General features: G+C 35.6%; 1 protein-coding gene across 1 annotated transcript; it reads left to right on the top strand.

Annotated features, from left to right (window-relative positions):
- The first annotated feature begins 36,148 nt into the window (after positions 1 to 36,148).
- Positions 36,149 to 66,960, top strand: IRF4 (interferon regulatory factor 4). Its single transcript, XM_053713092.1, has 8 exons — positions 36,149 to 36,349; positions 54,650 to 54,836; positions 57,463 to 57,557; positions 62,073 to 62,214; positions 62,951 to 63,058; positions 63,415 to 63,768; positions 65,879 to 65,991; positions 66,800 to 66,960. The coding sequence occupies exons 1-8, from the start codon at positions 36,149 to 36,151 to the stop codon at positions 66,938 to 66,940; spliced, it is 1,341 nt and encodes a 446-aa protein (XP_053569067.1). The 3' UTR covers positions 66,941 to 66,960.
- Positions 66,961 to 72,089: the final 5,129 nt, after the last annotated feature.

Here is a 72,089-nt window from a genome sequence, read left to right as displayed (position 1 = left end):
GCAATTTTAAGCAACTTTCTAATTTACTCCTATTATCATTTTTTCTTCATTCTCTTGCTATCTTTATTTGAAAAAGCAAGAATCTAAGCTAAGGAGCCGGCCTATTTTTGGTTCAGCACCTGGGTTGCGCTTGCTGATTTGTGGTTAAATGTAAATTAGAACGTTGCTTAAAATTGCATGCTCTATCTGAATTATGACAGAAAAAAATGGGTTTAGTATCCCTTTAATTCAACTGTATCTGCAATTCAAAACAACATGCAGTAATTTGACCTGTCTATGGGACATAAAACCAATAGCAATGAAGGGAATATCTAGCCCCACCATAGTTCTTTTATATTTTTCTTACAATAAAAAAATACCATTATATACCCTTATTCTTATCCCCCAACTGCACTTTCTGCATGTTCCCAGTGCCATTCAAGTATGTTATGATGAGTACATATCAATCAACCTGAAAAGGTGCCAATATGGAATTGACATGATAGTATATTATAGCGCTGCAAAACCTGTTGGCGCTCTACAAATACCTGATAATATTAAATTTACGTAACATTTTATACTTAATATATTTATGCACATATATATGCTAAGACCAGTGAGTAAATTAATTAAATAACAATATTTTAATTATGTAGCATTTAGCTGTAGTTTACTACACAATACTTCAATACTTAACTCTTTCTTATTAATTTGTCATCTTTAATTTGACTTTGATTAAGGGCAAAATAGAAAACATTTATGAAAGTTTGTAAGCATTTACTACTATGATATTTAAAAAATTACTAAAAATTTTCATAATTTTAGCATTATAATGAGTTTTTATCTTTTTCATATTTTTCAAGTTATTAATTGAAAAGCAATCAGGAATAAATGTTTGGCATAATATGAATCTAACACCAAGATTACAAGTTTTGTGCTATATATACTGGGTGGGTAAATAACGCAAAAAATTAGTGTTGTCGCACTCTCCATAGCGCTGCCATTACAAGTTCTTGAAAACCCTTATCTTGTTGTGCGGTATTGTGCGTTAAGCTCCATACCGCATAAAAACCAAGGCCTGACTTTACGTACTCGTGCACGCTTTCCCCCATAGACATCAATGGGGAAAAAGCATCAGAAAAAAACTAACACCTGCGATTGCGGAATGGCAATCGCCATAACGCAACCCCATTGATGTCTATGGGGAAAACATAACACCCTAGTCTAGAAACCCCTAATACGCCGCCCCCGATATCGCCAGCACTAATTAAAGTTATTAACACCTAAACCACCGCTCGACATCACCTACACTAATTAAAGTTATTAAGCCCTAAACCACCACCCCACATTGCTACTAATAATGTAAACCTATTAACCCCTAAACCGCCAGCCCCCCACCTCGCTACTAATAAACAAAACCTATTAACCCCTAAACTGCCGGCCCCCCACATCGCAAATCAATAAATTTAACTATTAACCCCTTAATCTAACACCCCCCTAACTTTAAATTAAATTTACAATATAACTATCTTAAAATAAATAAAAACTTACCTGCAAAATAAAAAAAATCTAAGTTTAAACTATAAATAAACCTAACTATTTTAATAAAATAAAATAAAATAAATTACAAATAAAAAAAAAACTAAATTACAAATTTAAAAAACCTAACACTACGAAAAAAATATTAAATCTAACGTTACCAAAAAATAAAAACGCTAAAATTACGGAAAATAAAAAAACACTAAGATTACAAAAAACAATAAACAAAATTATCCAAAATAATAAAAATTGCACCTAATCTAATAGCCCTATAAAAACAAAAAAGCCACCCCAAAATTAAACCCTCTCTAACCTAACAATAAACTACCAATAGCCCTTAAATGGACCTTTTGTAGGGCATTGGCTGTTCAAATCAGCCAATAGGATTTAAGCAGCTCTCATCCTATTGGCTGATTTGAAATTTTCAGCCAATAGGAATGCAAGGTACCCCAATATAAAAGGGGTACCTTGCATTCAAGCTTCAGTGTGCAGCGGTCGATTGCATGAAGAGGACATACCGTGCTGGATGTCGCCGCCGGTCCTAGACAGCTCTGTTTCGTACCGCCACAGCTCCGTGCCACCAGGATGAAGATAGAAGATGCCCCCACGATGAAGGAAGATGTCGCTGCCTAGATGAAGACTTCTTGCCGCCTGGATGAAGATGGATGTCTGGACTTCAGGAACTATGAGTAGATTTCCAGGGGTTAGTGTTAGTTTTTTTTTGTTTTGTTTCTTTTATATAGATTAGGACTTTTTGATTTTAAGTGTCAGTAAAAGAGCTGAATGCCCTTTTAAGGGCAAAGCACAAATGTCCCTTTAGGGGAAATGGGTATTTTAGGATTTTTTAGAGTTAGGTTTTTTTTATTTTAAGGGGTTTGTTGGGTGGTCAGTTTTACTTTTAGGGGGGACTTTTTAAGGTAAAAGAGCTGTTTAACTCAGGGCAATGCCCTATAAAAGGCCCTTTTAAGGGCTATTGGTAGTTTATTGTTAGGTTGGGGGTGGTTTAATTTTGGGGTGGCTTTTTTTTGTTTTTATAGGGCTATTAGATTAGGTGTAATTTTTATTATTTTGGAAAATTTTGTTTATAATTTGTTGTATTTTTTTTTTTTAAATATATCTTTATTATCCAATTCAGCATATCATTCCATTAAACAGAAAAAGATAAGGATTACCAAGAAAAGTACATCAGGGATCCTTATAAATGCATTACAATCAATACAATTGTTAACAGTACCACAATATATTGCGTAGTCATGCATACATTAATTAAAATACTGCATATTGGGCCAAAAAGGAAATTATTTTAATATGTTAACTTCTAAACCTGCATTTATAGGATCAATACATAATATTAGGCCCTTATTACATATTGAATTGGAAATTTTCTAATAAACTAAAAATAAGACAGAGAAAGGGAAAAGGGAAGAGAAAAAAAAAAAAAAGAAAAAAAAAAAAGAGGGCAAGTCTCTCTACTCTCCACTCTCGACCCCTCGCTCCCATCTTACCCTGTCAACGCAGGATAATCTTTATTAGCTATCGCCTGTTCCATATAAATTGTGCCTCGAAACGGGGCAATTATCTGTCTCTGTATGGTTTCTGGTAAACTGACAATTATATTCTCCCATTTATGGAAAAATTTCTTTATTTGAACCTCAGAATTTACTGACGTGTCAATTTGTTCCAGTATTATTTGGTTTTGGATTTTGTATATAAGTTCTTGCAAACTTGGTGCTTTTTTGGATTTCCAATGTTTCAAGATTAGAAGTCTTCCTGTGATAATTATGGCATTCAGTTGGCGAATATTTTTGTAAATTACTTCTTCTTGATTAATGAAGAAGAAAACATTCTTAGCTGATATTTGGAATTTACATTGATTAATTTTGCTAATCCAATTACCTATTTTATACCAGAACTTTTTGATTTTATGACAGTACCAAAAGCAGTGCTCCAAGTCTGCCCCGGTATTCTTACACTTTTGACAAGATACAGTAGATTTATCCCACTTTGACTTTACATGTGGAGTGATATACATTCTATTTATGAATTTAGTATGTGTTAGATTATAACTTTTCTGAATTCTTTCAGGTGATATCTGCCAGCTTTCTGCAATTCTTCGTAAATTAATATATCCGTTGGTGGAGATGATCAATCTATAAAAAGTTGAAATACTATATCTACCTGCCTTAAAGAGGATTATAACGGGTTCTATTTTATCCCAGGAGGCTAGTCCTGAACTATTTTGCAAAATCTCTTGTACATAATGCCTTATCTGTAGGAAGGCATAAAATTCTTTATTTATTATCTGGAAGTCTTGCTTGATTTTAGTAAAAGTCTTACAAGCCCTAAGTTCATTGTCTATAAACTGGTATACAGTATTAATCCCTCTTTGGGCCCAACTTTTGAAAATACTGGATTCCAATGCTGGTACAAAATTCGGGTTTCCCAAAATGGGAAGATAGGTAGAAAGTAGGACATTAATATCTAGTATCTGCAGTATTTTCTGCCAAGCCAAGATTACCATCTGAATAGTGGGCATGGATTTGATTTTCTGAGGACATTTATCTTTAGTTGTATGAAGGAGAGCAGTAAGGGAGTATGGATATGCTAGGACTCTTTCAAAAGGAAGGGCAGCATAATAATCAGCTTCGGTTAACCAATCTAGAGCCACCTTTCCAATACAGACTAGGTTGTATAGCTCTATATCAGGTAATGCTAAACCTCCTTCTGTTTTAAAAAGCGTGAGCTTTTTATACAATATTGCTCTTCTTTTTTCCCCCCATAGAAATTGAATGCATCCTTGCTTAAATCTTTTAATATCTTGTTTTTTAATTATTATTGGGAGGCTTTGCATGAGATACAACAACTTGGGAAATAGTAACATTTTAATTAAATTAATTTTACCTGTCAGAGTAAGTTTGAATTTAGCCCATTTTTCTATATAATATTTAATTTTAAGAAAAATTGGCCGATAATTAAGATCGTACCATTCTTCAAATTTCATTGACAGCCTAATGCCCAGATAAGAAAAATGGCCTTTTGCTTCTTTAAATGGGGGAGATTGTAACGAATCCTTATTTTTGCTTAACCAATAGATTTCAGATTTTAGGGAGTTAACTTTATAGCCAGAGAATAGCCCGAAGTCTTGTAGTATTTGATTTAAAATTGGTATATTTTTTTTTGAGTTGGATAGTAAGACTAATAAGTCGTCAGCATATAGTAACGTTGTTATCTTTCTTTTACCTATTTTAATCCCCTCCAGTTCTTTCCTAAGTTGGATAGCCAGTGGCTCAAGCGCTAAATTAAACAAGTATGGAGACAATGGGCATCCCTGTCTTGAGCCCTTATACAGGGGAAAATAGTCTGTAAGTGTATCATTAATAATGATAGCGGCTGAGGATGTTTGATAAATTGATTTAACAAAATGAGAGAAAGGGCCCTCGACTCCATATTTCACCAGTGCTGTAAATAGATGATCCCATGTTATGGAGTCGAAGGCCTTCTCTGCATCAATTGATACTATTGCCGCATCTGGATCTGAGATGCAACGTTTCCTATCTGCTTGTTTTTGGAATAATTTTAAAACTAGCTGAATTTTGCGTAGATTACGTGAAGAGTTTCTGCCTGACATAAAGCCCACCTGATCTTTGTGAATAAGTGAACCAATAACTTGTTTAAGTCTGTACGCAATTATAGACATCAAGATTTTATAATCACTGTTTAAAAGTGATATTGGCCTGTATGAGCCGATTTCTTCTGAATTTTTATTTTTTTTAAGAATCAGAGTTATCAGTGATGCAGCAAAATATTTTGAGCATGAGTTGTTTTTAATAAAGTATTGATTAAATAGGGAGACTAATAATGGCGCAATATCCTCTGCTAGTATTTTATAAAGCTCAGCAGGGAGTTGGTCTGGACCGGCGGCCTTGTTGGGTGCGAGTTTTTTAATTGCGTTAATTACTTCAAGTGGGGTAATGGGCAGATTTAATTCATCTAGCCTCTGCTTATCTAGTCTTGGGAGCCGAACTTTATCCCAAAAGTCATTTTTGGTTTGCATATCTACCGCCGTTTCAGAGTAGACTTCCTTAAAGTATGTGCAGATATATTTTTGGATACCTATTATATTTGTGATACGGCCTTCTGTAGTCTTAATAGCTCCAATTGACTCCCTCATTTTTTTGGCTTTGGTTAAATTAGCTAGTGCTTTCCCCGCCTTGCCCCCATGTCTAAAGAAGAAGAACCTCTTCCTGAGATCATCTTGTGCTACCCTTTGTGTCAAAAATAGTTCTCTTTCTTTTTTAGCTTTTTGGTATGCTCCCCAAAAACTCTTAGACGGGTCACTAATATAAGAAATAAATGCATTACGCAACTGCGAGGCAAGTTCAATATCTCTGGCCACCTGTTTCCGCTTTTGGGTTACCAGATATGCTTTTGTTTCACCCCTTATCACTGCCTTGAATGTCTCCCATAACGTTTCTGATTTAATTCCATCTGTGTCATTAATCTGCATAAATTCTACCCACTTGGTTTTAAGCCATGCCTTAAATTGCGTGTTTGTGGTAAGATATCTGGGAAAAAAGAACCTGTTAAAATTCACTTCATGCGTCTTACCTAAGTTAATATTTAGTGTAATAATGGCATGATCTGAAATGACTATTTCCTGGATTTCAGGTTTCATCTCTAGACGTAGCATTTTATCACTTATTAGGAAGTAGTCTATTCTAGACAATGTACGATGGGCGTGAGACTCGCATGAGAATTTCCTAACATCTGGATTATAAACCCGCCAGATATCTTTAAGGTGCAGTAGGTTAGAAAAATTCTTAATTATTTTAACTTCTTGTTTGCTGTTCTTATTTAATGATGGTTTTAGTCTGTCCAAAGTGGGATATTTAACCAGATTAAAATCACCTGCAACAATTAAATTTTCTGAAAAATGAGGTAATAATCTACTTTGTAATTTTGCCCAAAATCCCTTATCAACTTTATTGGGCCCATAAATATTACATAGCACAAATTTAGTTCCGGCTATTTCAATGTGTAGAATGAGATCTCTCCTCTGGATCTGCGTCTATATTAATTATTTTAAATTGAATTTTTTTATGGAATAGGAAAGCAACACCTTTTTTCCTGCCTTGACATGGTGTGCCCAGTACCTCTCCCACCCAATCAGTTTTAAGTTTGTTTAATTCAATTGTTTTCAATTGTCAATTTGTTGTAATCATAGTGTTTTTATTATTTCCCGTAATTTTAGTGTTTTTATTTTTTGGTAACGTTAGATTTTATTTTTTTATAGTGTTAGGTTTTTTTAAATTTGTAAAAAAAAATTCGTAGTGTTAGGTTATTTTAATCTTGTAATTTAGTTTTTTTTATTTGTAGTTTATTTTATTTTACTAAAATAGTTATGTTAGGTTTATTTATAGTTTAATCTTAGCTTTTTTTCACAGGTAAGTTTTTTTTTATTTTAAGATAGTTATATTGTAAATTTAATTTAAAGTTAGGACGGTGGTAGGTTTAGGGGTTAATAGTTTAATTTAGTGATTTGCAATGTGGGGGGGCGGTGGTTTAGGAGTTAATAGGTTTAGTTTAGTATTAGCGATGTGGGAGCCGGCGGTTTAGGGGGATAATAGGTTTATTATAGTAGTAGCGATGTGGGTGGCCGGCAGTTTAGGGGTTAATAGCTTTATATAGTGTTGGCTATGTGGGTGGGCGGCGGATTAGGGGTTAATAAGTTTAATTTAGTATTTGCGATGCAGGAGAGTAGCGGTTTAGTGGTAAATAGGTAGTTTATGGGTGTTAGTGTACTTTGTAACATGTAATACAGGCGTAATGTGTAAATCCCACACTAAATCCCACACTAAAAACGCTTGCGTTATAGCTATACCATAGCGACTTGTAATACGGGAGACCTGCCATTCCACGCGCAATGGACAATTTTTCAGCGGTATAGCCGTACTGCACCGTAACGCAACATTTGTGATCTGGGTGCTATATAGTTATGGAATTTGGTTTACGATTACCTTGATGAACTTTAATGTCCTAATTTAATTTACATGTTAAATGTATTTGGCCAGAGTATCTTTAAAGAGATATTAAACACTATTTGTATATGCAATGTTTTAAAAGAATTGCAGAAAAGTATAAAAACTCAAATTCCTATGATCTGTTGGTAATATTCAACCTAGACTGAATAAACTCGTCAGACCACAACAGGTTAGAGAGGATTGGTTTATTGACAGGCACACTGCAGTTTGGAGAGAAACAATACAAGGTTTTTTTCTGAGGGGGTCAGTCCCCACCCAGATATTTATACACAGGAGACAGGGCATTCCTGATCTCCATATATAGGCTAATACATTTTATGTTTAGCTAGGCTAACAAAAGGAACGATTTTTCAAATATAGTTACAACATAAGTAAATACAATTTTTTGTTTCCAAAGTTTAAGTCAGCAAATTCTATTCAGTAGATGTTACTATGACCATGAATCAAAAGGGGTAAGGCCATCACTAGAGAAAAGGATTAACTAATGTATGCTTTTCTTAGACATTCCTATTAATCCAGTGCTATCCTGGTTATAATAACATTTAGTTATACGTAGTGGTATAAATTCATACATTAGTATTCATGCATACATATATTCATTCATGCATATACACTAATACAAATGTATTCATACATATACAGTATATATATATATATATATATATATATACACAGTATAGTAATTTATTTTCCCCCACAGAAATATTTAAATATTTGGCATATCAGGATTCTATTTAGTGACTTAGGATTTTACAGATATTATTATTAATATCAGTTATTTGTAGAGAGCCAACAGATTCTGCAGTGCTATAAACATAGGTGTAGTATACAAGGTAACATAAAGGGGTCAAATGGGTAGAGGGCCCTGTCAAGAGTTGCACTGTTGTAGTCATCTCTTTTGAAGGTGATATGCAAACAGCTGGGCTCATAGGCTTACATGCTAAGGGGGTTCAAGGGGATAACAAAGGAGGAGAAGAACCGGGGTTAGGAAAGATTAGTGTATGTGTATGCATCCATGAACAGTAGAGCTTTTAGAGAGCACTTGAAACTTTCAAACCTAAGGGAGAATCTTGTGGAGTGAGGCAGAGAGTTCCACAAGACAGGAGTCAGTCTGGAGAAGTACTGTAGACGGGAATGTGAAGAGGTAACAAGAAAGGAGGAGAGGAGGAGGTCGTGAGCAGAGCAAAGGGGATGTGTATAGACAGTGATTATTAAACTCTAATTGGAGTCTTAGAATATTTAATCTGTGAGAATATTATGGAACTCTGTTCAGCTCGTAAACAGTATATTCTGATATAATTCTACACTGTATATCTTCTAATTTTTGATCCATCTGTATATGTTCATCCTTCCCTGTCCTCTATTCCCTCCCCCCCTCCCCTTCCACCCCCCCTTTTTTCTTCCCCCCTTCTCCCTCTTTCCTCCCCTCCTTCCCCCCCTCCCCTTCCCTCCCGCCACCCCTCCCCCCCTATCAGCCAATCGGAATCTAAGGGACGCTATCTTGGATGACGTCACTTAAAGGAACCTTCATTAGTCGGGAGTCATCGGAAGAAGAGGATGCTCTGTGCTGGATGTCTTGAAGATGGACCCGCTCCTCACCGGATGGATGAAGATAGAAGATGCCGTCTGGATGAAGACTTCTGCCCGTCTTGAGCACCACTTCTCCCGGCTTGGATGAAGACTTCTCCCAGCTTCGTTGATGATGGATGTCGGGTCTTCAAAACTGTAAGTGGATCTTCGGGGGTTAGGGTTAGGTTTTTTTAAGCATTTATTGGGTGGGTTTTAGTTTTAGATTTGGGTTTGGGCAGCAATAGAGCTAAATGCCCTTTTAAGGAGAATGCCCATCCAAATGCCCTTTTCAGGGCAATGGGGAGCTTAGGTTTTTTTTAGTTAGGGTTTTATTTGGGGGTTGGTTGTGTGGGTGGTGGGTTTTACTGTTGGGGGTTGTCTGAATTTTTTTTACAGGTAAAAGAGCTGATTTCTTTGGGGCAATGCCCGCAAAAGGCCCTTTTAAGGCCTATTGGTAGTTTAGTTTAGGCTAGGGTTTTTTTTATTTTGGGGTGGCTTTTTTTATTTTGATAGGGATATTAGATTATGTGTAATTAGTTTAAATATCTTGTAATTTGTTTTTTATTTTGTGTAATTTAGTGTTTGTTTGTTTTTTGTAATTTAGGTAATTGTATTTAATTTAGGTAATTTATTTAATTGTAGTGTAAGGTTAGGTGTTAGTGTAACTCAGGTTAGGTTTTATTTTACAGGTAAATTTGTATTTATTTTAGCTAGATAGTTAGTAAATAGTTAATAACTATTTAGTAACTATTCTACCTAGTTAAAATAAATACAAACTTGCCTGTAAAATAAAAATAAACCCTAAGCTAGATACAATGTAACTATTAGTTATATTGTAGCTATCTTAGGGTTTATTTTATAGGTAAGTATTTAGTTTTAAATAGGAATTATTTAGTTATTAATAGTAGGTTTTATTTTGATTTATTTGAATTATATTTAAGTTAGGGGGTGTTAGGGTTAGGTTTAGACTTAGGTTTAGAGGTTAATAAATTTAGTATAGTGGCAGCGACATTGGGGGCGGCAGATTAGGGGTTAATAAATTAAGGTAGGTGGCGGTGATGTTAGGGACGGCAGATTAGGGTTTAATAATATGTAACTAGTGTTTGCGATGCGGGAGTGCGGCGGTTTAGGGGTTAATTTGTTTATTATAGTGGCGGCAATGTCCGGAGCGGCAGATTAGGGATTAATAATTTTATTTTAGTGTTTGCGATGCGGGAGGGCCTCGGTTTAGGTGTTAATAGGTAGTTTATGGGTGTTAGTGTACTTTTTAACACTTTAGTTATGAGTTTTATGCTACAGCTTTGTAGTGTAAAACTCATAACTACTGACTTTAGAATGCGTTACGAATCTTGCGGGATAGGATGTAAAAAAAAAAAAAAAGCTTGTAATACCGGCGCTATGGAAGGCCCATTGAAAAAAGACTTTACGAAAATTGCGTAAGTTAATTTGCGGTACAGCCAAAAAAGTGTGCGGGACAGCTGTACCTACAAGACTCGTAATAGCAACGGTAGTGAAAAGCAGCGTTATAAGCCTTAACGCTGCTTTTTTACTCATAACGCAAAACTCGTAATCTAGCCATAAGTGTCTTTGTTTCGGACAAAAAATATGCCTACTCCAGCAGGAGATGAAGTCTAATAAATCCCCTTTGTAGATTTTCATCTATATAATTTTTTAAGTGTTGCAAATCTAGTTGCGGAAAAGCTTGGAAATCTGAATAATAAGATGGTAGCTTTATTTCTTCCACATGAAGAATAGATAATATAGAATAACAGGTTTTAGTACAATAATCAGATTCTAATTTGATTTTTAAAACTCTCCAACAAATGGTAGAATGATGAAGTATAAGCCACTTTAGGCCAAGAACAATAGGAAACATCAAAAGACTTGTGTTCTCTATGACCTGAAATAGTACTGTTAATGGAAAGGTGTGTTGGGTAATAGGTAATGTAGAAATTTGAATAACATCAATTACTCTTATGGAAACAGGGTTTTGCTTTTGAATAAGTAGTAATGAATTCTGCTATGTAATCCTCCACTGGGTGTTTAGCTTGTTTCAATTATCTCATAGCGTACAGTGAAGACATTGGAGCTGATTTATCATGGCCCGAATGGGGCCATATACACCTGTTTCCTCGCGAGCCTTCAGGGTCGCCGGAAACAGGAGTTAAGAAGCAGCTGTCTTAAGAAGCGCTGCTTCTTAACTCGCCCACCTGCTCTGAGGCAGCGAACGGCAATTCGCCCGATCGCATACGATCGGGTTAATTTACACTCCTGCTAGCGGCCGTTTGGCAGCGAATGTGCATGGGGCGGAATTGCACAAGCATTTCTAGTGAAATGCTTGTGCAATGATAAATGCCGACAGCATATGCTATCGGCATTTATCGATGTGTGGCGGACATAATCGCTACAGCGAATCATGTCCGTTCACACTTTCATAAATCGGCCCCATTGCCTTGAAGAAGGATTCTAGAGAGTTCAATATGGGATCATCTGTTTTAAAATAAGTGTTAGCCGAGGCCCTGGGCTCACCCCTCAAATATGATATCACAGTGAGCACTTTATGTTTACGTCATTCTGAAGTGTATGTTCTGGGTTTTAAGGCAAAACGTAGTGTGCAAGAGTTCTTTAACTCCCTATATTGAGATCGGAATTTTTCTGGTTGACTTACTTGAGGTTCTGGAGTTTGTTCTGTAGAAGAGGGTTAGTTAGATAATGTATATTTTATTTAAGAGCAAAGACTCTAATTTAATATTTGTAATTCGCAAAGAACTTTTGACAACATGTCAACCCTTTGTGAAACGGATAACACGTAATTAGCGAGCTCTTCTGAATCCATTTTTTTTTTTTTAGGCTTGGCAATATGTAATGATTGTTTCTAGCTGTTTGTCTTATAGTAGATCACAGCTGCAGAGAATAGAGATATTTTCGTAGATAGTTACTGTTTAGCGAGTATGTTCCTTTTAGAGACTATCAAGTCTGAGTATTCAGCTTGTAGCTACCTAAGGCCTAGATTTAGAGTTTGGCGGTAGCCGTCAAAACCAGCGTTAGAGGCTCCTAACGCTGGTTTTAGGCTCCTGCCGGTATTTGGAGTCAGTCAGGAAAGGGTCTAACGCTCACTTTGCAGCCGCGACTTTTCCATACCGCAGATCCCCTTACGTAATTTGCGTTTCCTATCTTTTCAATGGGATCTTTCTAACTCCGGTATTTAGAGTCGTGGCTGAAGTGAGCGTTAGAAATCTAACGACAAAACTCCAGCCGCAGAAAAAAGTCAGTAGTTAAGAGCTTTCTGGGCTAACGCCGGTTTATAAAGCTCTTAACTACTGTGCTCTAAAGTACACTAACACCCATAAACTACCTATGTACCCCTAAACCGAGGTCCCCCCACGTCGCCGCCACTCGATTACATTTTTTTAACCCCTAATCTGCCGACCGCCACCTACGTTATACTTATGTACCCCTAATCTGCTGCCCCTAACACCGCCGACCCCTTTATTATATTTATTAACCCCTAACCTGCCCCCCACAACGTCGCCGCCAGCTACCTACAATAATTAACCCCTAATCTGCCGACCGCCACCTACGTTATCCTTATGTACCCCTAATCTGCTGCCCCTAACACCGCCGACCCCTATATTATATTTATTAGCCCCTAATCTGCCCCCCTCAACGTCACCTCCACCTGCCTACACTTATTAACCCCTAATCTGCCGAGCGGATCTCACCGCTACTATAATAAAGTTATTAACCCCTAATCCGCCTCACTCCCGCCTCAAAAACCCTATAATAAATAGTATTAACCCCTAATCTGCCCTCCCTAACATCGCCGACACCTAACTTCAAGTATTAACCCCTAATCTGCCGACCGAATCTCGCCGCTACTGTAATAAATGGATTAACCCCTAAAGCTATGTCTAACCCTAACACCCCCCTAAATTAAATATAATTTAAATCTAATGAAATAAATTAACTCTTATTAAATAAATTATTCCTATTTAAAGCTAAATACTTACCTGTAAAATAAACCCTAATATAGCTTTGTATTTATTTTAACCAGGTACAATAGCTATTAAATAGTTAAGAGCTATTTAATAGCTAAAATAGTTAAAATAATTACAAAATTACCTGTAAAATAAATCCTAACCTAAGTTACAATTAAACCTAACACTACACTATCAATAAATAAATTAAATAAAATACCTACAATTACCTACAATTAAACCTAACACTACACTATCAATAAATTAATTAAATACAATATCTACAAATAAATACAATGAAATAAACTAACTAAAGTACAAAAAATAAAAAAGAACTAAGTTACAAAAAATAAAAAAATATTTACAAACATTAGAAAAATATTACAACAATTTTAAACTAATTACACCTACTCTAAGCCCCCTAATAAAATAACAAAGCCGCCCAAAATAAAAAAATGCCCTACCCTATTCTAAATTACAAAAGTTCAAAGCTCTTTTACCTTACCAGCCCTGAACAGGGCCCTTTGCGGGGCATGCCCCAAGAAATTCAGCTCTTTTGTCTGTAAAAAAACACATACAATACCCCCCCCCAACATTACAACCCACCACCCACATACCCCTAATCTAACCCAAACCCCCCTTAAATAAACCCAACACTAAGCCCCTGAAGATCTTCCTACCTTATCTTCACCATACCAGGTTCACCGATCGATCCAGAAGAGCTCCTCCAATGTCTTGATCCAAGCCCAAGCGGGGGGCTGAAGATGTCCATGATCCGGATGAAGTCTTCATCCAAGCAGGAACTGAAGAGGTCCATGATCCGGCTGAAGTCTTCTATCAACGGCATCTTCAATCTTCTTTCTTCCGGATCCATGTTCATCCCGCCGACGCGGAACATCCATCTTCACCGACGACTTCCCGACGAATGACGGATCCTTTAAGGGACGTCATCCAAGATGGCGTCCCTCGAATTCCGATTGGCTGATAGGATTCTATCAGCCAATCGGAATTAAGGTAGGAAAATTCTGATTGGCTGATGGAATCAGCCAATCAGAATCAAGTTCAATGCGATTGGCTGATCCGATCAGCCAATCAGATTGAGCTCTCATTCTATTGGCTGATCGGAACAGCCAATAGAATGCGAGCTCAATCTGATTGGCTGATTGAATCAGCCAATCGGATTGAACTTGATTCTGATTGGCTGATTCCATCAGCCAATCAGAATTTTCCTATCAGCCCATCGGAATTCGAGGGACGCCATCTTGGATGACGTCCCTTAAAGGAACCGTCATTCGTCGGGAAGTCGTCGGTGAAGATGGATGTTCCGCGTCGGTGGGATGAACATGGATCAGGAAGAAAGAAGATTGAAGATGCCGTTGATAGAAGACTTCAGCCGGATCATGGACCTCTTCAGCTCCCGCTTGGATGAAGACTTCAGCCGGATCATGGACATCTTCTGCACCCCGCTTGGGCTTGGATCAAGACATCGGAGGAGCTCTTCTGGATCGATCGGTGAACCTGGTATGGTGAAGATAAGGTAGGAAGATCTTCAGGGGCTTAGTGTTAGGTTTATTTAAGGGGGGTTTGGGTTAGATTAGGGGTATGTGGGTGGTGGGTTGTAATGTTGGGGGGGTATTGTATGTGTTTTTTTACAGGCAAAAGAGCTGAATTTCTTGGGGCATGCCCCGCAAAGGGCTCTGTTCAGGGCTGGTAAGGTAAAAGAGCTTTGAACTTTTGTAATTTAGAATAGGGTAGAGCATTTTTTTATTTTGGGGGTCTTTGTTATTTTATTAGGGGGCTTAGAGTAGGTGTAATTAGTTTAAAATTGTTGTAAGGTCATTAGGTCAGAGCAGGATGAACTCTCTTTGCAAAGGGATTTGCTAAAATTAGAACTATGGGCAAGTGAATGGAAAATGAGATTTAATACGGAAAAATGTAAGGTTCTACATTTTGGAAGTAAAAATAAGCAGGCTATGTATTTTTTAAATGGGACAAGACTTAGCCAAACACAGGAGGAAAGGGATTTGGGAGTAGTAATAGATAACAAGCTAAAGATGAGTGCACAATGCAGGGCAGCGGCTTCAAAGGCTAATAAGATACTAGCATGTATTAAAAGAGGCATTGATTCAAGGGAGGAAAGCATAATTCTGTCATTATATAAAGCCCTGGTAAGACCTCACCTTGAGTTTGGAGTGCAGTTCTGGGGACCGATTGCTAAAAAAGATATTGCAGAACTAGAAAAAGTTCAGAGAAGGGCCACAAAGCTAATAAGGGGATTGGAGAAATTAACCTATGAGGAGAGGCTAGCCAAACTGGGTCTGTTCTCTTTAGAAAAAAGGCGCTTGAGAGGTGACATGATTACTTTATATAAATATATTCAAGGCCCATATACAGAGATGGCAGAAGCTCTTTTTATTCCAAGAAAATTGGTTCTGACAAGAGGTCATAATTTAAGGTTGGAGGAAAGGAGATTTAATCTCCTGCAACGGAAACGTTTTTTCACTGTAAGAGCAATAAAATTGTGGAACTCATTACCAAAGGAGGTAGTGAATGCCAATACCATAGATACATTTAAAAATAGTCTGGATAAATTTCTGTATATAAACAAAATTCATGGATATGATTGCTAGTATTAAATGGGTCACATTTTAATGGGGTTATTTAAGCTTAACTGGAGCTTTTTGTAAGTATTTTAGATTTGTATAGGTTGAACTCGATGGACTTCAGTCTTTTTTCAACCTTATCTACTATGTTACTATGTTACTATGTAATATTTTTCTGTTTGTAAATATGTTTTTATTTTTTGTAACTTAGTTCTTTTTTATTTTTTGTACTTTAGTTAGTTTATTTAATTGTAGTTATTTTTAGGTATTGTATTTAATTCATTCATTGATAGTGTAGTGTTAGGTTTAATTGTAGGTAATTGTAGGTATTTTATTTAATTTATTTATTGATAGTGTAGTGTTAGGTTTAATTGTAACTTAGGTTAGGATTTATTTTACAGGTAAATTTGTAATTATTTTAACTATTTTAGCTATTAAATAGTTCTTAACTATTTAATAGCTATTGTACCTGGTTAAAATAAATACAAAGATACCTGTAAAATAAATATAAATCCTAAAATAGCTATAATATAATTATAATTTATATTGTAGCTATATTAGGATTTATTTTACAGGTAAGTATTTAGCTTTAAATAGGAATAATTTATTTAATAAGAGTTAATTTATTTCGTTAGATTTAAATTATATTTAACTTAGGGGGGGTGTTAGTGTTAGGGTTAGACTTAGCTTTAGGGGTTAATACATTTATTAGAATAGCGGTGAGCTCCAGTCGGCAGATTAGGGGTTAATGTTTGAAGTTAGGTGTCGGCGATGTTAGGGAGGGCAGATTAGGGGTTAATACTATTTATTATGGGGGGGAACTTCCGGGCAGCGGCCATGTTCAGTCGCATAGCTGTGTGCTGCTGCAGCCTTTCTTAGAAAAATATAGAAAGTCCCAGTCTAACTCATTGATCCATTTAATATTTCATAGGAGCTGAATAGTGAATTGGACTCTGCATCTATTGATTACAAGATTGTAAGGATAACTGCTGGCATCAGCGCCCGGAGCCATTTTACAATCTTGGCCTACTCTAAACCCCCAGGCGGGACGCCTCTGGTCCTGTCGTTACGCAGCACTCATTGTGCTTTACAGATATACATTTCTATAACTACAGGCTGATTGTCCTCCGAAACAGACCAAGCTAACATGGAGCCTTCCTGCCTGCTAACAGAAATCAGCCGTCTGCTTGCACACTATCAAGAAGCCTTCTCAGAGGCACTCCGTGCCCTGGATCACACTCCTATAGCAAATTCTACCCCTCTAACTACAATGGAGAGAAACCAGTATGTGGACGGAGTAATGTGTACACTGGGGAAGAGACCGGCTTGTACTCGAGCGGACACACGAGAGGTCCTTACCCTCTTACCAAACGAGGGAGGTACATTAGAGTCATACAACACTGCAGAGCCCCGAGATCCTTCTACAGTGTTCATCCAAAGCCAGGCAGGTGCCGCTGAGCTCTCTGACACTACAGCTGAGGTCCCCATCTTCCCGGCGGTCAGAGCAGAAGCCCAGATGTGCCGAGTTGTTACCCAGAAGGCGATCCTGAGGAAGCTGGGCGCTTCAATGCCTGAGTTAGCCCCAGATCCTTGGGGCCAGAGAGATGCTTCTGCCTCACACCTGTATCCTCAATTACCATTGGCACTGCTCTCTGTCAGCTACCTGATTGAGCTAACTCACCTAAAATTGCAACCCTGCACGATGCCAATTAGCCGAAGATGGTCTGCATACGGACACATACCCAGTTTACCGCCTTTGCTGTCCGCACTGAAATCGCAGCGACGCGCATTGTGGGTGCACAAACGACCAAAGAATCATGAAGTCTGCATAACCTCTGCTTGGCCCACCAGGACAGGAGTGGGTTGATAAGTTTATTGCCACAAATGAATGGCCATACCGGACACGCTGGAGATACACTGAACTAATGGCCATTGAATGTAAGGACTTCCACACCGAGCATGTTACCTTTACTATGGTTGCACATTGCAGACTCTAATCACAGCTTAAAGACGGCTATCGTGCCTGATGAACGGGTGAAGAGTTAACCTTCTGGCTGTGTGCAATGCATGCAGGTAGAACTATTTTGATCGTTGGCTGTTGGAACCTTAGTAATTTCCTAGACTTAAACCCTAGCTTGTGTGTTTCAGGAACAGACTGATAGAGTTAACTTTGTTTTTTTGCCGCACTCCCGCAGTTGTTATGGATTGCAGATTAACTGTATGTACTGCCTAAACACCCTATTATACACCAAGCTTTATCTCAGCAGACCCATTTGTGAACTCACTGATTTGCCCTTTCTATATATGCACTCTATAAGCTCTAATTCTATTACATTACTGGCTACTAAGCCTGCTGCAAGGGGGAAACGCAGGAAACTAAGATGTTTGTGCTGCTTTCAGGACTATACCCAGGATTAGTTTGATAATTTGGTCTTAGTTTTTTAGCAATTGCTTATGTTTTCACTTCAGTCTGTTTTGCATTCACTCTTAAGTCATATTGCTGAGGCTAGCAACAGTTAACTGTTTGAAGAATCTCACTGTTGGTAATGTATTGGGCTGTTAAAAATGTATTAACTATATTTACCGCATTACTGTGACCCTCCCCCTTCACTGATTACTGTTAACACACATTAGAAGCAATACCTGTCAGGGTATTAAGGTTAATAACTACTAACTATTCCATGGATCTATTTAGTTATTGGCACCGCATGCAGCACAGGTATGTTTGGCCTGTCGTCGTCGCCATATTTCTGCCTAGGAACACCTTTTTCTTAGAATGATTGGGTACTTATATTAAAAACCAGCTTCAGTTTACGCATATATATCTCACTTTAGGGACGTATGCCCATTAGAATCATATTTTACCATCTAGATAATTATTGTATAGCCACATTATCAGCATGGGGTGCTACTGGTATCAATCCTTTACACCATAAATATCATAGATAATGATCCTTTGACCTCCCACTTGGTCTTGCGGGGGCACCGCCAGCAGCCAAGGTGGTGTACCCTAACACTTATTATATCCCTAGGATCATCTCTAAAAATAATTGACATAATAGTATACCTTGGTTACTCCCTATGTGGATATCAAATCATTGCGCGTCCCACTTAAAGATTGTACCTGTACTAATTTAGAGCTTCAAGATAATCGCTTTAAGAGAGGTTCATGGTTTATGAGTCTAGTATTTCCCTAGCGCAACTAACCAGCATGATAGTTAGGGTGAATAATACTAAGGAGGTGACTTAATACAGCTCTGTTTAAAAGTGAGTCACATACGGGGATCTGCTACTCTAACCTAATGTTGGTACCTAGATTTACTGCGCTAAATCTGCACATGCATTGTAACTTTTTTATCATACACATATTCCTGGACCCATTTTATGTCCTTTAGTCGATTTCATTCCTGCTTTCATACTAATAAGATGGTTTTAGATGGGCCAAAGCTCTACATGGAAGGCACTCCTACTCCTTTTCCTTTATTATTATTAGTTATGTTCTTACTTACGCCCTCATAGGAGATAATCAGCCAAGATGATAAAATATACCTTGTATATACTATGTTACCCTGTTTACATGATCTAGTCTACACAAAAAACAATCCCAATTTGTTTATTTACCAGCATTCTAGAATCGATTTCACTATATCCACACTGCTGTAAACATAGAAAATTGAGGTTCAGTTGAGATCCAAGAGTGGTCTCCCTAGTTGTTTTTTTTTTTTTTTTTCCCCTCCAATGATTATTTCAGATAAAGTGGAGGTCCAAAAGTGGCCTCATTTTACATTTTGGAGGCTTGCAAATGATTTGGTATACTGCCTGAGTATTGTGTCTATTTTTCTAAGCCTTTTTATGTAATGCAGCTAAACAATCACAATGTTGTATCTTCTGTTGTCTTCATCCCAAACAGTATTCATGGTGGCTTTGTACTGTATGTTTCTTGTATACCTTATGTTAAACCTCAAATAAAAAGTTAAAAAAAAAAAAAAGTTAAAAAAAAATAAAAATAAAAAAAAATAATACTATTTATTATAGGGTTATTGAGGCGGGAGTGAGGCGGATTAGGGGTTAATAACTTTATTATAATAGCGGTGCGGTCCACTCGGCAGATTAGGGGTTAATAAGTGTAGGCAGGTGGAGGTGACGTTGTGGGGGGCAGATTAGGGGTTAATAAATATAATATAGGGGTCGGCGGTGTTAGGGGCAGCAGATTAGGGGTACATAGGGATAATGTAAGTAGCGGCGGTTTACGGAGCGGCAGATTAGGGGTTAATAATAATATGCAGGGGTCAGCGATAGCGGGGGTGGCAGAATAGGGGTTAATAAGTGTAAGGTTAGGGGTGTTTAGACTCGGGGTTCATGTTAGGGTGTTAGGTGCAGACGTAGGAAGTGTTTCCCCATAGCAAACAATGGGGCTGCGTTAGGAGCTGAACGCGGCTTTTTTGCAGGTGTTAGGTTTTTTTTCAGCTCAAACAGCCCCATTGTTTTCTATGGGGGAATCGTGCACGAGCACGTTTTTTAAGCTGGCCGCGTCCATAAGCACCGCTGGTATTGAGAGTTGAAGTTGCGTTAAATATGCTCTACGCTCCTTTTTTGGAGCCTAATGCAGCCCTTCTGTGAACTCTCAATACCAGCGGTATTTAAAAGGTGCGGCCAGAAAAAAGCATGCGTAGCTAACGCACCCCTTTGGCCGCAGAACTCTAAATCTAGGCGATAGCGATTAAATTAGGTTGTAACTATTTAGTGCTTTATAGTTGCAGGTATGATAAAGGATTCCTGTACAGCATAAATGTTACTGACTGTAGTAAGACTTGAATTGAGCAGACAACAGGTATTACTCACTAGAGGTTTACTATTGTTAGAACAAAATGATCAGTCTGAGTGTTTCACTGATGCCGGTCTCTCCGTTCTGTATGAAGTACGTATCTGATGCGGATGTCGCAGTGAGACTTGGCGGAACGATCTGCATATAATGGACGGCTAACTAGGACATCTCTGTGATTCTGTTTTATGCCGGTCTTCCTGATATGTAGGGGGCAAGTAATAAATGCTGTTGTAACTCGAGGCGAAGCTGAATTGGTCTTAGATCAGGAGTTGGTTAACCTGGATGCTTGCAGCCGTAGCCAGGGGCTGGTTCTTTGAATAAGTATAGTCTTGAATGTAGCTTGATTCTGTGAACAGATTCAGAGGTACTGTATGATATCTACAATTTGTTTCCAAAGCCACTAATGGTTAAAGTTCACAATAGTGAGAACTAGCAGGCAGTACGTTAATGACAGCATCGGTTCAAAGGCTGATAGGCAGGATATGAAACTAATCCCCTGCTGAATAAAGTTCAGTAAAGTTGTAGAAGCTAAGCTTTAAATCACAAGTGTGCATATTCCACACAAGTTGATAAATTACCAAGCAGTGAGTGAAATTGGGCCAGACTATTTATAAGAAAGAGGTAGCATAAAAACCTACCCTATTTAAAGGAAAATGAGAATATAGAAATACTGAAAGGATTGCACTGTAATTGCACACAATAAACTTTCAGGGACTCTGTTAAAAAAAACCCTCAAAATTTGTCTTAATTAATCCAAAAATTAAAGGTTAAAAAACACATGAATAAGTCCATGAGACCTGCAGGCTGAATGGTCTAGGGAGCATGCTGGACTTATTGTCTTATTAGTGTTTTAGCAAACTCCTAGAATTTTTATAACATTTTATAACACATATTTCCCAATTCCCTTTCCCATGATTACAGCAATGATAAAAAAAAATACTATTTTATGTCTCTACTAAAAGTGCAGGGATGGGACATCTGTGAGAGTACCCTTGCAGTTTAAAGTACCAACTCTTGAATTTAAAGAGAGAAACACAAACAATCCTGGCTGGCATTTGCATGTTAACAAGCCACAGCCCTAGGCTTTTGGGAGAATGTCATTTGGACAGGTAAAACTAAAGTGAAGCTTTTTGACAAATCTGTTAACAGAAGGAAAAATACTATTTTAGAGAAAAGAACAACATCCCTACTGTGAAACATGGAGGAGGCTCAGTGATATTTTGGGGTTGCTCTGCTGCCTCTGGCACTGGGAACCTAGAAGCTGTTCAGGATGAAATCAGAAGACTGTCAAGGCATTCTGGAGCAAAACATACTATCCAGTGTCTCAGTCACAGGTCATGGGTCCTCCAGCAGAATAAGGATGCAAAACATACCTCGAGAAGCACCCAAGAATAGATGAGAAGAAAACATTGGATCATTCAGAAGTGGCCTTCTGGGAGTCCAGATCTAAATCCCATCGAACATCTGTGGAAAGAGCTGAAACTGGCAGTTTGGAAAAGGCAGTCATCAAACCCGAGAGAACTGGAGCAGTTTGCTCAAGAAGAGTGAGACAAAATCCCAGTTGAAAAGTGTAGAAATCTTATTCAGAGCTACAGTTTTTAATTGCAGTTGTTGTCTCCACAAGCTGTGCTATGAAATATTAGGTTGAGAACCAATATTTTTGTCAGTGCCATCCTCATTTGTTTTACTTTTTAAAGTAATATGTGAAGTCATAAATCAAAAGTGAAGTTTCTGTTCTATTACATTTGAAATAAAGAATGATGGATACCAAATACTTTGTCAATTTTTACTTAGTTTTAGAGAATATTGTGTGTTTTCCTAAATAAGTGGAATGGTAGCTATACTTTTGGCCACATCTGTATATACATAAAATAATAGTATAGTTTGAATCTCCTGGACATATTATTTGAGTGGGTTTCTCTCTAAAAATGACCTACAGTAGAACATAAATGTGAGCAGCACCTAAAACTTCAGAATAGCTCTGCTCAGGGTGGAAAGGTCTTAGCAGTTAATGGGTTAAATTATTGCAGAATTTAAATGTTATGTCCTGAAAATGTTGTTCCTTTAATTCATGTAACTATTTTGCTTGACACTACTGGCAAAGCCAATTTTATTCTGTAGCATTGCATTCTTAACCTACAGCAACACCACATGGTGAAAACTGAGTATTACCTCCAAAACTGGATAGTAATACATGCAGTATGAATGTATCCAACAAGGCAAGTCTAGATTAGGGGTGCCTCCTTTTTAGGGGATAAAAAAAGAAGTTCTCATTAGCACAAATGTACATACATAATCATACAGTATGATATAGGATATATTTAACAAATAATTTGATGCTCAAACTAGATTCTAGCTAACTTTATTTTTATATATCTTCTTATCTAAACTGACCTGATCTTTAATAGGATAACCATTTTTTTTTTCTTTTATGATTCAAATAAAGCATAAAACTTTCCAATTTGCTTCTATTATCAAATGTATTCTCTTGCTATCCTTTGTTGAATAGTTGGCTCAGGAGAACCAATGCAATACTGGAAGGTAGCTGAACAAATCAGGTGAACCAATGACATGTGGGCATATATGTGATCTCACCAATCAGCAGCTAGCTCCCAGTAGTGCATTACTGCTCCTAAACCTACCTAAGTGTGCTTTTCAACAAAGGATACCAGGAGAGCTAAACATGGAAATGTGAGTAGAAATGTTTGCTCTTTTACAAATACTAGCTGGTCAATATTTAACCCTTAGCTTGATATGTAATTTTTATAGCTAAATGTTGCTAAATGCATTATGCTGTTGTTTCAAAATAAAATTGGATGTCACATTGCAGCTATAGCCATAAGGTGGATCAAGGGAAACTAATAGTTCAGTCAGTGGGATTATTGTGCAACATTCATATTTACCTGCATTTAATAATGATAATATGACCTCAAGTTAAAAAGAAATGTGTTTTCCACAACTAATTTACCCTGAAACTATTACAACTTTCAAGAACTAAATATATTTTCCCTCTCACACCTCTAAATATCTATTCATATTAAATACTGCTTTACATATTTATATTACCTTACCCCCCCACCCCACCCCACCCATATAATATAAGTATCGATTTTTAAAAGATTTTAATTTTTACCATAATATAACGTATGCAAATTAAGGTAGTAACCTTGTACAAGTCAGTAGTCAGTCCTACACAGGATATGCTTATAAGGTTGTTAAAATACAATAATGTATAATCCCTTCTACCTATTTTCAAAAGCTGTTCAGTTTTAAAACTGTTCCCTTCCAATGAGAGTAATTTGTAAATCTGTTATTACTGTATTTGCATTGGCACAGCCCAATGAACATTATGTTCTCATTACTAAAAACCCTTATAGTGGCGTCTCCCTACAAGCAAAGATATTTTTATCTGACTAATTTCATGAAGAAGTGCTGTCTATAATCATTATTTTGAATAAAAATGATTTGATTTTCACTGGGAATGCATAAAGTGTGTCGAGTTGCCATGTGGTTGGTTACATACCTTAGGATAGCACCAGAAAAACTTGTCTGGAAGGCGTTTTATTTTATATCATACCCTTTACCACATGATGGATACAGCCCATATGAAAATAATTATTTTATTTTGCATAATTATTCATTTTAACAGAAGTAGAGATTATTGACTGCACATAAACTGTTTATTCGTCTATGTCTAGTGATGTTATTTTTTAACGATATCCTAATTACGAGTTATATTATATATATATATATATATATATATATATATATATATATATATATATATATATATATATATATATATATATATATATATATATATATATATATATATATATATATATATATATATATATATATATATATATATATGTTGTTTTTTGATCATGTGGAAAATTTCCTCCACTTATGTTACAGTAAACCGTAACACCGTTTAGATGCTGTATAGCTTGGGGATTCCCATGCTGTACATCTGCTAAGAAAGATGACAGCTTCTGTACAGTACATGCGGCTCCTGGTTCAATAAACTACATTCAACTGCAGTGCAAATACGCTCCTAACACACCCCTTTCTAACCCCGCCCCTTCTGGTTCCCCCACATAAAGCAAAAGTAAAGTTCCTTTTTTTTCTTTTCACGTTTTTGTTTAATATTTTAGGTTACTACTTAGAGCCCACTCACTCTTCACTCACTCAGAGGAGAGGTAAGAAAGCAGCTCTGCAATGCGTGTGAACCTGTTGCTGCTCTCAGTTTCATCGTTGTCATAGCTGCTCACTTTCTACACTGTCTGCAGCATCTGCATCTTACTATTACAGGGTTTATTAGTGACATTTGTTTTTGTGCTTATTACCATAGCCTGACAAGCTTAATCATTTCCTTACATAATATAAGGGCTTTCTCACTACATTTAGGTGTAAGTTATAATCAGGCATTTAGCAACAATATTGCTCCTTATTTTTCTTATTTAAAACTAAGTTACTAAAATATTAATGTCTGCTGTCATTCTAGTAGTATTATATATACAATTAACTTGCATAAAACAGCCTACTTTTTGAGTATTTGCTGATATTTAATAGTTCACCCTATTATAAGCATTAAGTATGTTTTAAAATATATTTTAGTCTTATTGTTTTCCTTTTTCCCAAAAGAAAAGTAAATTTGTAATTTATGACAATTTTGGAAATTATTTGAATGAAGACTAATTCATTTGAATGCAGATTGAATGTTTTATGACATGGAATTATATAATATTTTATAGTGAGTCATGCTGTGTATTTTGTAAGATTCTGTTTGTTTAGGTAATGTACTGGGTATCAAAGTATGTATACTATACTATATACTATATATCATTTAGTAGATTTGGACCATGTATTTAGTCAAGGTTTATACAGAAAGCTCCAGTTTTACACTAGAGCATATTGCAAACATTATAACTAACTAAACTATACCCAGCAGGGATGGTAATTTTGCCCTTTACGGATATTAACCTGAATTATAGGTTTGTGCTAAAATATGAAGAAGTAAATCTAACATTAACTTCCCTATGCAAAGCAGTAAGAGAAAGCTGGGTCAGATTCTGAACAATAGAAATTTTAGTAGAATATTACACTATTATTATATTTGAAAGATCACTAAGCAGTGCAGAAAAAAGATGTCGTAATTATATTAAGTGATGGCAGCAAAAATGGGCAGCAGTATATTATCATTTTTATAGTGTAGTATGAAGTAGCTTTTTTTCTGCCCATGTGCCAGCCGTTAGTATTATGGGTTTCAAAACATTTTTTAAAAAAAATTATGTTACAGGTCGATTGTATTTAGTATAGCAAAGTATAAGAAGCAAAATGTATTATGGAATATAAAAAAAAAACAAAAAACTGATAATTAATAAAAACAAAAAATCAAAACCTATAGTTTAAAGGGACACTGAACACAATTTTTTTCTTTCGTGATTCAGATAGAACATGCAATTTTAAGCAACTTTCTAATTTACTCCTATTATCAATTTTTCTTTGTTCACTTGCTATCTTTATTTGTAAAAGAAGGCATCTAAGCTTCTTTTTTGGTTCAGAATCTGGACAGCAAATTTTTATTGGTGGATGCATTTATCCACCAATCAGCAAGAACAACCCAGGTTGTTCACTAAAAATGGTCCGGCATCTAAACTTACATTATTGCATTTCAAATAAAGATACCAAGAGAATGAAGAAAATTTGATAATAGGAGTAAATTAGAAAGTTGCTTAAAATGTCAAGCTCTATCTGAATCACACAAGAAAAAATGTGGGTTCAGTGTCCTTTTAAACATTTTAATCATGGTTGGAAAAGTGTCAATGCATTATTATTTTGTGGTACAAACCTTTGTTTTGAAATGACAATATACAGTACATCAGCACATCTGGTTAAAACTATCTATGCATTACTAAAATCAATTTGACCTTACATTGGTGAAAATCTTTTTAAAATGTTGACCATACGCATCATTTGCTGTCATTCTGTTCATAGATACATTTAGACTGTTGATAGCATTCAGTCTGATGAACAGATTTGTTTCCTAGTAATAACATTGCATTTCACTGTTAGATATTTTATCAGGTCAGAAAATTCTATAGCAGTAGGTGCAACAGTTATACAGTATGCCAGCGCATGAACAGTACCTATAAAGTGTGCTTACCATTAAATATGGTTTTGTGTTAAATGTTTATAACAAGCCTACTCAGTAAAGTAAAACATGTTAAAACGAGTATGTAACATCTGTCTCAATGCCAAAGTCTAAATTTTAGAGAAAGGGGACTGTTTAGAGGTTTATTAGCTTTTTAAGATGACAAGCGCATATCTGTTTCTTTTAAAAGTACTGTAGCGAAGCATGCTTATCTGCTATATAGGGAATAATGTAACGGTTTGCTTGGAGTATCTTACATGTAAAAAAAAGTTCTTTATGTTTTACCATACCCCTGTGCATTAATGAAAATATGAGGGAGGGGTTATGTAAATGGTTAGGGAGGAGTTATGTTTTACCAATTATATCATAAGACAGCTATGAGTTCTGAAACCTATTTCCAAAATAATTTTCTATTCTGAGTTGTTAAAAATGAAAACCACTTTTACTATCACATTCTCATCTCTAATGACATTGTTTCATTGCTTGAGGGTTTATTAACCTGATAATATATATCAACAATTAATTATTCATTTTTATTTATAGCATGGATTCGTAAGAACATTAATGAATTAAGCCCTACAGTTAAAAGTCAATGAAGCATAGTATTCCGCGAGTCCTGTGGTGGTTTGTCAATAGTTATGTAGGCCATTGTTTCTCAAGCAGGGTCCTCAAGTGCCCCCAATAGGCCAGGTTTTCATTATCGCTGAACCAGTGCACAGGTGAAATAATCAGCTGATGGGTGAAAGCAGGTTATGATCAGCTGATTACTTAAAGGGCCACTAAACCCAAAATCTTTCTTTCATGATTCAGATAGAGAATACAAATTTAAATAACATTACAATTTACTTCTATTATTTATTTTGCTTCATTTTTTAGATATCCTTAGTTGAAGAAAAAGCAATGTACATGGTGAGCCAATCACACAAGGCTTCTATGTGCAGCAACCAATCAGCAGCTACTGAGCATATCTAGATATGCCTTTCAGCAAAGAATATCAAGAGAATAAAACAAATTAGATAATATAAGTAAATTAGAAAGATGTTTAAAATTGCATTCTCTTTCTAAATCATGAAAGAAAAAATATGGGTTTCATGGCCCTTTAAGGACCGAGGTTGAGAAACACTGATTTAGGCCACTGTGGACATTAGTGAAACAGGTTTAACAGTTATAGAATTATATATTTTTTAATTTTTCATTGGATGATGGCAAAATAGATAATCAACTCATGTTAGTAATAAGAACATAATATGTAGGGCTGTGGTGTGGTTTGTATTATGATATATGTTTAAATAAACTGGTTAATGAGTAAATAAACGTCAATTCTATATTCTATTGTTTAAAATTCATGCTGTTAGAGCAGTGATGTTAAAACCTATTAGACTTGCCAAGGTGGCACACGTAACATTTTGTCAGTGTTGTGAGTGCCATACTGCATGTGAGATCATTTTTAGAAGATTATCTCCAGTTTGGACATTTAAAAAAAAAAATATATTTCCCCCCTGTCTAGGGATTCAAAGCAGATCAACATTTGCTGATAATCTAACTTATCACTGGCAAGTCAGTCTTCATAATAAATATATTTAAAAAACAATGAGCGCTGGTAAGCATATCCTGATGAAACAACGTGCTGAGAAACATGTTGCAATTAGTCAATCATCTAGATTATGATGACTAAGTATTTTTGGTTTTATGCCTTTGAATAAATTTTTTAACACTTTATCGGATCGTGTGGTTTGCTGGGAAGTTGAATCTCCTGTTGGGAAGGCTTCTTTAGTCATAGAGCCAGTGCACTGAACCGCTGCTAATTGTTTCAACCTGCTCCTACTACCAGCACATGGGGGGTGCTTTTGCTCTTGTGAGTATAAGATCTGCTGTGACATCACCTTCTGTTCCTTATACTGTTCACACAATGTGGTACCTCCTTTTGGTTCCCTTATTATAGGGTTCTGTTGCTGGATGTAAGCCTATCCTGAAATTCAGATAGGATTTTGTTGAGGTTATAAAAGTATTGCAAAGAAATATCCTTGAATGTGTTGATGATTCATGATGTGAACGTTATCCGATTGCCTTTCCATAAATTAAAGGGACAGAAAACCCATTTTTTTTCTTTCATGATTCAGATAGAGAATACAATTTTAAACATCTTTCCAATTTACTTCTATTATCTAATTTGATTCATTATGTTTGTATCCTTTGTTGATAAAGCATAGCTAGGTAGGCTCTGCATTTAGTTGCTATTTGCTGATAGGTGGCTGCACATTTTATATTGTTAAGTTGTTTAAAATTGTATACTCTATCTGAATCGTGAAAGAAAAAAATTGGGTTCCCTGTCCCTTTAATTCTGGAGATTCTAAATAATTATTATGCAAATGATAAACATTGATGATCATAAACCTTTCAGTTAGGGACTTTTGGATAATGTTATCACTGTTTTCATCATATAAACTACTTAAAGGGACACTGAACCCAAATTTTTTTCTTTCTGGATTCAGATAGAGCATCCAATTTTAAGAAACTTTCTAATTTACTCCTATTATCAATTTTTCTTCATTCTCTTGCTATCTTTATTTGAAAAAGAAGGCATCTAAGCTATTTGTTTGGTTCAGTACACTGGATAGCACTTGTTCATTGGTGCATGAATTTATCCACCAATCAGCAAGAACAACACAGGTTGTTCACCAAAAATGGGCCGGCATTTAAACTTACATTCTTGCATTTCAAATAAAGATACCAAGAGAATGAAGAAAATTTGATAATAGGAGTAAATTAGAAAGTTGCTTAAAATTGCATGCTCTATCTTAATTACGAAAGAAAAAATTTGGGTTCAGTGTCCCTTTAATTTCCATTCTTATTGGTAGGTGCAATTAAAAAGCGCTCTTATTATTAGTTGTATGAAAAGTTGGAGCTTATCACGATTCTCAAAAGAGAATAAACGTATAGCAGAAGTTATATTTGCAGTGTGCTCAAAGGAATATGAAGCCCACGTTTGCAATTTTAAACAACTTTCTAATTTACTTCTAGCATCTCATTTGTTTTATTCTCTTGATATCCTTTGTTGAAAGGCATACCTAGGTAGTCTCAGGAGCTGCTGATTGGTGGCTGTGCATATATGCCTCATGTTATTGGCTTACACATGTGCATTGTTTCTTTTACAAACGATACCAAGAGAATGAAGCAAATTAGATAATAGAAACACATTGAAAACTGTTTCAAATTGTATGTTCTGTCTGTATAATGAAAGAAAAAAAAATGGGTTTTATGTTCCTTTAAAAAGGTAAAACATTTAAGCACCTTCCTGTGTTATGCCATTCAATGCACTCCTGAAGATGTGTAGATTGAACACTTGTTTCTTTGGGGTTGATTCAACCTTCCTCTTCTCTACAATGTCATGTACTACATGCACGGCTAACCCGCCTAGCAGCAGTGGTCTGTGAAGCATTTCATTGCAGATGCACAGAAGACATTTGTCTAGTATTTTGCTCTGGGGGAAAGAAAAAAAAATACGTTTGATTTTCATCCCCATGGGTGAATATATATTTAGTTTACAGAACATGCTGCATCTGTTCAAGGCAGATTTTAAACCTTTAAACAACCACATTTTCACTGTGACATATAACAAAGCTTTTGTGTTGTACACTTGTACAGCATATTACAAAGATTGTGGCTGGTATCTGAAGTGAAACAACCTTGCAGTATACTTTCATTATTTATTTTGCCCTCTTTCCATGTAATTTGGCTATGACAAGTGAGGATGTTCTGCTTCTCAGAACTTGAATGCACCCTGCTAACTTATCCAGGCTAACCCTGTTGCTTATGTGTCCCTAATTGGATTTCACTGATAACAGCTGCAAAACAATGTACTTAATATTACAACTGTGACTATCCTTGTTGTTTATAAACTCAAGCCTGTATTGGTTCCTCCAAATAAGGCAAATGGTTTTATTTATTTTTTAAAACATTTAGACTTGGCTGTTAAGTATAGCAACACAACAGACATCCCTTGTGTTTGCGGTCCCTTTAAAGAGGATTACCTTTAAAGTGAATGTAAACTTTAATGAATTAAAGAACAGTATAAAATAATAATCCTAAAAACAGGGGCACTTTAATTAATTAAAGTTTACAAAGATGCTTATTTATTTTAAATACGCACCGTTGTGTTATGGTAAACATAACGCCGATCCTCCGCCCATCGCTCCGGCTTTCATGCTTTCATTAGCATATGGATGACAAATCCGGCTTCCTCCAATTGTTGGGTTGTTTGGAAGCCAAAGGGGCTACACAACAATTGGAGGAAGCCAGATTCGTCATCGTTCTGCTAAAGAAAGCAGGAGCTGTGGGCCGATCAGCGTTATATTTACCGTAACGCAAAGGTAAGTATTTTAAAAAATAAGCATCTTTGTAAACTTTAATGAATTAAAGTGCCCCTGTTTTTAAGATTATTATTTGATACTGGCCTTTAATTCATTAAAGTTTACATTCACTTTAACTTCAGTTTTTCTGTGAAAAACACAATTGGGCTAAAAGAGGCTCCTCCTAGGTGTTAGTTTGCCATAGAAGAAACTACTGAGCTGTTGTTCCTTCCTGGTAGAGTGCTTCTCTTTCTGTTTGTACATTTAACTTCAGTGTCACTTATTAAACACTTATTATTCAGTTTCTGACCACCTCAGGGTTTGATTTAAAGAATTATACTTTCTGTGTTCTAAGCTATAATAACAATTCACAATAATATTCCATAGGTCACTATGGGTTAACAGTTATCCTAGATCATGTAACTAATGTTTTTATTTTGCATCTAATGTTTTTGCTGGTTAACAGTTTTGTAAAATAATTTTAGATTTGTATAACAATACTATGCAATTTTTATTTTTTTACTATCTTTCTAACTTTCTATCATCTATCCATCTATAAGACTATTGCAAAGTAATTTACTATTATTAAAACATATTATATTTTATAATAGAACATTACATTTGCTTAGGTTACTTTATTAGCAGTATTATTTTTATTATTATTATTTATAAAACAACAACAAATTCTGATTTTCCCAGTTGACTTTATAGCTAAGATTATGGTACATAAGCAACTATATTTTCCAATCACCCCATCTGTACTGTACTATCTATTGTTTCTCATTAGATGGAATTACTTTGCTTCTTGCCACTAGAGGCAGCTGGTATAGTATACATATAATACAGGACAACACTTAGCTATAAATATTGTTTGTTTTTATAGTTTGTGCATTTCTGTATATTCAGTAAATAGTAGATTTATCTTCCCATGTTATGATGTTTAAAGTGGAAATGTAATTGTTTTAGGCTTAAATTACAAGTGGAGAGTAACAATGGTAGCACTATTGTGCACTAACATCTCTAGAGTGTAATCCATAACACTTATATTTTTACTCTCATATTACAAGTTGAGAGTAAAATGTTAGTGCTCCAGTGAAACCTTGAGTACGCTAAGATCTGGAGGTTGGATAGTGTGGCCACAGTGAATCCCTCACATAATAGACTTCTAAGTGGTACGCTGAAAAACTCAGGTGCTGGCTATCACTCGGGCAATAATATGACGGTGCAAGTAGAGCTTGTCACTGTTTTTATCTATACATTTAAACATATGTATATATATATATATATATATATATATATATATATATATATATATACAGTATCTCACAAAAGTGAGTACACCCCTCACATTTTTGTAAATATTTTATTATATCTTTTCATGTGACAACACTGAAGAAATGACACTTTGCTGCAATGCAAAGTAGTGAGTGTACAGCCTGTATAACAGTGTATATTTGCTGTCCGCTCAAAATAACTCAACACACATCCATTAATGTTTAAACTGTTGGCAACAAAAGTGAGTACACCCCTAAGTGGAAATGTCCAAAATGGACCCAAAGTGACATTATTTTCCAGCACTGCCTTAACCCTCTTGGGCATGGAGTTCACCAGAACTTCACAGGTTGCCACTGGAGTCCTCTTCCACTCCTTCATGGCGACATCACGGAGCTGGTGGATGTTAGAGACCTTGCACTCCCCCACCTTCCGTTTGAGGATGCCCAACAGATGCTCAATAGCGTTTAGATCTGGAAACATGCTTGGCCAGTTTATCACCTTTGCCCTCAGCTTCTTTAGCAAGGCAGTGGTCATCTTGGAAGTGTGTTTGGGGTCGTTATCATGTGGGAATACTGCCCTGCGGCCCAGTCTCAGAAGGGTGGGAATCATGCTCTGCTTCAGTATATCACAGTACATGTTGGCATTCATGGTTCCCTCAATGAACTGTAGCTCCCCAGTGCCGGCAGCATTCATGCAGGCGCAGACCATGACACTCCCACCCCCACGCTTGACTGTAGGCAAGACACACTTGCCTTTGTACTACTCACCTGGTTGCCGCCACACACGCTTGACACCATCTGAACTAAATAAGTTTATCTTGCTCTCATCAGACTACAGGACATGGTTCCAGTAATCCATGTCCTTAGTCTGCTTGTCTTCAGGAAATTGTTTGCTGGCTTTCTTGTGCATCATCTTTTAGAAGAGGCTTCCTTCTGGGATGACAGCCATGCAGACCAATTTGATGCAGTGTGCGGCATATGGTCTGAGCACTGGCAGACTGCCCACCACCCCTTCAACCTCTGCAGCAATGCTGGCAGCACTCATACGTCTATTTCCCAAAGACAACCTTTGGATATGACGCTGAGCATGTGCACTCAACTTCTTTGGTCGACCATGGCATGTTCTGTTCTGAGTGGAAATTGCACTGTGAAACCACTGTATGGTCTTGCCCACCGTGCTGCAGCTCAGTTTCAGGGTCTTGGCAATCTTCTTATAGCCTAGGCCATCTTTATGTAGAGCAAAAATTATTTTTTCAGATCCTCAGAGAGTTCTTCGCCATGAGGTGCCATGTTGAACTTCCAGTGACCAGTATGAGAGAGTGTGAGCGTGATAACACCAAATTTAACACACCTGCTCCCTATTCACACCTGAGACCTTGTAACACTAACAAGTCACATGAAACCGGGGAGGGAAAATGGCTAATTGGGCCCAATTTGGACATTTCCACTTAGAGGTGTACTCACTTTTGTTGCCAATGGTTTATACATTAATGGCTTGTGTGTTGAGTTATTTTGAGGGGACAGCAAATTTACACTGTTATACAAGCTGTACATTCACTACTTTACACTGTAGCAAAGTGTTATTTCTTCAGTGTTGTCACATGAAAAGATACAATAAAATATTAACAAAAATGTGAGGGGTGTACTCACTTTTGTGAGATACTGTATATATACAAGATGTAGGACTGGGAAGGGCTCAAATTTGGTATATATGTTTGTATGCATATGTGTATGTGTTTGCACATATACATACACATAGATATATACGCACATATGCATACATATACATATATATATACACGGTGTGGAGTAGGGTTTCAGAGTTCAGCCTACTCCACACCTTCTATTTTCACATTCCATTTCATGACAGTGGAATATTCAGAAACAAGCTGCCATTGAAACATATCAAGAGGAACTTGTTTAAGCAAAATAAACATTTGCCACATACACAGCGCAGATCAAGAAACACCCAACCACTAAAATATATACATACACACTTATAAATCCACGCACATACATAGACACGTTTGGACCCTTCCCAGTCCACCACCTTGCTATATTTAAATCACTGTTTAAAAAAAATGTTAGCGCTACTTTGTGTTGTGCATGAGAGCAACACTAACTCACCAAATTTAATGCAAGCGATAATAGGGGACCCTCCATTGTAAGTATAGGGTACACTTAAAAAATGTCTGCTGCAATAACATTCCCTGGTAAATCTCCTTTACCGTTGACTTGTTATACCAGATTGTGTGCTACTCTTAGCTCAGGGTCACAATATTGATAACACACCCTGCACTATTAATAATGCTACACGTGTAATCTAGGTATACATTTTTATCACTATTTTAAAAAAAAAAAAAGATACATTACAAATTGGAAAAGTGGTCTTCAACTCCAATGAAGAAGTCACTGGGGATTAGGGACACTAAATAGTATAGGTGTACTGTGGATGATCTACAAGAGGTGATAATTGTGTATCTATTTTTGTTATTCATATACACTAGTGAGATTACAGTGGCTTTTATCTGTGGTATCAAATCAGTTTTAGCAACATACAAGGAAAGACGAATGGCCTAATTCTCTAAAGCTCTCTGGTCTGTTGAGATTATCAGTAATGAAAAATCTCTCAAAGGATTTTCGGCAGGTATTTTAGCTTGAGAGTTCTGGATGAAGAAGAGACATCTACATTATAATATAATGATAAAAAAATCTTAACAAAGAATGTAAATGATTTCTCTTCATGGCTGCATGTTATTGATCATCGGGTACCTTTACAGACTTATCTTGAACTAAAATGCATAATTATTCATCATTTTCAAAGGATATGTAAGTGTGATTAAAAATAAAAACAATGGAACATTAAAAAAAATCAGAATATGGAAATGCCGTTAATTTGTTCTATTGATGTGTATGCCATAGAATAGATGCAAATTGATGTTGATTGATTTTTTTGCCTAAATGTGGACATAATAATCATGGAGTGTAGGCAGTTATCATCACTGACATTAAAAAAACAGAATTAAATCCATTGACCCATTTGTTTATTGATACCTGTCTAGAGTAAATTTCCCCATCACATCATGATCTTCTCACATGACTGAATTAATTTCCAGTCACTGTCTTGTGACTTTGTCTTGATTTATAGTCACCCACTTTATAATCCAGGACCAGGACAGTTTCATGTATTTTGTTTTGTTTTTATTGTGGTATTACTGATTTTAATATAAGTAATGTAAGACACAATACTGAGAGCCTGATTTTTAACACTGACTGTTAACCAGGAAGTTCTGTTTGCCAAATGATAGTAAGCTCATCCTACAATGTGGTCAGTATGTGGTGTTTAGGGGCATTCTTTATAGAATCAGAAAGATTTTACAGTCATGCGAGAAGTGCTTATTGACTGCAAATGTATGCAATGCATTAAATATGCTGCTCATATATGTGCAACTTATTTCATTTTTAGATTCTATGTAAGTTAAAGTTAAATAAACACAACAGAAGCTATATATATATATATATATATATATATATATATATATATATATATATATATATATATATATATATAAAACTATCTGTCTGTTATCTATCTGTATATCTATTTATCTTTCTATCTATCAAGCTATCATCTATCATATATCTATCTATCTATCCATCTATCATGAAGCATTTAGTTTGAAAACATGATTAGAACAATATACAAACATTTTAAAAGTTTAACAATAAATAAAACTTGTTAATGATTTCAATGCTTGTATTGCTATTTTCATACTTATTAAGTAACCTTAACTTCATTCTATTAGTGCAGGTACTAGGGCAATTTTGACACGGTATGAACCGGGACGTTGAGTGTGTAATGACACCACTTAGCTGTGGAAATGGAAAGTTGAGGCAGTGGCTGATTGACCAAATCGATAGTGGAAAGTACCCCGGGCTGGTATGGGAAAATGATGAAAGGAGTATTTTCCGCATCCCTTGGAAACATGCAGGAAAACAGGATTACAATCGAGACGAGGATGCTGCTTTGTTTAAGGTAACAACTTTTAGACTAGGAAACAACAAATTCAAATCCCATTAAATTCAGAAGAGTATGACATTATTTTGTTTCAATTAACATAAAAGCATAAAGGCTGTGACACACTGCAAGCGATGCGGCGCAATTCAAAGCAGTTGCTTTGCGCCACATTGTATTGCTTCTAAAGTTCAAATATTTTAACTCTGAACGCTCAGCTACGCTGATAGGACACACTGAGGGCGCACAGCCGCATCATCACGCTGTGCACTGTGCTGCTCTCAGTGTGTCAGTCTTAATTCTTTTTTTTTTTTTTAAAGAAGATTTTTATTGAGGTATTAGAATAACAATAAGCAAAATCGTTACAGATATAATGTCACATTTCGAGGAATAAATTGGAATACAGAATACTTACAATACTTACAATAGATCAGGATAGACATTTAAAGTATATATTCCATGAAATAGAAGAAATAGAACCTCATATTTGTAAATTGAGTAGCTCATGAATTTTAATGATTAATAATTATATTATACTATACATGTATACAAGTATACCAACTTGTATCGAAAATAGTGATGAAGTACAAATATAACTATGAGAGTTAATGGAATAATATTATTGGGGAAATCAGCTGTCAAAAGCCGCTTTAATTTGGAGGGAGGGTTAAGGGGAGGCGGAGTTGTATTAGTATGACCTTTAAAGAGAGGAGATATATTAAGATAATATGGAGTGACTGGAGCAGACCAAACAGATAAGTGAGGGGTAGTGGTCTTATTAATGCTGAGATAGCAGAAACATGAAATAGTGATTTATAATAATATAAAGAGGTGAGTATTATTTAAAATATAGGGTAAATAAAATTAAAAAAAATGAACTAAATGAAAGTAGGGGGTGTCGCGCTGGTTTTATGTATATAATAAGAGATGGTGAGGGAAGAACCGAATATGAGTTATTCCCCTAGTTATGTAATGTGGTGTTATGGAGTTAAGGAAGTCATATAGAAATGTTCTACCTAAGGACGGGGTAGTGTAAATGTAAATTAAGAAATAATATCTATTAAACTAAGATATGAAGTATAAAGGACCTTCTGGCATGAAATGGATACATTAAGTAGATCTGAACACATACATTTAGATACATATAACAGTACATTATAAGTAGTGTAATAAACAGTAATATTCTACCAACTAAACAGCAGATTTGTAAGCTCAGGTCTCAGTATCAGTTCTTGTCAATGCTCATATCCAATATAATGAGAGAGACAAAGCAAAGAGATTATACCATCATTATAACCTTTGGGCAGTGAATAATTTACTACCTACTCAGTAATAGTTTACATTGGATAGGTAGTCTATGAAGATATAGGAGTCTAATTTATAAATAGTATAATCAGGGTAGATTCAGAAATATCAGCTAGGGAAATCTAATTTAATGGTGAAACTATAAATCTGAATCACAATCCCTATCATTGGGACTCACTATCAGACTCTAATAAGGGTCTCTGTTAAAAATTGGGAGAATACCATTGCTAATCAGAAAATTTTAAAGGTTGAAACTTCAGGTTGGCCTAATATTCTAAAGTGCAAGGTAGTTGTTAAATGTAATTCAGTGTCTCAAACCTGAGCGATATGGTACAGTAGCTATATCTTAGATCCAAATAGGTCTCAAAACTATGAAAGTAAAACCAACCAAATAAACGATAGACGATAAACAAATGACAGACTGAGTAAATATGGTTACCTGTATGGGAACGAGAACAAGTGAAACTGGAACGCTAAACCTTGAAAACCACAGGTTAGAAATAACATTAATTTTAGGTACTAATTAACAATATTCCTAAAATAATGCAAGTTAAAGTATTAAGCCTGAATCAAATCAATTATTGTTAGGCAAGAATAAGTCTACACAAAAGAGCCATTAGGTGGTGAGAGGGTAAGATATGTACCCGTATGTGGGCTCATGATAAAACTAATTGACGGTCAAGGATCCTTGAGAAAAAAGGCTATATTTGAGTTCAAACATTAGTTCCATGTAAAATATACATAAGAGCCATTAAAAGGTAAAAGGATAAGATATGTACCCGTACGTAGACTTGTCAGGCAAGAAAAAGAGTACACTAAAGAGCTATGAGGTGGTGAGAGGGTAAGATATGTACCTGTACGTGGGCTTGTGTTAAAACTAATTGACAAACAAGGACCCTTGAGACAAAGGATACAATTGAATTCAAACATCAGTTCTGTGTAAAAGATACATAAGAGCCATTAGAAGGTAAAACTGTAAGATATGTACCCGTGCGTAGATTAATGTTAAACCTAAATGTTGGGCAAGTTCTTATAACATGAAAAGTGTTGGACTTAAGATGGGTCCCTTGGGTGTTTCAAATCCTTTCTTTTGGTTTGTTGGGTAGATCTTCTGGGAAGAGGTTGCCACTCAGGTGCAGATGAATTGAGCACTTTATTAGAAGTCTCAGATGTCTTTGAAATGGGGTCCGAAGACTGAGGAATTCCAAGTGATTGGAGGAGCTTCAAACCTTGGTCTGATGATGAAATGACGTAGGAGTGGTCTCCAAATTGGAAGAAGCTCTTAACAGGAAATCCCCACCTGTATTTCACATTATGTGAACATAGAGCTTGTGTGAACTGTTGAAACGTTCTTCTCTTGGCAAGTGTGTGAGGGGAGAGATCTGAATAAATTTGAATATTATGAAAAGGTTCTTTTAAATTCTTGTTGGCAAAGGATGCTCTAAGAATTTTTACCTTAAAGGTATAGTAATGGAGCCTAATAATAACATCCCTTGGAATATCTGAGGCTGAGTTTTGGGGGCGAGGGGCTCTGTGTGCTCTGTCAATAAGAGGCTCTTGATCTAGAAGGGTTCCAAGTAAAACCTTGAATAAGCCAGTGAGATATTTAGGGAGATCTGCGGTGTTAACGTCTTAAGGGATTCCTCTGATCCTGAGATTATTACGGTGTGACCTATCTTCTAGGTCCGCCAATTTAGTTTCAAGGTCTGTTATTTGTTCTGCCATGTTCTGAGAATACGATAGTAGGCTAGCATGATCAATGTTGAGGTCTTCATGTTTTCTTTCCAAAATGTCTGTACATTCTCCAAGGGAAGAGATGTCTCGTTTGAGCTCACTAACTGATTGTTTAAGTTCTTGCTTAAGAGACGTATAATGAGAGTCCATTTTGTCAAATAAAGCGTTAATGAAATCCAATATGGGGCGATCTGTGGATTGGTTATCAGATTTGGAGGTTCTTCTAAATGAAGCAACAGAGTCTCTAGATTTGTCATCTGAGACATCTTGCTCAAAGAGATGTAGACCCCCTCCTAGGGAAGTGCCCCCTATAGGCGAAGTGGGTAAAAGGTATGAGGGTATGACCCGCAGGTAATAAAGGCCTGCGGGAAAGGGAGGAGGGAGTCTTGTATAGATAAATGGTGATTTAGTCCAAATGTAGTTGCTTATGTGAAGTTAATCAAAAATAAGCAGGTCTCAGGTATACTATCAGCGTGAGTATGAGGGTTGGAAAACCTCCACAGGGACCCACAGCTGTATGTACTATTGATGTTATGTATTTATGCAGAGTAAGCAAAAAAGTATATCATAAAAAGCAAGGTTTAGAGGGCTAGTGCCCAGAAAAAGATGGTATATATTGAGATTATCACCTCTTGGAAAATACTCAGCATAATAGCAATCGATTTAGGATGAGAGCGGGAACCTATCCCATACCAGAGATGGAGATACTCTGCAAGTATACTTATTGTCTGGGCCTTGTCATTCAGGGTTAATGACCAAGTCAGTGGTTATTAGGCTGCCAGCATGTAAGTGTAGTTATGCTGTGTATGGGTTGGCAGCTATATTGTCCGTGTGAAGGGTTTCATCTGACTGATGCTGTACAGACCTGTTATGAGTGTCCACCAAGCTTTATGCGCCAGCCCATTTCACATACTGTTAGGCCCAAGTGGCGCAGGGACCTGTGCATCCATCGGCGTATCACCGTTTCTAGTGCTTTGTGTAGTGCGGTCATCAGCGATTTCTGGAGCGGTAGGTGTGTGAGGGACTCTAAGGTTTACCCCTGCTTAGATGTCACTGGATGCCGCTATAAATCCCACTTAAGGGCTTTTCTCAGCCTCGGCTACAACAGAGCTCAGAACAGTGCATCCGCCATGATGGGCCACTAGCTCCACCCCCCCACAGCCTTAATTCTTAAATTGTGATCAGGTTATATATATTAGTCCTTTCATGAATGTATCATTTATGAGAACTTACTTCCTCCTTTTTTGGTTTTGCTTGCCTAGGAGGGCAAGCTGCTACTGAGCCCAGAAACCCAGCGGACTCACTGCACTTGCCAATCAAATTAATAAATTTTTACGCCCAAAACAGCAATAGATCTGTATAAAGTTACATTACCAAGTTACAGAGTTGTTGTAAATTTATTTTTTACATGAAAACTAGGTGTGCTGTTATATTCTTCCTCATGTTAGGATAAGCTTCCTAGAAATAATCTGTGTCACAAAACATTACCCTATTACATATCCAAAAAACACTTATCTGCAAGATTAGAAAAAGGAGACACCTTTTGCAGTACTTGAAAATTATTAAAATGTCTTCTAAATGATATGAAAACAAGTCTTGTAATTATATCCTATTACAGTGTAAGTTAACAATGACAATTTCAAATTATATCTTACATTTCATAAGGAAAATGTTACATACTCTTGAATGAGAAATCCTTATACAGGTAGGAAATCCTTTAGCCAAACTGCATGGGACTGGAAAAGGTTTGGTTTTCAGAATAGTTTGGATTTTGGAATATTTGGATATTTGGATCTGTAAAAGCTTGGAGAGAGGATTGTCGCCATGTGTAAACAATAATATCTTATGTCATTTAAGCAATATTTACATGTCATAATACAGCCTATATATGCAATTTAAAGGTAGTTTTATATCATTTTGAAAACTTTTATATACATAGTACCCTCAAGAAAGATAGTATAGTATTTTAAATCAAAAAGTTATTAGTAGTTATTGAAATAATTAAATACTAGCATTTGCAGAGAAGATTATGACTGGCTGGGAAAAAAGGTAATTTTTAATAATTTTATTTTTAAAAAATATTTATTAAAAAGTTTGGATTTTGGAAAATTCTGTTTTTTGGATTTTTTTGTGCTTGTACTGCCAAACTGCATATATCCTCATGGCCTCATAACTAAATGAGCAAACATCCCTCTAACTGTTGTAGTTAAGTAACAGCCTGATTGCATTTAAAGTGAAAGTAAATTTTAAGGAACAATATTAATGCCATGGATTCCAATTATACCGATATTTTTAGTCGCTACGTATTTTTTTTGGTAATTCGTTATTCTTTTTTATATTTTATACTTTCATCCCTTATACTGTCTCGTATCTTCCTCCACCCCCTGTTCATTTCCTGCTTCTGTTACGTTACACATAAGAGCGGTCCCACCCGCTCGTACGTGTTCATCCGTGCGCATTCACGCGTGTTTATTGCGCACGCGTGCTTAGTGCCGATGCGGCAAACTCATTCGCTGTTTCCCTGTTGAGGTCAATGTGCAAGCGTGTCTCATGGACTCGCTTCTAGACACAGAGTAAATTCAATGAGACACGCATACGCAATTGAAGGTGGGGGCGTAGAGTGTAATTTTCAGAAGCCACTTTTTCAGACGCCACTGGGGGACCAATAGAAACAGTTAAAACGATATTCATCATCTGAAAACAAAGTTGTTTTTTTTAGCCAGACGGAGGAACAGCGATATAGTGATCCGATTTCAAAGGTACATTTATGTGATAAATATAGAATATTTAAAAAAATCATGAATTAAATTCAATTTATTTTGAGCTGTATTTTGCTTTGCGGCATAGAAGTGGAGGCAACTTTACTTTCACTTTAAGAAAGCTGTTCTGGCATTTGTTTCTATAGAGTTCACCTGTTTTTTCTGAAAATAAGAAAAGGGCATTGTCATCCTGTTATAGTTAGTTTAAAAATGTTATTTTTGGGGGGTTTTACATGAAGAAAAAACCGTGAAAGGCAAAAATAAAAGGATTACATTCCATTAATATATTTATTTCTGTAAAAAAGGCACATCATTTTAATAAATACTCCTCTGCAGTTTTGTGAATGTTAGTAGGTGCAATTGCTTCTTTTTATTGAGATTGTATATTATAGGTTGGCGTTCAATCCACCTCTGTATTTAATGTACTCCAATATATGCTCAGGTATAGGGTTAATTAATCTGTGTGCAACACAGCCCATAAATATGTAATAGTTCAGTGAGCAGACGATTCTAGTTGGCATTTAAAGGAAAGGAAAAGAGGGATAAAATGTGTGTAGATAGATATATAGATAGATTGATAGAGGGATAGATTGATAGAGGGATAGATAGATAGATAGATAGATAGATAGATAAATACATAGATGGATAGATAGAGCAAGACTATTCATAATATCTGGTTTGACTACTGTGTAATGTCAAGCTTTCTCACTCTTGCCTCTGAACAGGAATGGCTATCTGCAGGGGATATGTATATATGTAACATTTGGACTTGTTGGTAAAAGAGGCATTTAAGTGCATTTAGTCTGTAATATGAGTTGGGAGTATTATTGAAGTTTGACATGAGAAAGTGGGGCCGATGGTAAATGATGGCAGCATGTCTGTGCTTAAAGGGACATAATACTCATATGCTAAATCACTTGAAACTGATGCAGTATAACTGTAAAAAGCTGACAGGAAAATATCACCTGAGCATCTCTATGTAAAAAAGGAAGATATTTTACCTCACTATCTCCTCAGCTCAGCAGAGTAAGTTCTGTGTAAAATGTTATACTCAACTGCTCCCAGCTGCAGGTAAAAAAAATTAAAAAAATGAAGAAATGAACAGCAGCCAATCAGCATCAGCAGTGCTGAGGTCATGAACTTTTACTGTGATCTCATGAGATTTGACTTGACTCTCATGAGATTTCATTGTAAACTTCCTTTACCTGATTGGTGAAATAAGATGAGAGTGCACGATGCTCATCCCTTCAGATGTCCCAGGACAGACACACTAAAATGCTGCTGAGAAATCCTTTACAATGGGATGTGGCTACTGAGGAACTTTTGAGGTAAAATATCTTTATTTTTTACATAGAGATGTTCAGGAGATATTTTCTAGTCAGCTTTTTACAGCTATGCTGCATCACTTTCAAGTGTTTAAACATTTGGGTATTATGGCCCTTTAAATAAATATTAAATTATACCCTGAACTGGATTAATGATGGATTGTAGCATGATCACAACTTCACAAAGACACTTATATGGGAGAGAATGTAATTCAGAAGAAGGTTAGTGGGGCCAGCTTAGATTCATTCACCTACTTTAAATTCACCTACTTTAAATACAGCACACTGGAGATGACAGAGATGAGATGAGTCTGAAAAATGACACGTTACAGTGCCCCAAAACTGGAGATTAGACGTTATTCTCCGATCAGTTTACCACCAAGCAGCTTTATGTAAAGAAACCTTCCGAACATCAGGAATTATGAATCTGCTCTAGCATCCCATTTCACTATAATGGCTGGTTTCTTTGCCATATTATAACCTTAGAATCCAAGCAGATGCCATTAGTTCTGTGTCTGTTTCTTAATTTTCCAGTGGGACAGACCTGGAGATCCATTTCCTGGGCAAGCAATCTCCTAATCATCTTGAGGAGGCTACATGACTTGACTCACTGGCATCAATGAAACATTTATACTAAGTTCAATGTTAGAATAGTCAACTTCATAGAGAGATGGTGAGCATTTTCCTTTTAGTGTAGAACGTACAGGAAAGTACAGTACTGAAAACTAGATGCCAAATACATACATTTGGTATATGTCCCCCTTGGATGATGCACTGTTGCCATAATCTCTGTATTAGCTTTTCTGGTGATCTGTAATGACAGCTCTCCCTGGCAGGCTGCATAGAAGCGAGCACTTATTGTAATGAGATGCATTGCAAGCTAAAGGAAAGCTTTAATATTGGGCCCCTGTATCATTTTTTAATAGTGCTTTAAATATACAGTATGTTTAGGTATCAGAAATGTAGTTAGTCTCTCAGTTATGATATTTAAAAGAAGCTGTGAGGCCTAACAACAGACTCATGTAGTTAGGTTTGAGAGAGAGCACTGTACCTATGACACAATTTGATACAGTTTTGGTTACAGGAATTAAACCTTGTCATAGTGATATGTTTCAACCTCTTAGAACTATATGCAAGTCCTGAAAAAATATAACAAATAAAATAGGTGGTTCTAGGTAGTAAAAAGTGAAGTTAAAGAGACATGAAACCCAAAATGTTTCTTTCATGATTCAGATAGAGAATACAATTTTAAACAACTTTCCAGCTTACTTCTATTATTTAATTTGCTTCCTTTTCTTGATATCCTTTGCTGAAAGGTTTATCTAGGCAAGTTCAGGAGCATCAGAGAACCTAGGTTCTAGCTGCTGATTGGTGCCTGCATATATATATCGATTGTGATTGCCTCACCCATGTGCTCAGTTAGAAACCAGTAGTGCATTGCTGCTCCTTCAACAAAGCATTCCAAGAGAATGAAACAAAATAGATAATAGAAGTAAATTAGAAAGTTGTTTAAAATTGTATTCTTTATCTGACTCACAAAATATATTTTTTTGTGCTTCATGTCCCTTTAAGGTTGTCATAACAATGGTGGTACTGGTGGTGGTTGTCGTGGTAGGGGACATCATTTTCTACTATATAGTCTGACTTTCTATATTTTAATCCCACTTTTCACATATTTGTCTCTGTTTTTGCCTTGGGTAGAGCAAAAGGTATATAAAAAAGATCTGTCTGGCAAATGCATGTGCATTAACTGTGAGAATTGTGAGCACTACAGAAATGATTGGGTGGGCAGAATCCCCCTTCAGCCGCCCTTAAAACCACAATTGAACAAAGGGTTAATGATCTGGAAGTGGCATTCCAGGATCTCAGACGGAAAAGCAGTATTAAATACTCAATAGTCAAGGCTATTTAAATAGAAGATAATTAGCACAGATAAATATGCATTTGGAATGGAAACATTTAGCCACAAAATGTATAATGGAAAAGGACTGAAGTGTTCTTATAGAGAACTGTCTAAGAAGTAGTGGCCAATGCCAGGAAGCAACTTCAAAGGTTCAGTAATATGACCTAGATTCATTGATATATATATATATATATATATATATATATATCTCAATGAATATATACAGTATATATGTGTATGTGTGTGTCTATATGTGTGCATGTCTATTTATGTATGTATGTATGCTTAAAATAAAAAACTTAAGTATGTAACTAAGTGAAAAACTCCACTACTTAATCAGAGATTTAGCACAATTGAGTTATCAGAAATACTTTTATATGAAAAAAAATACAAGGCTAGAGGAAAATTTAAAAAGTACATTCAACAAAGGGAAAGATTTGAGTGAAGTTGAGGAAATCATCTTCCAGAGTAGTATTGGCACTATATACAGTAGATACTTAAAATATAAGGTCAATGTAGTTTAAAGTGATGGTAAATCCTAGCCGTTTTGAAACGCTAGGATTTACCAGTGCTACAAGTTAAGGGCATGTTCAGTCATGAAGTATAAAATACTTAATGCCTAAAGTTCTTCTATTTGCCTGTAGCGTATGCCACACTGAGCTCCTCAGGCCGCCCACGGCAGAACGCTATTTTTTCAATGAGGTGATGTTTCCACTACTTAGCCAATAGCCGTGCGGCCCAGTTGGCATTATGCTCTATGTTAGTACACTATTGGCTAACATCACCTCATTGATAAAATAGGGCCTGAGGAGCTCAGTGTGGCATACGCTACAGGCAAATAAAGGAACTTTCAGCATTAAGTATTTTATATTTCATAACTGAAAGTCCCCATTATTTGTAGAACTGGTATATTTTTCACTTTAACTGAAATCAACATACACTCATTAACCTTGCTATTTTTATGTGCTGTGGTGTGGCAGGAAATTATTCATATTTCACCTATAAGAATATATGACAATGTTTTAACATAAAATTATGGATCTCAAACAATATGTGTTGTACCACATGATGTTTTGTATCCATCAAACTTAGTAAAAGTAAACAGCTGACGAATCTTTGAGTTCATTCATAAGGCTATCTTGTGAATTATTTAAAGAGACACTAAAGTCACAATTAAACTTTCATGATTCAGATAGAGCATACAGTTTTAAGAGACTTTCCAATTTATTTCCATTATCAAATTGTGCAGTATTTTTATTTGCATACTTTATGAGGCACCAGCTACTATTGAGCATGTGTAAAAGTTCACAGTGTATACTTACTGTATATGAGTCTGTAATTGGCTGATGGCTGTTGCATGACACAGGGGGCCTGCAAACTGAAGTAAATTTAAAAGTATGTGAGAAAATGGCGCATATAAAGTTCAGAGTGCTATTACATTGTCTTCTTATTTTGCATCTGGTATTTTAAAGTTATTATTTTTTAGTTTGTGTGGTGATGTGTTTGTTTCCAATTATTAAAATCTATCACCTAGATTACGCGTTTTGCGTTAGAGGCTATGCGGTGCTAACGAGCAGTTTTGTCTCACCGCTCACTTACCTGCAGCGCTGGTATTACGAGTTTTTATAAACCCGGCGTTATTAGGCAAGAAGTGAGCGCACTCCAATACCAACGCTGCTTAAGTCAGCGGTGAGCTGGTCGTACGTGCTCATGCACAATTTCCCCATAGGAATCAACGGGGAGAGCCAGCTGAAAAAAAGTCTAACACCTGCAAAAATGCATCGTAAAACTCCTTAACGCAGCCCCTTTGATTCCTATGGGGGAATACATTTTATGTTTACACCTAACACCCTAACATGAACGCCGAGTCTAAACACCCCTAATCTTACACTTATTAACCCCTAATCTGCCGCCCCCTACATCGCTGACACCTCCATTATATTTATTAACCACTAATCTGCCGCTCCGGACACCGCCACCACCTACATTATACTTATGAACCCCTAATCTGCTGCCCCCTAACATCACCGACACCTACATTATATTTATTAACCCCTAATCTGCCGCCCCAACATCGCCGCCACTATACTAAATGTATTAACCCCTAAACCTAAGTCTAACCCTAACACCCCCTCCCCTAACTTAAATATAATTACAATAAATCTAAAGAAAACTTACTATTAATAACTAAATAATTCCTATTTGAAACTAAATACTTACCTATAAAATAAACCCTAAGATAGCTACAATATAACTAATAGTTACATTGTATCTAGCTTAGGGTTTATTTTTATTTTACAGGCAAGTATGTATTTATTTTAACTAGGTAGAATAGTTACTAAATAGTTATTAACTATTTAATAACTACCTAGCTAAAATAAATACAAATTGACCTGTAAAATAAAACCTAACCTAAGTTACAATAACACCTAACAGTACACTATAATTAAATAAATGAACAACAATTAAATACATTTAATCTAATTAGCTAAAGTACAAAAAACAAGCAAACACTAAATTACAGAAAACAATAAACAAATTACAGATTTTTAAACTAATTACACCAAATCTAATAGCCCTATCAAAATAAAAAAGCCCCCCAAAATAAAAAAAACTCTAGCCTAAACTAAACTATCAATAGCCCTTAAAAGAGCCTTTTGCGGGGCATTGCCCCAAAGAAATCATCTCTTTTACCTGTAAAAAAAATACAAACAGCCCCCCAACAGTAAAACCCACCACCCACACAACCAACCCCCCAAATAAAATACTAACTAAAAAAACCTAAGCTCCCCATTGCCCTGAAAAGGGCATTTGGATGGGCATTGCCCTTAAAAGGGCAGTTAGCTCTATTGCGGCCCAAACCGCTAATCTAAAAATAAAATGCACCCAATACACCCTTAAAAAATCCTAACACTAACCCCCTGAAGATCGACTTACAGTTCTGAAGAATGGACATCCATCCTCAGGGAAGCGGCAGAAGTCTTCATCCAACCGGGCCGAAGTCCTCAACGAACCCGGGAGAAGTCTTCATCCAAGCCAGGCGAAGTGGTCCTCCAGACGGGCAGAAGTCTTCATCCAGACAGCATCTTCTATCTTCATCCATCCGACGAGGAGCAGCTCCATCTTCAAGACATCCGACGCGGAGCATCCTCTTCATCCGGAGTCTTCTTACTGAATGAAGGTTCCTTTAAGTTACGTCATCCAAGATGGCGTCCTTTAGATTCCGATTGGCTTTACAGGTAAAAGAGCTGATTTCTTTGGGGCAATGCCCCGCAAAAGGCCCTTTTAAGGGCTATTGATAGTTTAGTTTAGGCTAGGATTTTTTTTTATTTTGGGTGGGCTTTTTTTATTTTGATAGGGCTATAAGATTAGGTGTAATTAGTTTAAAATTTTTGTAATTTGTTTATTATTTTCTGTAATTTAGTGTTTTGTTTTTTTTGTACTTTAGCTAATTTAATTTATTTAATTGTTGTTAATTTAGTTAATTTATTTAATTATAGTGTAGTGTTAGGTGTTAGTTTAACTTAGGTTAGGTTTTATTTTACAGGTCAATTTGTATTTATTTTAGCTAGATAGTTATTAAATAGTTAATAACTATGTAGTAACTATTCTGCCTAGTTAAAATAAATACAAACTTGCCTGTAAAATAAAAATAAACCCAAAGCTAGCTACAATGTAACTATTAGTTATATTGTAGCTATCTTAGGGTTTATTTTATAGGTAAGTATTTAGTTTTAAATAGGAATTATTTAGTTATTAATAGTATATTTAAGTTAGGGGGTGTTAGGGTTAGAGGAAGATTAGGGGTTAATAAGTGTAGGTAGGTGGCGGCGATGTTAGGGAAGGCAGATTAGGGGTTAATAATATTTAACTAATGTTTGCAAGGCGGGAGTGTGGCGGTTTAGGGGTTAATATGTTTATTATAGTGGCTGCGACGTTAGGGGCAGCAGATTAGGGGTTAATAAGTGTAAGTAGGTGGCGGCAACATTGGGGGCAGTAGATTAGGGGTTAATAAATATAATGTAGGTGTCGGCAATAATGGGGGCAGCAGATTAGGGGTTCAGAAATATAATGTAGGTGGCAGCGGTGTCCGGAGCGGCATATTAGGGGTTAAAAATGTTATTTTAGTGTTTGCGATGCGGGAGGGCCTCGGTTTAGGGGTCAATAGGTAGTTTATGGGTGTTAGTGTACTTTTTAGCACTTTAGTTAAGAATTTTATGTTACGGCGTTGTACCATAAAACTCTTAACTACTGACTTTACAGGGAGTGCAGAATTATTAGGCAAATGAGTATTTTGACCACATCATCCTCTTTATGCATGTTGTCTTACTCCAAGCTGTATAGGCTCGAAAGCCTACTACCAATTAAGTATATTAGGTGATGTGCATCTCTGAAATGAGAAGGGGTGTGGTCTAATGACATCAACACCCTATATCAGGTGTGCATAATTATTAGGCAACTTCCTTTCCTTTGGCAAAATGGGTCAAAAGAAGGACTTGACAGGCTCAGAAAAGTAAAAAATAGTGAGATATCTTGCAGAGGGATGCAGCACTCTTAAAATTGCAAAGCTTCTGAAGCGTGATCATCGAACAATCAAGCGTTTCATTCAAAATAGTCAACAGGGTCGCAAGAAGCGTGTGGAAAAACCAAGGCGCAAAATAACTGCCCATGAACTGAGAAAAGTCAAGCGTGCAGCTGCCAAGATGCCACTTGCCACCAGTTTGGCCATATTTCAGAGCTGCAACATCACTGGAGTGCCCAAAAGCACAAGGTGTGCAATACTCAGAGACATGGCCAAGGTAAGAAAGGCTGAAAGACGACCACCACTGAACAAGACACACAAGCTGAAACGTCAAGACTGGGCCAAGAAATATCTCAAGACTGATTTTTCTAAGGTTTTAAGGACTGATGAAATGAGAGTGAGTCTTGATGGGCCAGATGGATGGGCCCGTGGCTGGATTGGTAAAGGGCAGAGAGCTCCAGTCCGACTCAGACGCCAGCAAGGTGGAGGTGGAGTACTGGTTTGGGCTGGTATCATCAAAGATGAGCTTGTGGGGCCTTTTCAGGTTGAGGATGGAGTCAAGCTCAACTCCCAGTCCTACTGCCAGTTTCTGGAAGACACCTTCAAGCAGTGGTACAGGAAGAAGTCTGCATCCTTCAAGAAAAACATGATTTTTATGCAGGACAATGCTCCATCACACGCGTCCAAGTACTCCACAGCGTGGCTGGCAAGAAAGGGTATAAAAGAAGAAAATCTAATGACATGGCCTCCTTGTTCACCTGATCTGAACCCCATTGAGAACCTGTGGTCCATCATCAAATGTGAGATTTACAAGGAGGGAAAACAGTACACCTCTCTGAACAATGTCTGGGAGGCTGTGGTTGCTGCTGCACGCAATGTTGATGGTGAACAGATCAAAACACTGACAGAATCCATGGATGGCAGGCTTTTGAGTGTCCTTGCAAAGAAAGGTGGCTATATTGGTCACTGATTTGTTTTTGTTTTGTTTTTGAATGTCAGAAATGTATATTTGTGAATGTTGAGATGTTATATTGGTTTCACTGGTAAAAATAAATAATTGAAATGGGTATATATTTGTTTTTTGTTAAGTTGCCTAATAATTATGCACAGTAATAGTCACCTGCACACACAGATATCCCCCTAAAATAGCTATAACAAAAAAACAAACTAAAAACTACTTCCAAAACTATTCAGCTTTGATATTAATGAGTTTTTTTGGGTTCATTGAGAACATGGTTGTTCAATAATAAAATTAATCCTCAAAAATACAACTTGCCTAATAATTCTGCACTCCCTGTAGAATGCGTTAGGACTCTTGACGGGGTAGGGTGTACCGCTCACTTTTTGGGCCCCCAGGACAGACTCGTAATACCGGCGCTATGGAAGTCCCATAGAAAAAAGACTTTATGAAGTTTACGTAAATCGTTTTGCAGTAAGGCCAAAGAAGTGTGCGATGCCCCTAAATCTGCAAGACTCGTAATACCAGTGGGCGTAAAAAAGCAGCGTTAGGACCTCATAACGCTGCTTTTTTATCTTAACGCACAACTCGTAATCTAGCCATATATTTCCTTAAAGGATGCTGCTTATATATGGTAATTCAACCCAAAATAAATAAATAAACTACCATAGCAATTATTAAATTAAGGGAAAAAGTGATGATACTAAATGCACTCATTTTATAAATTTTATAAATTGATTTATCATTTTTTTGCCCAGATTAAATGTAAAATTTTGGCTTTGCCACCTAGCAACATGGATTTATTTAATATCTTCCATGTCCCTTTAAATTGAAAGTAATGGAAACAAACGGCAAATTAGCTGAAAAACACAGACAACTGATTATGCATGTAAAAAGTAATCATGTACACATAGGCCTAGTATGAAAATGTAGTATTTGAGAAAAGAATAAAAAATAATGCTCAGGTGTAAACCTGCATTGTTTTCCAATAAATATTATTAACGTGAACTGAATCAATGGGATGTACTTAAAACAAAGCTTGGGCTATCGCAAATCGCTTAAAAAAAGAATTGTGACAATAGATACAACATTTATAACAACATCAATAACATTTTTAAAGTGATATAATACACTTGGTTCAGCTAGAACATACAATTTGAAATAACTTTCCAATTTACTTCTATTATCAAGTTTGCTTCATTCTGTTGGTATTTTTAATTGTAGGATAAGCAATGCAGTACTGGGAGCTAGCGGAACCCATCTTGGGTGAGCCAATGACAAGAGGCATATATGTGCAGCCACCGATCACCATCTAGCTCCCAGCAGTGCATTGCTCCCCATGAGCCTAGGTATGATTTTCATCAAAGGATACTAAGAGAGCAAAGAAAATTAGATAATCAAAGTTAATTGGAATGTTGTTTAAAATTGCAAGATCTACCTGAATCATGAAACTTTCATTTTGTTTTTATTGCCCCTACTCCCTTTAATGTTCCTTATCTCCTTCAGTGGATTATTGCTAAGACCAGTGGAGTAAATATGTTTTTGAGCTGCCGTAGGCATTAGGAAATCTGTTGCTCCTCAACCACAAGATGCACCTTCATTAGACAACCAGGGATCATTGGTGTGTAATAGAATGAGACCATGGAAGTGGGAAAGCATCATTCATTAGAACTACTCCTTAACATTTGACCCCCCCACTCCTGCTACCCTAGACACAGGTCTAGTTGGCCAAAGCCACAATACAACTCAAATGGATAGGCTCCATAAGAAGTTGTTTTATTTCTATCAAATATAACTGCTGTTTCAGAGTTTTGAAGCTTATTCTTGTATACAGCAAATAGTAGTTATTTATAAAGATGCCCATATGTGATATATGTACACAAGTGTTTATTCTTAAAGGGACATGATACCCACATTTTAAATCACTTGAAAGTGATGCAGCATAGCTGTAAAAAGTTGACAAGAAAAAAAATCACATGAAAAATAAATAAATGTTTTACCTCAAATTTTCCTCAGTAGCCTTTGTAAAGGGACTTTAAGCAACCAACCAGGATACTAGTCCCAGACATGCAAGGGAGTGTGGCATCTGCATGTGCAGGCACAGTCACTCAGTTTAATAAAGTTTACTATAAAATCCTGTGAGATTTCATCGAATTCCTATGAGATCATAATAAAGCAAAGTGTGAACTCAGCACTGATGAAGCTGAATGGCTGCTGAATTTATTTTCATTTTTTCTTTTGCCACGCAGTAGCTGAATAATAGCTATTCACAGAGCATTCTACCTTTTTTACACAGAGATTTTCATGTGAAATTTTCTTGTCAGCTTTTTACAGTTATGCTGCACACTAATGGGAGTAATGCCAAAACACCTTTGTGTGGGTTGAGTTTAGCATGAGAAATATAGCTCTGGAATTTTTCAGTATGCTTGCTTTACATGGCACTAAAAATAAAGGGATAGGAAAGTCAAAATTAAACTTGCATGATTCAGATAGAGCATGTCATTTTAAGACACTTTTAAATTAACTTCTATTTTCAAATGTGCTTAATTCTCTTTGTATCCCTTGTTGAAATAGAATACACATATATCCTGCACTAGTGGGAGCTAGCTGCTGATTGGTGCCTGCACACATTTGTCTCTTGTGATTGGCTAACTATATGTGTTCAGCTAGCTGTCAGTAGTGCAATGCTGTTGCTTCTGCAACAGGTACAGGTATGCCTCACTTTACAGAGCTTCACTTTACAGCGCTTTGCTAATACAGCGGGCCTCCGGTACCTAACTTGCTGTATGAGCGGGGTATACCTGTATAATAATAAAATAATGAAGCAAATTTCATAATAGAAGTAAATTGAAACATTGTTTAAAATTGTATGTTATATTCAAATCATGAAATTAAATGGGTTTCCTCTCCCTTTAATGTCTTCAAGCCTCTTATTATATAAAAAATAAACAAGTCCTTTGTTTTTGGTAATTATTGTAAATGTGCTTTGTTTACACAAACTTCTTCTTAGAAGTTTCATGTTGTGGAGGTTGTATTATTTTTTTTAAGTTCAGCATATAATTTACTATATACAAAAAAAGCGTACTTTCTTTGCCTAAAATTCCACTTAAACACTTGTCATTTATTGTAAGATAACCTTTTGCTCTGCGTTCTTCCTCCCACATATTCTGATGTGATACTGATTGGCTAGTTCTAATGATCTTTAGTATGAGTCATTTACCAGCAGAGGGCTGTCTACTTTTCTAAGTACTATAAGCATGCTGCATTGCACTGGAATATGTGGCATGCTTATCTGATATTTTATTACCCTTAAACTTACATACTCTACAAATTCAGTTCTTCCAGTTTAAATACATTTCTTGAAATCTATGTGAAAATCAGCATTTTAAAGAGAAAAAAACCCCCACCTCAGCAGTATTATAATTTTCTCAACAAAATCTTTGCATTTAAAAATATTTCTGTACATGTATAAAGCCACAACTAGGTCTTTACCTACCCAGAATCCTTAGCTATAGTCTAATTATCAGCAGAAGTGAATAACATTTATGGGGCTGTCCCTATAGAGGGATACATGGTACATTCATTTTCAAAAGAAACTTTACAGGAAATATCAGAACAAACATATTTCTTGTTTAATACATGTGAGGAAAATAATGTGCAATGGTTTTCATACATCTGCTCATGCATAAAAGAGCAACTAAATGTTTAATGCATTGATGATGAGCTTATCCCATGTAATATAATTATTTTTGTAAGGTAAATCATATTTTTTTTTAATGAGCAAACTCACTGCATATTTTCTATTTATCCTGCAGGCATGGGCACTTTTTAAAGGCAAATACAGAGAGGGTATTGACAAACCCGATCCTCCAACATGGAAGACAAGATTACGTTGTGCTTTGAACAAAAGTAATGACTTTGAAGAGCTAGTTGAAAGAAGTCAACTAGATATCTCTGACCCATATAAGGTGTACAAAATTGTACCAGAAGGTTCAAAGAAAGGTAAATAATGTTTTGTTTGGTGTGTTTAGTAGCATCTTCCCTCTTTAGTAATGTTCCTGTTTCATATGTGACCATGGGAGACATAAAGTAATGACCACATCTGCTATTGGTGCTAAAAAAAAGAGGACCTTTAAGTTAATTCCCGCAGGACAAGCCAGAAGCCTAAGTTAATCTGACCAGAAGATGTTTCCGATGTTTTAGTGGTAGCATGAGACATTTCATGACATGTGTATATTATCTAGAGTGTTTCTATTTTCATTAGTTTCCTGTAAAGTTAATTGATCTAATAAAGTTAGATGAGATTTGCAAATTCAGAGCAGTCCCATAATGCACCTCTTGAAATCCCTTGAGTATGTCTCTGTTCCTGGGAACACACTGATCTATGGACTTACTTGTAGTATGTGGTATACTGAAATATAACAAATGGTTCTGTGAAGTTTGTATATGTGTTGGGAGTACAGTAAATGCAGGCAGTATATGTGGATGTACATCATAATATAGTTATGCTTAGTTAAAATGTTATGAGGGATATAATTTTGAAAGTCATTTGATAATGTATCCTATATAAATGGAATTCCTGAAACTTGAATATTAGCAGTAAAGAATATAAACAAGTGGCAGGGACAACCTTAATATTTGCGGGGCCCTGGGCAGGACAAATTTGCAGGGCCCCACAGTCCAGCATTCTTATTCCCCTCCCCCTTTATGCCCCCCCCCACTCCGTCCCAACAGTCAGTGTTATTTATATAAAGCAGAGCTTTCCAAACTTTTCATGTTGGCAACACACTTTTTAGACCTACTTCATTTTGCAACACAGTAATTCAGTTGTACTAGCAAACAGGAGCTTAAACTAACTTGTTTTAAGAGATACAGACACATACATAAATTATATAATAACAAAATGTATTTACAAGTAACAGTATGTATGTGCAAGAATTAAAAAAAAAAAGTTTAGTACCACCAATAGCTACTTACTATTTTAATGGGATGTATGAGGTTGATGGGATGAACACAGTTTCTGAATATTTGGTGGAATATTGGAAAAAGACACTCGCATTTTATCATCAAGCATTTTTAAGCTTCCACTTCCTATCCATATATCAAGAGCAGGAGCAGAAATGCACTACTGGGAGCTAGCTGCAGAAAAAAAGCACTGACTTCAACTCAGCGTTTAAGCTGCCGCCCTCAGAGCTCTGTGAGTCCGACTGACTACTGCCCGCACTGCAAACACACTGCTATTACACTTACCGACTACACATGCAGTCACGAGCCGATTGAGGAGACTACATGTGCAGTCAGGAGCAAATGTGCCGCCAATTGGAATAGTTTCAGTTCCCACCGAGCTGTGCCAATAGGTTAAGATGATCTGTGACCCACTAGGTATCACTCACGTGTCATCCATTTGATATGCGTAGCAAGCAGGCGGAAAGTCGGAAACCTAAAAAAAATGTAAAAATAATTTTAAATTTAAAAAAGTTTGTGCTGAAGCAGGGACACACCTACACACTGCTGCCGACACACTAACGTGTCACGACACAGAGTTTGGAAAGCACTGATATAAAGAATAACAGTATATATTAGATCTCCTGATCCTATAAACACTTCTTCATAAACTAAATACAAGATATACATTGCACCTTCTTATACCCTCACCCCTGAAAGTGCCCCCCCCCCAAAGCTTGTGCTTTAATATCCCTGTCCCTTTTATCATTGTCATATAAATTATTGACACATAAGTCACTTTAATTATCAGTCTATTTTATTATTGTTTTATATATCTCCAAATATTGTTTCAAACAATTAATATTTGGGCAATCAAGCTAATAATTGTCAGACCTTACTTTAGCTTTGGTACTCATATAGTAGTTTGTTTAGATTTGGCAACTTGTAGGTGTCAACTCTGTAAAAGGATTTCATTGGTTTTATACAAATATACAATTCCAAAATGTTGCCAAGCTTTTGTCTGTTAATAGGAAGCATTTTGTATTTTGAAATCCAATTAAAGACCGTCCAAATCACGGGTGAAATGTGTCCGTGATCTGAATTCAGGTGACTGTAGTTCATTCAGAAACACGTTATGGATTTGAAAAGGCAAAAGAATATAATGCTTGGTACTTACCTAGAAAAAAATACTGTTAATTAATTTCAATATTACTTATAGAAAATTAAACCCTAGCCCTATGTCAGTTTTACTTTATACATGTCTCAGACCTATGGCAAATAAACAAATGATTTAATACTAAGAATGAGTTAACTGGGTCTGCAAATAAAACAAGTTTGGAGAAAACATATGCAAGTAATCTGTGTGTTTGTATTGGACATAGGAACCAGACATTAGAGGAAGAGATACAAATACAAATTACTTAATGAACCAGGACAGAAACAGAAATAAAACCGGTGCTTAGTACATAATCTGTAAAAATGTTTTTCTATCCAGCTGCTGATCTGTTATGCAGATGGAGGCTGTTTAACTGATATAGTTAATGGAGAATTTATGAATAAGTATTCTATTGCCTATATATTACACCAGAATAAAGATAATGATTACAGAATGTACCAGTACTAACCATAATGAATACAACTAACTATATTTTACACTGAACTTGTTTTCTTTGTGAATTTGTAGGAATAAAGCAGATTGGTTCAGAGGACACGCAGCTGCTAGTGAACCATCCTTTTGTTGTACCTCCATCTTACAGTGCTCTTCCATCTCACCCCCAGGCAAGTCATATGCCCTCAAACCTTGATGTGAAACAATTTGACATAACATAAATATATTCTCCTGTTCTCCATTTGTGATGCATATATTGTATATTAATGAGGACTGTTAATAAATGAAGACTTTATAGCACTGGTTTTCAAACCTGTCCTCAGGCCCCCTAACAGGCCACATTTTGAGGATATCTGAACTGGTGCACAGGTGAAGTATTCAGCTGATTAGTAACCATGTTTTTTTACCTGCTCTGATCCATGGTAATCCTGAAAACCTGGCCTGTTGGGGAGGTTTGAGGACAGGTTTGAAAACCAGTGCCTTATAGTAAAGCAGAAATCACTTCATGGTAAAATAACAATTATAAAGTAAGAGTGCACAGCAATGTTCTACATTGCTTATCTACAATCGTACAATTTCCATGATTTTCATTTATACATAATTGGGTGTTTAGATCAGCAATTTCATTTTGATCTATCAAATAACTGAAGGACACAGTAATAGTTCAGTAGTGAAATTAGGTTTATTGGATTAACAGAAAATGTGCAATATGCATGAAAACGAAATTAGACAGGTGCGTAAATGTAGGCACCCTTGTCATTTTGTTGATTTGAATACCTTTAACTACCTAGCACTGATTAATTGGAACACACAATTGGTTTGGTGGGCCCATTAAGCCTTGAACTTCATAGACAGGTGCATCCAATCATGAGAAAATGTATTTCAGGTGGCCAATTGCAAGTTGTTATTCTCTTTGATTCTCTTCTGAAGAGTGGCAACATGGGGGCCTCAAAACAACTCTCAAATGACCTGAAAACAAAGATTGTTCAACATTATGGTTTAGGGGAAGGCTACAAAAAGCTATCGCAGAGATTTAAGCTGTCAGTGTCCACTGTGAGGAACATAGTGAGGAAATGGAAGACCACAGGCACAGTTCTTGTTAAGGCCAGACGTGGCAGGCCAAGTAAAATATCGGAGAGGCAAAGGCAAAGGATGGTGAGAACAGTGAAAAACAGCCCACAGACCACCTCCAAAGACCTACAACATCATCTTGCTGCAGATGGTGTCGCTATGCATCGTTCAACAATTCAGCGCACTTTGCACAAGGAGAAGCTGTATGGGAGAGTGATGCGGAAGAAGCCTTTTCTGCACACACGCCACAAACAGAGTCGCTTGAGTTATACAAATGCACATTTGGACAAGCCAGCTTTATTTTGGAAGAAGGTGCTGTGGACTGATAAAACAAAGATTGAGTTACTTGGTCATAACAAGGGGCGTTATGCATGGTGGCAAAAGAACACAGTGTTCCAAGACAAACACTTGCTACCCACAGTAAAATTTGGTGGATGTTCCATCATGCTGTGGGGCTGTGTGACCAGTGCCGGTACTGGGGATCTTGTTAAAGTTGAGGGTCGCATGAATTCTACTCAATATCAGCAGATACTTGAGAGTAATGTTCAGGAATCAGTCACAAAGTTGAAGTTACACCGGGGCTGGATATTTCAACAAGACAACGACCCAAAACACTGCTCAAAATCTACTCTGGCATTTATGCAGAGGAACAAGTACAATGTTCTGGAATGGCCATCCCAGTCCCCAGACCTGAATATCATTGAAAATTTGTGGGGTGATTTGAAGTGGGCTGTCCATGCTCGGCAACCTTCAAAGCTAACTGAACTGGAGATGTTTTGCAAGGAAGAATGGTCCAAAATACCTTCATCCAGAATCCAGACACTCATTACAGGCTATAGGAAGCGTCTAGAGGCTGTTATTTCTGCTAAAGGAGGCTCTACTAAATATTGATGCAATATTTCTGTTGGGGTGCCCAAATGTATGCACCTGTCAAATTTTGTTTTGATGCATATTGCACCTTTTCTGTTAATCCAATAAACCTCATTTCACTACTGAAATATTACTGTGTCCTTCAGTTATTTGATAGATCAAAATGAAATTGCTAATCCAAACACCCAATTATTTATAAATGAAAATCATGGAAATTTCAAGGGTGCCTAAACTTTTGCATACAACTGTATGCATTGGAACATTTTGTTAAACAAATAGGCAGTAGGTTCGATGTCTAAGCAAATTACTAATGACATCTGAAGCGAAAGGCATTAATGGATGTTGAACTTTGCTATGTCCTTCATTTACCAAGATATATTAGCAATATACTGCAAAGCTTTGTTTTTTTTACCACACATAAACATCTTATGGGGAATTCGATTTTCAACTCTGACATCAAGAAAAATAAGTTGGTAAAATTGAAAGGTCATTTAACAATGACAATATAATATTTAGCTAATTTGAAACCGAACTGCTCTTGAGATACACATGCTTTTGGTGACTTTGTTCCTTAGTACAGAATTGTATTGATTAATGCTCTGAATGCTGATTTGTTCTGTAATGAGGTAAATATTTTATATTGTCTAAAACTACCTTTGTTATTTGCATAAAACTAGCCATGAGTTTTTACACAGCTAGGATCCTATACACACAACCCACAGTGAAAAGGTTATGTACCTCCTGTAATATTTAGGATTGCCATCAGGAGTATTGCAGCGGTGCCATGGGCAAGGCATGGCTGTGCATAAACCTCACTTTAGATATTTATGATGGGCAGGCACATCTCCGATTAACCCACTGAATTCAAAACAGTTTTCTTCGCAATGTGCAGCAGCCCTTTCTGACAGGGTTAACTGTAGCCCAAACTTTGAAGGGACAGTAAAGTCAGAATTAAACTTTTATGATTCCGATCAAGCATGCAATTTTAAAAAACTTTCCAATGTACTTCTGTTATCAAATTTGCTCTGTTGTCTTTGTATCCATTGTTTTAACCCATTGAGTGCTAATGACGGCTCTGAGCCATCACAAATTGTCTCAGTCAGGTGCTAATACCTTTATTTACAGCGAGTCTATGTCGAGCTGAGCGCCTCTGGCCACCCACGACAAAACGCTATTCCACGGGAGTGAGCACACTGTTATCTATATGACACAAATGAACTAACACTTTCTAATTTTGAAAAATGTTCAAAATGCACTGAGTAAAGACGGCTTAGAAATCAGTTTATGTGCCTACCCTAGGTCCCTTTAAATATGTCCCTTTTAATTATATTGACTATTAGGACTAGTATTATTCTAAATAAATAAAACAGCCCTAATATTGACAACCATTGTGTAAATGTGATTGCTAAATGCTTTTTCCTATACTGAAATAATAATATATTGGTTGGCATAGTTTTTATCATGCCATTTTTTTTTTCTTAATTTATTTTGGACAATAAATTATTATGTTTAAAAAATATATATTTTTCTAGAGTCTTAAAACAATATGGGCTAGATTACAAGTGAGCACTAGATATCGCTAGCATGCAAGCGATATTTACACTCCACTTTGTAATACCAGAGCACGATAATGTGTGCTGGTATTACAATTAAATCGCAATGCGACTGCAAGCTTGCGTTCGCATTGCAAGGAAGCATTGTGCTCATGAGAGAGTGCTTTCATAGGCTCCTATGGGAGCCACGATCTGATTCTTTTAGATACGGCATCAGAACCTTACGCAGTGAAGGGGGTAAGTAGCGCAGCATTTTTAAATATATATGTATATGATTATATACATATATGTTTATGTGTTAATACATGTTATATATATTTACGTTGCAGTCTATGAGAACACACAATTCCCATAGACCGCAATGTAAAGGCACTTTCAACTTTAAAGGGACACTGAACCCAAATTTTGTATTTTGTGATTCAGATAGAGTATGCAATTTTAAGCAACTTTCTAATTTACTCCTATTATCAAATTTTCTTCGTTCTCTTGCTATCTTTATTTGAAAAAGAAGGCATCTAAACTTTTTTCTGGTTCAGTACTCTGGACAGCAATTTTTTATTGGTGGATTCATTTATCCACTAATCAGCATGAACAACCCAGGTTGTTCACCAAAAATGGGCCGGCATCTAAACTTACATTCTTGCATTTCAAATAAAGATACCAAGAGAATGAAGAAAATTTGATAATAGGAATAAATTAGAAAGTTGCTTAAAATGTCATGCTCTATCTGAATCACAAAAGAAAAAAATTGGGTTCAGTGTCCATTTAAAGCCCCAAAACTGCCTAGTGCGGTTATTTTTTATTAAAAAAAAATGCTAAAAAAATGTAAATAAAAAACTACAATGCCCTCTATTTTGAGGGCATTTGGGGCACTTTTAGAAAATTAACCAGAGATCTAATCTCTGGTTAATTTTCGGAGCTTGCGGTAGCAATAACCAGACATTCTTAAATTATTGAGAAATAGGCGCTATTTAACAGGTTTGATTAGACTGAAACAGTTCGCATTGAACGGTCGACTACAGGAGACAAAATAATTAGCACATTTTCTTTTTTTTTATATTTTGTTTAATAATATTTATTTATACTGACCTTGAATATTATATTTTTGTTGTGTATTTACTTTATGTTGTATTAAAGAGTATATTTCAACCTTGAATAGATAAAGATAACTTATGTCTTACTCCTTTAAAGGTGCCAAACTTTATGATTCCTCATGAACGTAGCTGGAGAGATTTTGCACCAGAACAACCACATCCTGAGCTTCCTTACCAGTGTGCAAGTGTCCCTTTTGCACCACGCAGTCACCTTTGGCAAAACACATCCTGTGACAATAGTAAGTAGATGTCACTTTATTTAATTTCACCCTTTCAATTTGTTTGAAATCTTTTCTTATCTAAAAAAAAGTCTGTTTATACTTTAATACTACAATGTATGAATGGATATTTCTGTGGTTCATAAAATCATTCATCGTCAGTTATTAAAATACTCAAGATTTCAAAGAAAATGCTGGTGACTGAATTACAAGTGCTTGCCCACTTCCTGGAACCTTTAGCTTCTTGGTTTCTCATCTTAAAAAAATAATCTTTTTTTTTTAACAACAAAAAAAAAAAAAAGGTTGGCAGTTTATAGATACTTTACCTTGTTGTATGTATTTACCTTGCTGTATGTATAATTTCACTTTCCTTATTTTTTTTTATCCCCACTCATACTCACACTATCTTTGGTTTACCCTGCTAATGCTGTTAAATTATGAATTTCAGAGGCCATGAATGAGCTAATCTCACTTTCTATTTTTCAAATATCAGTTTCTAGTTCAGCTCTATTCAGTTTCAATTTGTAATGTAATTTATAACTATTACGAAGAAACTAGATTATATTGCTTGTGATAGTGGTTTACTAAAGGATGCATGTATGATTTGGTTTGTTTGTTTTGTACATTTGGTAACAATAAGAAACGCAGGAATATTTGTACTTTTTCCCCTCTTGTCAATAAAGATTGAAACAATATCTTCATTTTTTTGTATTTCATTTTTTTTTTTAAATGTACATAATTTCTTCACTGACATCAGGTTACCAGGTTACTGGATCGTTTTACACATGTGCACCATCCGAGTCACAAAATCCTGGACTTCCTTTTGAGCCAAGCATACGGTCTGGTGAGGCCATTGCTTTGTCAGGTAAGCTGTACACATAGAAATGTTACATTTTCATTAACGTATTAAATTAATCAAATCAATATTTATGAAACAAAAATAATTCAAAATTAAAAAAAAGCAAATATATAAATAAATACGTGCAAACAAATTTGACAGAATGCGTCAAATGTGAAAAATGATTTAGAATAGGAGATAAAATATAATTCCAGTTGTAATGAAATAGAAAATTTTAAGAAATAATTTACACCACCGAGTGTAATGGTACCGTGTAGGTAATACTTTTTGGGCATATTTTGTGAACCTATTATTTTAATTACAATTGGGTAAAATTGCAGTGCCAGTAATAATATAGTCACGGTGTATCTTCTGTCTTGTAGATTGTCGACTACACATTTCCTTATATTACCGAGATACTCTTGTTGGTGAGAGAACAACATCTAACCCCGAAGGATGCAGAATTGCACATGGACAATGCTATGATATCAGTCGTTTAGATCAAGTACTTTTTCCTTACCCGGAGGACAGCAGTCTTAAAAAAAATATAGAAAAACTACTGAGTCACTTGGAAAGAGGTGTTATTCTTTGGATGGCTCATGATGGAATATATGCTAAACGATTGTGTCAGAGCAGAATATACTGGGAAGGTCCTTTATCCATATACAGTGATCGACCAAATAAGCTGGAACGAGACATACCGTGTAAATTATTTGATACTCAGCAGTTTTTGACAGGTAAATTCAGTACTATTGTTTAAAAGTACATTGTACAGTAGATTTTTCTTGTTTTGTAGATGATTCATTTATATAGCCCATCTGGGGGTTTTGTAACAATGTATAGTTCTACTTATTTTTAAATTACATTGTGCTGATTTTCAGACTTTTAACCAAGGCCCAAAATTTTAGATGCATACTGATGTCTACAGATTCCAGCATTCCCCTGTTTGTTTATTGGGTCTTTTCATATGCAGGGCAGGGTGACGGTGGGGACTGTCTGCTATTCCTGCTTTCTCAGTCCATTTTAGTGGGTTTCCATTTTAGTGGGTTTCCCAGCCTTACCTCGTCAGCAGTGCTAAATTTGGAGCTTCTAAGTAAGTTTTTAAAAGGTTTTATACTGGATTTTTATATCAGTATCTGCATATTCTTCTTTATAGTAGTGTCTATTACATGCAGTTATGTGAAAATTTATGTATACTGTCGCTTTAAGGTTGCTACAAAAATATCCATTTATAGCAGTATTTATGCCTTTTGCCTCCATTCTTTATTAGTTGTTGCCACTGAATATTGAAACTGAATTATTATAATATATGAATTTCTAAAAATACAATTCTGATGCAACATGGGCATGGAAAAAAATGCAGTTTTTAATGTCAAAGTCAATGTGCTAATTAAACCATTTTCACGCTTCTGGAGGCCTGTTCCACAAAATCTTATATTATAAAACTGCTACATGACTACAGTATGGTCATCAGAATGTGGTTTTAATTAAGTGTTTGGACATTTAAAAAATGTTAAATAAAAATTGTAGATTGCATAAATCATACATTAATTTATTTGGTTCAGACACATTGGGCAGTGATTAATATTGAATAAAATTCAAGAATATCCTGGCACCTGTGTAAATTTCAATGGCGTGCAAGCTACAGAAGTCCACATCCAAAACACTCCAACAAAAGTCAATTTTCAAAAAATGTAGCAGCACCGCTCTATAGTTATCCAAAATGTATTATTAATATTGAACCAGTTACCATGTTTTACTTTTTTCCTTGATAATATTATCTGAGAATGTTAGTAAAAAAACAAATCCCCTTGAAAACATGTGAATGCCTCTTTCTTTTAATATTTTTCATGTTAAATAATATTTCTTATCATGTAATATGTACAAGACAGGTGGTTTAAAGGGACATTAAAGTTAAAATTATTTTTTCTTGATTCAGATAAAACATGAAATTTAAAGAGACTTTCTAGTTTACTTGAGTTATCAAATTGTGCACAATCTTTTTATATGCACTCTTTCTGAGGCACCAGCCTCTACGGAGCATTGCAGCATTTCACAGTGAAAACATTTATAAGTCTGTGATTGGCTGATGGCTGTCACATGATACAGGGGGACAACAAATTAAAATGAATTTTGAAATTTGTCAGAAAAAATCTACTGCTATTGCTTTGTCTATTACTCACTTGCTAAATGTATAATTCTACTGTATTTAATGGAAATTTTAGGAAATATTAGTTATCTAATTTTAATTTACAAATAAAAAGAGAAAAAAAAATATTTTAAAAATACTGTGCAAAAAATATTATTTTTAGCTATTTTAGCATCAAATTTATATTGTTTCTCACATTCCCCTTGCATTGATTGTAACTCACACTTTAAGTCATGGAAATTCTGTATGATCGATGCTGATCCTAATGTCACTGGTATTTTCAGAGCATGTGTGGAAACTTGATTGACAACATGGTCTAGTTTTGGGGAGGGGGAAGCAGGAAAATAATTTTCTTTATTTCTGCAGAATATATGAAGTTTTTTGTTATTTAGCCTTTTATTTTTGTTCTTTAGGATTAAATGTAGCTCTCTTTAATACCCCATTATGCTTAAAATCAAATTAAAATATAGTCATTAAAAAGTTATTAATATTGAGCATTGGTCTTCTATTGTCTTCATAGTACTGAGCATATTCCTTGTTAATTACAGGAAGATACTCAGTATTGTGTTCTTTTTATTTTATGTTATTTAAAATTGCTCTGGGGCAGTTTGTTAACTCCATTGATATAGCTTTGATTTAATGTATTGTTTAGTGTTGGTTCAATGTATTTGTAAGACTAATGACATTTACTTTTTCAGAGCTTCAATCATTTGCTCACCATGGAAGACCAGTACCTAGATTTCAGATCATCCTATGTTTTGGTGAAGAATTTCCAGACCCACAGAGGCAGAGGAAGCTAATTACAGCTCATGTAGGTTTAGTTTATTCTTTTACATTTCTGCGTATATTATATTCATTCTTTAATATTTGATATTATTCATGTTTTTTGAATAACGACAAAAAATGAATTACAGACAAAAAAACAAAATTAAAATATAACTTACCAAAACTGTGATTGGTATCCCACAAAAGTATAAACATAACTAAATCCCAAATTTTGTGCACTCAATTATGATGAAAGAATATACGTGTTTATTCTGTTAAAAAAAGACTTTACTACACAACAAAAGGCTTTAAAATGTAGATATGTTTATACATTTTGTAGGTGCCAAATTTGAAATAGCTTTCTAAAAATAGGAAAATCCATTAGCAAGATTCTAGAAACTAAACATAAATGAACATATTGCTAAAGATAAAAAAAAGAAAATGGGTAACATTATTTTTGTTATAGCCGTTTGCTATACTTTTCCTTTGTTATTAGAAGATATCTTGTTTATAATGTAATGTATTTACCCCAATTTGTTTTAGGTTCTAGAAGATTAATTCAGTGTATGTAGAAGATGCTTTCTTTCTTACTGTTCAACTATTTCCAACCTGAACAATCCCCATATCGACCCTTCACTACATACAGCAGCACAGTATTTAAAAAAAAATGGCAACTGCATATTTAGAAATATGCATTTATTTAACACTATATATGTAGATTTTTTAACACATGTTGAATATATGAAACTATGTGCATGAATCCTGAATAAATTACTTAATGTTTAATTTCTTACATTGCTAATTAAATATACCTGGCTAACTATTTTCATTTTCATTTAACTTGTTTCATATAGATTGAGCCAGTATTTGCCAGACAACTAATTGGCTTTGCTGAACAAAATGGTGGACATTTCCTGCGAGGTTACGACTTGTCAGATCATATCAGCACCTCAGAAGAGTATCATAGAATTCGACACACCTCACTTCAGGATTGATACCATTTATTGTGGTATACCCTGCCTCATAAGTCATACACTGGAGTCTGAAATAAATAAGTGCAGCTGTCTTTTTCTGGAGTCTTTTAAAGAAGCACAGGAACTTATTAAGCTATGAACTTTTATGTATTGATCCACTGAGACTATGCAGTGTATTGTGAGAAACACATACACTGATTTTTTTTATTTTTTTTGATAAACTGTTTTAATCAAGAGTCGGTCTAGATATCGAAATTACTTTTTTTTTTATCTCAGGGAAGCAAAATTACCTCAGAGTGGATGAAACCACTATAAAACAGTGTACTTTGAATCTACATCAAATAAGCCTTCTTAAAGTTCCATGAGTTAATTGCATTGACATATCAAGCTTGTATATTAATACATCTCAGGAATTCATTTCTGCTTGTGATGCACCAGGATGAGATTTTTTTTTTAAATGTGTAATAATAGTTATATATATTGGGTGCACATCCCAAAACCTGGAAGGCACTTTCGGAGTAAACTGGTTTTACATTCCTTGGGACAGGCAGCTATCGCCACAAGAGATTGTGTGTAAAATAGATTTTAAAGATAAACTTTTGGTGGTCACTTTGAATAGTATGAAAAAAAAGAATGTAGCTTTCTGTACATAAAATGTAATGCCACATGCTTGCTTAACGACTGTATATGGTTATATTCATTTTGAATAACATAGTTTGAATAGCTATATCAGCATTGAAGTATTCTAAAAAAAAATTGCAAATTGAAATGTACATTGCTATCTTCATTTTTTTGTATATTTTGCGCTTTTTTTATCTTCCTTGTTGCTATAAAAAACAAACCACACTCATATCTTAATCATGTTAAAACAACGTGCTATTGGTGGTTGTTCCATGTGTAAGTCAGTTCCATTACTTGGCGCTGGCTGTTCCTGATATACTAGGATGGTGTTCCATATATCAAACAAAGTAGAACTGATTTAGATTCACTTTATATGTGCTCACTTTTGCATAAACATGTGCAAACTTACTTTATACATCTCTTACTTTTTTAAGAACTAAGGAAACACTGTAAATCAAAAAGTAAATTTTAACCAGGGATTAATGTGAGAACGGTACTTCCTTATAAACATTTGAAAGCCCTTCAAAAATAGGAAAATTAATGGGACTGGGAGGAACAAAATTATGAAACAATCCTTCCAAAAGAGGGACTCTTGGGAGTTGTGTATCTTGTATTTCTTTTTGTTTTTAAACTGTGCTGCTTTTAGTATTAGATATTGCTGGAAGTCATATTTTTTATATGCCTTGAAAAACAAAGGAATTTGATCATCTCAAAACTTCAGCTAATACAATGCACTATATAATTTGTCATAAGGAATAAACAATGTGTTGTGTGAGCTTTTAAAATTAAATACAGGAGATCTTAGTATATGCATCTTAGAGATGCAAATAATTGGGATATAATATCCTATAATCCTCTTGGTTTACACATGCCAGAGATATTATTTCTGTTACTGCATTCATCCATCAAAACATAATCTTTCTCTGATTTTGTTATAATTATATTAGTCACAGAAGTGTTATATTTGCTAGGAAACTGCATGTTTTAATGTATTTTATTAACCCTGAGAAGAAAGTAATTTCTAGCTATATAATCACATCAATCAATTAAACCTGTCATGTTATAGAGACTGACAATTGTTATACATATATGGGTTTGAGTGATATTGAGTTTGAGACTAAATGGTTCTGCATCAAAAGAGATTGGGAAAAAAAAAACTTGCCGTTGGATATATTTGAAAACTATTTGTAAATAACTGTGTTAATAACACTTTGATAACTGACATAATTTTGTATGGTTTATTTCAAACTGTATTTTTTATCCTTTATTCATTGTTTTGTGTTGTTTAATGTCTTTAATTCCTCATACATGTGAGATAGATACATCATATAAAGGAGCTTAAATTCCAAATGTAATTCCCCATAACAATTTGAATTATGCATATTGAGAAAAAGTTTGTAATGCACTTTCAATGTTGTTTGCCTGTTTTTCTTGTATTTCTGAGAAGCGTAGTTTGTCCACCCCAACAGAGGCTGGATTGCATTTTTGTCATTTAGAGCCCTTAAGTCATTAATATGTGCCCCTAACTACTCACAGCAATTAAGGTAAATATCATTCATGAGACAAGATGATCCCCTTGGCCTGCAAAATAATGTACATTTAGTAGTATATCTTCTGGGATAAAGTGATTAAAGGAGTTAAACACATAGCTAAATTCTAGCTCAGAAGTCACAACACATTGCAGCTTGTGAGCCGGTCTGCACATGAATGCCGCTGCTCACTGAATCATGAGCCTCTCTGTCTCAACAAAAATTTAATTCATATAAAAGTTTGATACAACAGGACATAGGAGATACCTGCTTTTTTACATTTAAGTGTGACTTAAAATACTGGCATAAATCTTATTTGTTTGCTGTATAATTTTGCTGAGTTTCTTTATATATATATATATATATATATATATATATATATATATATATATATATATATATATATATATATATATATATATATATATAACACATAAAAATGTATTTCACCACTTGCAACCAAGAGAATAACGTTACTCAAATCCACTCATGTGCACAAACAAGTATGTTACCTGAGCAACAATTCTGTTAACCATCATAGACACAGGTTAAATATGTTAACAACCAAACACTGTTTGTAAAAGATTTCCAGTTCTCATTAGCTTGTCTTTCAGCTATATATAAAATGAGCTGTAAATCTCATTTGTAAATTTAGGAAATTTCATTATAAACTGAACTGTAACATTAATATTAATATTAAAATGTTAACTGCCTTGAGCACTATTTTAACCTATGAAGACCAGCTGAGTAGCAAGCTGTTCTATCCCATGTGCTGTTTGGATACTTTTTTCATTTTCTGGGGTTTATAATAACATATAGTGGATATTTGTTACAAACCTGATTAACTATGCAAAGTTTGTTAAATATAGATACGTTTGTGTTTAAGGTGCAAGCCGATATTACAGTTCAATTGCATTAATAATACAATGCAGACCAAAATGTTAATTGGCTTCATGCACCTAGATGAAGATATTAATGACTTTTGTTGATTAATTGCAATTGCACTGTATAAATGTCCAGGGCATCAAGTGTAAATGATAACCATTCTTTTATGCAAATGTGTTCAAGTTAAGTTGTTTTACCTACAATTGTATTATCTATAATGTATGAAATTGAAGATAAATAAACATTATAATTTTCATATCAGATAATAGAAATATCTTCATTCATTGTCATTTACTGCAAATATAATAACAAAATAAATATGTTCAAATTTTCATTAGCACATGTAAAGTAAATATGCATTCATTTTAGAAATTATCGGCTAGATTACGAGTTGTGCGTTAGGCTTAAAAAGCAGCGTTGGCCGGTCCCAACGCTGCTTTTTAACGCCCGCTGGTATTACAAGTCTTGAAGGTACAGGTGTCTTCTAACTTTTTTGGCCAGACTTGGAAATACCGCAAATCCACTTACGTAAATTGCGTATCCTATTTTTTCAATGGGACTTGCATAGCGCCGGTATTACGAGTCTGCCAAAAAGTGAGCGGTACACCCTCTCCTGTCAAGACTGGTACCGCATTTTAAAGTCAGTAGTTAAGAGTTTTACACTACAACGCTGTAGCATAAAACTCTTAACTAAAGTGCTAAAAAGTACACTAACACCCTTAAACTACCTATTAACCCCTAAACCGAGGCCCCCCCACATCGCAAACACTAAAATAAAAATTTTAACCCCTAATCTGCCGAACCGGACATCGCCGCCACTATAATAAATATATTAACCCCTAAACCGCCGCACTCCCGCATCGCAAACATTAGTTAAATATTATTAACCCCTAATCTGCCGTCCCTAACATCAACGCCACCTACCTACATTTATTAACCCCTAATCTGCCGTCCCCAACGTCGCCTCCACTATACTAAAGTTATTAACCCCTAAACCTAAGTCTAACCCTAACCCTAACACCCCTTAACTTAAATATAATTAAAAGAAATATAAATAAAAGAAATATAATTAACTAAATTATTCCTATTTAAAACTAAATACTTACCTGTAAAATAAACCCTAAGATAGCTACAATATAACTAATATTTACATTGTATCTATCTTAGGGTTTATTTTTATTTTACAGGCAAGTTTGTATTTATTTTAACTAGGTACAATAGTTATTAAATACAGGTGGCCCTTGTTTTACAACGGTTCAATTTACACCGTTTCAGAATAACAACCTTTTTTTCCAGTCATGTGACTGCTATTGAAAAGCAGTGCATTTATTAAAATAGCCAGTAGGTGGAGCTGTCCGCTTGTTTTGCAGCAAAGCCAAGCAAGCTGAAATTAATAAGTTTAACCAGACATGAGCTATCGAGCAGATTTCAAAGGAACAAGATCTTCCTGTCTATAAATCAGTCTAGATTGGAATGCATAGAAAAACTGTTTGCAGAAAAATGCAAGTGAAGTCTGTGTTGTGTGATTATTTTATTAGGTTTATAATGCTGTTTAGCATTTAAAGTCTTCATTTCAAAGCTTTAAAAGTAATGTATTAGATGTTACTTATGACAATTTTGAGAGGGGCCTGGAACCTATCTCCCTCACTTCCCATTGACTTACATTATAAACTGGGTTTCAATTTACAACGGTTTCGATTTACAACCATTCCTTCTGGAACCTAACTCCGGCGTAAATTGAGGGCTACCTGTAGTTATTTACTATTTAATAACTACCTAGTTAAAATAAATAAAAAAAGTACCTGTAAAATAAAACATAACCTAAGTTGCAATTACATCTAACACTACACTACAATTAAATTATTTCCCTAAATTAAATAAAATTAAATACAATTAAATTAAATTATCTAAAGTACAAAAAACAAACAAACACTAAATTACAGAAAATAATAAACAAATTACAAGATTTTTAAACTAATTACACCTAATCTAATCCCCCTAACAAAATAAAAAAGCCCCCCCAAATAAAAAAAGCCCTACCCTACACTAAATTACAAATAGCCCTTAAAAGGGCCTTTTGTGGGGCATTGTCCCAAAGTAATCAGCTCTTTTACCTGTAAAAAAAAGTACAAATC

Source organism: Bombina bombina, chromosome 5, assembly GCF_027579735.1.
Source record: "Bombina bombina isolate aBomBom1 chromosome 5, aBomBom1.pri, whole genome shotgun sequence".
Taxonomy (NCBI): domain Eukaryota; kingdom Metazoa; phylum Chordata; class Amphibia; order Anura; family Bombinatoridae; genus Bombina; species Bombina bombina.
The sequence above is the reverse complement of the archived record's forward strand: the minus strand, read 5'-3'. Positions and strand labels throughout refer to the sequence as shown.

Bases quoted from the DNA above. Each gene is read 5' to 3' on its own strand.
- IRF4 (XM_053713092.1), top strand. From the start codon at position 36,149: ATGAACCGGGACGTTGAGTGTGTAATGACACCACTTAGCTGTGGAAAT. The intron at 57,558-62,072 runs GCAAGTCATATG...ACTCCTTTAAAG, and splicing joins CTCTTCCATCTCACCCCCAG to GTGCCAAACTTTATGATTCC. The intron at 62,215-62,950 runs GTAAGTAGATGT...CACTGACATCAG, and splicing joins AAACACATCCTGTGACAATA to GTTACCAGGTTACTGGATCG.